The sequence below is a fragment of the Protopterus annectens genome, chromosome 1.part1 (assembly GCF_019279795.1).
Source record: "Protopterus annectens isolate FY-2018-M chromosome 1.part1, PAN1.0, whole genome shotgun sequence".
NCBI lineage: Eukaryota > Metazoa > Chordata > Ceratodontiformes > Protopteridae > Protopterus > Protopterus annectens.
The window spans coordinates 401,078,238-401,150,326 of NC_056726.1; positions in this window are offsets into that span (position 1 = coordinate 401,078,238).

Genomic DNA, 72,089 nt, shown 5'->3' on the forward strand with positions numbered 1-72,089 from the left:
GCTGCACCTATGGAACTGTTTACATGATGGTGCAGTGAGGTGGTGTATGGTTCTGTATATTCAGTGGAGTTAACTGGATTTGGTGGGGATATGAAGCTTGACAATGCATCTCCTAGGAGTAGGTAATTTGTCTTAGAGAAATCCCTAAATGTATCTTGGGTGGAAGGAGTCTTTCATTTCAATTTCATTTCAAAGGAAATAGCTTTATGGTCAGACCTAACAGGTGATGAAGATATCTAAGGGTTGGTGCAAGATGCCCCCATATTAGAAAGGATGAGATCCAAGATGTTATTCCCCCAGTGGGTACTCTGACTAATTGTTCTAGAGCATTTGTATTGACTAAGTCCAGGAATCTCTGTGCTTGTGCACTTCTGGTGGTGTAGGTTTCCCAGTCTATAGTTGAGGCATTGTGGCTTTCTTGGGTTATAGTGGAAGTTCTATAGTATGATACAGGACACCCTTCTGATGGTTATTTGGACATGAAGAATCTCTACTGCATCATGCTGCTTTACCAACCTTGATGTGAGTATTTTCTGGATGAAGATTGAGATCCCTCCATCTTTCTTCCCCCTCTTGTCCCAAGCTAGATGATAAAATGCAGTCACCACAGAAAACAGTGGTAGGAAGCTCAAACAGCTTTAATAGCCATAATACTCTTTGGTCCGCCATGATTATTTTTTGAGTGGGCAGTATAGAGTGCAAGTTTTACCAAATGAGGTATGCTTCACATCTGGCCACTGTCTATGATGTAATGCTTAGTACATTATAGCTTTCAAAGCTGTAAAACTTCATATCACTGGTTTATTTTTTTATCTGTCTTGTGTTATGTTACAGTAGATAAAGCTGCATGTTCTATAAACGTGCACGTGTGTGTGTGTGTGTGTGTGTGTGTGTGTGTGTGTGTGTGTGTGTGTGTGTGTGTGTGTGTGTGTGTGTGTGTGTGTGTGTGTGTGTGTGTGTGTGTGTGTGTGTGTGTGTGTGTGTGTGTGTGTTAGCACAATTTGTGAAACAGCTTCCAAAACTGTAACATTCTTTTCTGCTACACTTTCTTCTCTGTAATTCATAGTGCATATACAATTTCACATACTGCAAAGAATTTTGATATAGTCTCTCCAGTCATAACAAAGTAGTTTTATTGTTTCAAAATAGATGACAAAATTCAGCTGTCAAGCTTTGATTTGCTCCCTTCCCAACATACATTTCTTAATATCCATTTTCTGAACATATAAAAAAGTGGTTATGATTTTTTTTTTCATATTTGGTATCCAGGTAATTATCTGGGCTATGGAAGCATGAATGCAAAACAGTAGACCCAGTATGCATACACAAGTCAAGAAATAATAGTATGCTATGTACAGAAAGCATAATAACATATCATGGAACTCTTACACAAAACCATTAACAGACAAAAAAAAAATAAAAAAGGAAAAAGAAAAGAAAGGAAAGAAAAAGTAAATAAATTTGCTTAATAATTAAAATCCTATTCCCCTAATCAAGATGTCCCCTTGGTCATCTGCGTGGTGTGCTGCTCCCTGGAAGGTCAGCATTGTTAATAGGGCTGTCCCACCACCTGCTTTTTGTTACAAATCTATACTGAATTATCCTAACTGACTCCAAGTTGAGGACACCCTGGACGCATCCTTCAACTTCACCATCCTGGAAGGTCACCGTTGTTGTCCCACCACCTGCTTTTTGTTACAAATCTATGCTGAATTATCTTAACTGACTCCAAGTTGAGGACACCCTGGATGCATCCTTCAACTTCACAGTATAGGTTGCAACCTATAGCTTCTTGGCTTAGCAATATTGCAAGTTTTCTATTTGAACATTGTCATAGTAGTCTGTAACAGGGCCAGCACACTCGCGGATCCACCCCAAGGTCGCCCCTCCCCCCCTCACATATAACTTACTTTCCTCTTAGTTGTAACAGACAAGTAGTAAGTTAAGCCGGATTTCCCCATCTTTGCCACTAGAAGGAAGTAGAAAACAGGGCTTAAAGATCTCCCTGTTACACTCGGAGTACAGCTCTTGGTTCAAGCCTACTTATTTGTAATAGGCCCTGCCTTCTAACTTAAGCAATAGTATTATCCCCAAAACAACTTTTGAAAGCAGACTCTATCCCAGAAATAGGGGAAATTGGGTTTGTAGTACAATTAAATTTGTCTCCTACAAAGGGTGCTACTTACCCAGTAACAGATATTTCAGTGTACAGCCTCTCTGGATAACCTGATTGACTTCTGATAATCCACTTCGTGGCTCAGTGTTGCATAGCTCTCAACCTTCCATCTCCAAAATGAGGAACACTAGCCCTCATAATGTGGAACACATGGACAAAATGTGGAACACATACTAATAACTTACTAACAACTTTAACTAGGAAGGTCATAGGATGGTCAAAATATTCTGGTTTTACTTATAAAGAAGATCTTTTAATGGATTAATATGATTAATTTCTATTTACCATGGATTTCACTTAAAAAAATTCCTAACACTGAATGTGTGACAGACTCTTTCAATGTGGAACTTCAAGGAACTTTGAGGAACATAAACTTTTTATGACCCCACATGAGATACGTTCCTCGTAATGAGGTACACTTGAGAGGTATGCAATGTTGCCTGACATACTATCTCCCTAGTACAAGCAAAAGGCTACTGCTATTCCTCCTCCCCATTGGAACACATGCAACATCCCTCCCCCTCTGTAACCAACCTCTATAAGTATAGGCTCTTACATATGGCGCCATTTAAAAAAAAAACTATTCCCCTAATCAAGACGTCCCCTTGGTCGTCCGCGTGGTGTGCTGCTCATAAGTGCTGATTATTTTGCTAACTATACTGTATTTATGCTGCAACTGCTGTCTATTTTAGTTCTAGTTTGTTGAACTTGCAATTTGTTGTGTGTGCAAACTGCCATAATACAGCCTACTTTAAGCGTACTAGCGAAGGTATTGCCTTACACCCACAGATACAGGAATGCCTGCATCCTAGCCCATTTAATGTAGATTCTGTTGCTGTCACTGTATATAACTATCCTTAATCTTACACAATTGTTCATACCTGCATTATTACTCTACAACTGCCTTAGCTGCGGTTGATGTTCTTAGCTGTGCACTGCTGTCTTTACTAGCGTAATGTACTATAGAAGCCGTTTTTTGTAAAGGAAACGCTGACTTGATTGTGTTAGATGCAATATTGTGTTTAGTGATATTGCCACAGTTAGACACACTAGAAAGCCAGTACTGCACCTACTTTAACCTAATATAGCCTGGTTTAGCTGTTGTCTTTACTAGCGTAATTTACTGCAGAAACCATCTTATTTAAAGAAAATGCTAACTTGATTGTATTAAATGAGATAGAATGTTCGGTGTTATTGCCACAGTTAGACATGCTAAAAAGCCACTACTTCACCTACTTTAACCTAAATATAGCCTGGCTTAGCGCTATTTTTTACAACACGATGCTGCTTGTTAGCCCTGGTAGTCTTATAACAGCACAGTAGTGAACTAGATATTGTACTGCTCCAGATGCTGTTTCTGGGCAATGCTGAGTTGTTAGACCTTCGAGTGATGCTTCTAATTGTTATCTCCAAGTGCTGAAGTGTATGCATTTACCTTGGTGTCTTTCAGAGTGATAAAATGCAGATTTATGCCTGTAATATAACTCATAGCAGGCCAGCAAGCTAAATGTTATATGTTGGTAACACTTTGTATTAACTGTACTACCACTGCAATCACGCCAGCTCCTCTCTTGCACTGTACCCCCCAACCTTCTCACCGTCCTTCCATTCATCCTATTCAAACAGTTATAACTTTCTTCTCTCTCTTCACTTTACAGCCTGGAAGGTCAGTGTTGTTAATTGGGCTGTCCCCCCACCTGCTTTTTGTTACAAATCTATGCTGAATTATCCTAACTGACTCCAAGTTGAGGGCACCATGGACGCATCCTTCAACTTCACAGTGTAGGTTACAGCCTACAGCTTCTTGGCTTAGTTGTATTGCAAGTTTTCTATTTGAACACTGTCATAGTAGTCTGTAACAGGGCCAGCACACTCGCGGATCCACCCCGAGGCCATCCACCCTCCCCCTACTCCTAACTTGCTTTCCTCTTAGTTGTAACAGACAAGTAGTAAGTTAAGTTGGCATTCCCCATCTTTGCCACTAGAATTAAGTAGAACACAGGGCTTAAAGATCTCCCTGTTACACTCGGAGTGCAGCTCTTGGTTCAAGCTTGCTTATTTGTAATAGGCCCTGCCTTCTAACTTAAGCAATAGTAATATCCCCAAAGTAGCTTTTGAAAGCAGACTCTATCAAAGAAATAGGGGAAATTGGCTTTGTAGTACAATTAAATTTGTCTCCCACAAAGGGTGCTACTTACCCAGTAACAGATATTTCAGTGTACAGCCTCTCTGCATATCCTGATTGACTCCTGATGATCCACTTTGTGGCTCTGCCCCACTCTGTTTGCCCTATGGGCTCACTCTGCTCCCCTACCCTACCCCAATTCCCACCAACCCCATGTACACAAGGTTTATACCTCTCTAGCAGCACCCACTATCTCATTATCCAATCCAAACCTGCTCTTTTTTAATAGCATTCCCTAGGCAATCCATTCACTCCTCCCACATCATTACATACTCCACCTCACACTCACTCCCCTCCAACTCCTACTTAACAATGTCTACTGCACCCATGTTAACACACATTAAACCCTTACTCTTGTATTCACTTCTACCTTTCCTTTTCCTACCCTATTTCCTAACAGCTTATGAACACCTCAACTACTCTAATTTCCACCAGCCCTCTAAACAAACATCCCTACCAGCTATATCAGCCACCCATGAACACATCAACATTACATCAACAACCAGCTATCTCCTCCCAAATTATCATAGAGTTGCCCATATTACCTATAAACAACTCCAAGACAAGAAAACCCATAACATATTTTATCTACCTCTTATTCACATTCAGACTACACCAAGACCTCCTACTTGATGGTGACATTCATCCCAACCCATGCCCCATCAATAACTTCCCCACTCGCCCAGTTAGACCCACTCCCTCTATCTTTCACACCCCTACAAAGCCCCCAAACTCCCTTTGCATAGCTCACCTAAATATACGAAGTATAAACAATAAAGTGACTCATCTTCATGCTCTCCTAGAAATATATGTATTTGATATCTTATGTCTAACTGAAACATGGTTAAAACAAGCACCCCAAGACTACGAAATCACCCCTCCAGGATACAGTATCTTAAGATTAGATCGCCTGAACAAAAAGGGTGGGGAGCATAGCAATAATATTTAAAGCAGGGCTCCAAGTTACTTCAGTAGATATCCACCCTCCTTCAGATGCCAACACAGAAATTCTTATCACTAAGCTTCAACTAAATACTTGTAAGTCCATCTGTATTATATGCTCCTGTCTTCCTCCTGGTAGTAATATCACCTCCCTTGAAAATATCCTCAGCTGGATTTCCACACACTATCCACAAGAAACCATAGTGCTAGGTGACTTTAATATAACTGGGATAACTGTAATGTTCACAATCCTACTAACCACATAAACCTACATGGCTTTTCCCAAAATATCACCTCTCCTACTAGAATCCATAAACCTAGCAATAAAGAAAGTACCTTAGATTGGATTCTAACAAATACTCAATCCCCTCACATATACAGCAGGCACCTTACCAGATGACATTAGTGACCACTCACCAACATACATAATTAGACAAATGACTAATATTCCCTACCCTACCACCTACAGAACCACTCATTCTAACAAACATTTTAACCCTGAAAGCTTCCAAAAAGAACTTAGTGTCTGCGATTGGTCACCCCTAAAATACCTCCAGCTAGATAAAGCCATGACATATTTCAACTACAAATTCTTAGAAATCGTGGACTACCACGCCCCTACTTGTACTCTTAGGAATAGGACAAAAACTTCTCCTTTGCTAACAAAGGAAACTAAGCAGAAAATTCTACTTAGGAACAAGTTTGGGCCAAATGGCGCACTACTAGAGATCCAGCTGATCATTTAAAATTTAAACAGTTTAGAAATACTACTAAAACATCAATACTACTAGATAAAAGAAACTTCTACTTTCAACTTCAACAAACTAACCAACATAAACCGCAAACATTTTGGACAGGTATCAATAGACTCCTACATCTTAGCCACTCAAAGACACCAATCCCATCAGGTATAGCCCATGATACTCCCAAACAAATTGCTGATGCCTTTAACACCTTCTTTACTGAAGCCATACAATCTCTTGCTAACTCATTACCACCTATATCTTCCAATCTGCCTTCCTCTTCTACTAACCTACCACCTTAATTTCAACTGCAACCTGTTCCTACACCCCTCATCTGTACCCTTCTTCAAAAACGCAAACCATCTACCCCCTCTGCCGACCTATTACCAGCCAAATACCTGCAAATAGCAGCAAAAGCAATTGCCTATCTGATTTCTATCCTAATAAATAGAACCATAACAGAAGGTACCATCCCATCCATTTGGAAAATCTCCCATATAATCCTCCTACACAAAGGTGGTAATTCAACCGAACTCTTTAACTATCGTCCAATTGCCCTACTCTCTCCCTTAGCTAAAATTATGGAAAAATGCATCCACCATCAACTACTAGACCACCTTCTTCAAAATAGCCTATTAGCAAACTCTCAGCATGACTTTAGACTTTTCCATAGCACCACCACTGCCCTCCTATCATTTTCTGACCACATTAACAAAAACCGTAACAGCAACACTCTTACTTCTGCTATCTTTATTGATCTCTCAAAAGCATTCAACATGGACAACCACCAACTACTGTTAAATATACTTAACTCCCTCTCACTGGATACACAGGCTCTACTGTGGTTCAAGTCCTACTTAGATAACAGGCAACAAGCAGTGCTTTGGGAAAATAGTCTATCTAACCATCTTCCTGTCACCCTTGGTGTACCACAAGGTTCTATATTGGGCCCTCTTCTATTCTCAATTTTTATTAACAATCTAAATGTAAACATCCCTCAAGCTACAAGCATTCAATATGCAGACGACTCCACATTAATATGCTCTGCTCCTGGACCATCTGAACTGCAGTCCCTTACCCAAAATGTTTTTGAATTAGTAGAAAAATGGTTCTTACAGCGCTGTCTCCTCCTTAACCCCAAGATGACTAAATTATTGCTATTTACTCCCACACAGAAGTCTACCCCAATTGACTTCATAATCAAATCTAATAATGGCACAGTCATATCACCTGACACTACCACCATACTCTTAGGAGTAACAATACAGCACAGTGGTGCAGTGGTTAACATTGTCACCTCACAGCAAGAGGTTCTCCGGTTCTCCGGTTCTCCGGTTCGATTCTTGGCTGGGGTGCCTTCTGTGTGGAGTTTGCATGTTCTCCCTGTGTTCGCGTGGGTTTCCTCTGGGTACTCCGGTTTCCTCCCACATTCCAAAGACATGCACCTGGAGCATTTCTCCCCGGGCCTCCACTGAAAACAGGTTCTGTGGAACCTAGTCGGACATTCCCGGTCAACAAATGTTAAATAAATAAATAAAAAAATAAAATAAAATAAAAAAATACCGCAACCTTAACTATGATACTCATATCAACTCCACAATAAAATCAGTTAACAGAAAACTTGGCTCCCTCTTTAAGAGTAAACCCTTCCTTACTCCCTCAACTAGAACTACAATTGCCCGCACCCACCTCATTTCAACTCTCCTCTATGCCTCTCCTATGCACACTAATCTATCAAAAAGCAACTTCAACAAGCTGGCAACCTCCTACGATAACATTGCCAGATTTGTAGCCGGCTCCCCTTTTAGAACCCACAACTGCCTAAACCTGAAACAACTGGGTTGGCTTGAGCTGCAAAATCAAATTCAATTCCACCAACTTATTATTACCCATAAGACCCTATATCGTCCAAGCAATACACCAATTCTCATGAGTTTAATCACCCCATATAAAAATCTTACTAACCTATGCTCAGCAAATAAACTACTTGTAGTTAGACAAAAACCCAATAATAAAGCAGGAGATTCCCTTTTCTCTAACAATGTGGGAAAAATCTGGAACCTACTTCCCAGTGAACTCACATCTCTTTCTTCAACTCCACCATTTAAAAAGAAACTCAAAATATACCTTTCATCCCACTGGTTATGTCCTTGTACCAACCCTGACTAAGATTCCTCATCCTGTTTTTCCTCTTAATCTTATCAGCTAGCTAGTTTCATATGGTAAAAACCCATTCCTCTATGATACTATTACATGTTAGGATGATCATACCCAACAAGGGCCTTAGGAATGTGCCACTGCCTTAGAGATGACTCACTGCCTTTTAAATAATGTGTCCCTTCCTTGTAAATAATTACCTGTTGTTCTCTGACATAGACAACCTTGATGTTGGAATGTCTCACACCCTCCTAAATGCTCTATTCTATGATTGCTCGATCAAAAAATAAATAAATAAAATAAAAAGACCTTTGTTTGTTATCTATCATGATTTACTATGCTACCACGTAAATAGCTGTTTTTGTCTGGTAGTTGAATTGTATCTATTGTTGCTATTATTTGCTTTGTTTCTCTTTGTGGAGCTTTTCTCCCCAGGCCTCTACTGAAAATGTATATATATCCAGTTAGACTAGCCCGGTCAAATGTAAAATAAAATAAATAAAAATAAAATAAGAATTAAAGCTTATTCATAGGCTTACATCATACTGAATGCAATATCTTAAGCAATAAATTCTAAACTTAATCACTTTAGCTAAGACTCAGGAGTTCAGTCATATTCTTGTATGTGTAAGCCATAAATACAGTTCAGAATATCTTCTCAGAAAAAGTAAGACATTTCTGAAGAATAGTCACATTACAGTTTGTTCTGTTTGATTTACCACCTGTATTGTTAGCTTTGCAGGAAACAAAATGCATGTGCAATTTATATGAACATGTCACTAGTGAGTTAAACAGCAATGCTTCTTTGCACACATCATGCATATATTCCTGAATATCTACTGACTATTTGGTTGTTAAAAGCTTAATTTACCACTTCTCTAATGATAATATACTAACAAAGCAAAAAGGTAATATTAATGCAACACCATTACACCTCATCTAATTTATTTACATTTTTTTAATTTTTTAAACCTTCATTAAAAATAAAGTCTAGAAGAAATATTTTAAAGCGACTTACACTCTCCAGAAAACTGTGTTAATAACTAATCACTGACCTCATGTTTTCATGTCTCCAGCATGGCAGTTTCATTGTGAAAGTTTTATTGGCCGTATTGGGTCAATTCCTGGCTCTTTCCAGCCCCTGCTATCAAGCACGCTTTAGCGTGCTTTAGCGCGATTTAGCGCGGAGTTGCCACTAGAGCAGCATCGGGCAGCGTCGGTTTAACAAGGTTAAACTTTTTCTGGCTCCATAAAGTCTGTTCTTCATTTTTTCCCTTAGAACTGCTCTACTAGTAATCTAAACAGTATATCCCTTAACTAAAAAGTGCAGCACTTGTTCCTAAAAAGCTTTTTTTTTTCCTCCAAAAAAAAAAAAAAAAAAGCTCAGCACTTGTCTTAAAAGCATCTTCTTTAGCACTTCTGTATTATACAAAGTCCCTCACTAGCGAACCCCCCCCCCTCCAGGAGTACCCACTTCCTTACTAAGTCCTCTCTCATTCAGTTACACCCCAAACTTCTTAATTTTTCTAGCATGTCGAAGGGCCAGATGCTGGCGTCCTCTCCTGTCCAGTTGGTGAATCTGGGAATATTGAGGCAATGTTACAATTGCCTCATGTACACAGACAACCCTCTCCTCCTCCCACATAACACAAATACTTGCGAGAGATGCAGCTATTTAGCCAAACTGGAGGCTGAGCTCTCTCAACTCAGGACTGGCAAGATCAGATAGGAGGAGAAGGCAACTACACACACCACAAAACCAGTCTCACATAAAGCTATTACAACAATGAATCAAACACATAAACACACAAAGACATACTCGGAGGCTCTGAGCAAAAATTTACCTAAACAGCAGAGGCCTCCAAAGCAGACACCCAAGCAACCACCACCTCATGACACACCACAGGCAACACATAAAACACAAAATCAGAGTGCAAAGCAGTCACAGCCCTTAAGGCCAAATACAACACCAAACATACTTGTCATAGGTGACTCCATAGTCAGACACACTGACGTCCCACTCACCAGGCTGAACAAGGAGAGGGTCACAGTAAGCTGCCTATCGGGTGCTAGAATCCGCCACATAACACAAGCACTCGGGTCACTCCACAGCAAGTACAAATATGACACAGTCATTGTCCATGCTGGTGTGAATGACCTGAGACGTACCTCCCTGGACTACATGAAAAGAGACATAGAGGAGCTCTCTGATTATGTAGCCCAGGCAGGTATGACCCTGACCCTGAGCAGCATCCTTCCTTCACCAAGAATGATGCCACAACATAGAGACAAGATGATCAGCTTTAACAATTGGCTTAATTTCTGGTGTCATTCTAAGGGGATCCAGTGTCTGTCTGCCTGGGATGACATGCTTGACAAGCCACGCTGCTTCACAAGGGACGGCTTGCACCTGTCACCCCTGGGATTCTGGATATTGGCTAAGGCTCTTGCCACCCCCATAGTGCCTTTTTTAGGCAAGGCTCAAATTCTAAACCTACCACCCTAGAAAACAAAAATGGGAAGAAACTAAGGGTAATGCTGCTCAATGCCAGAAGTCTAAATCTCAAAATGCACGCACTCGAGGCCCTTCTATGTATGGAAAACATTGATGTCTGTGCTGTGACTGAAACCTGGTTCAAGGCTCCTGAGAGCACCCCGGCACTATCAGGTTTTACCTCATATCATGCGTTCCAGCCCCAAAACCCAGACCACACCACAAAAGGAGGGGGTGCATCCATATTCATCAAGGATACCCACACCTCTAGGTTGGTGGCAAGGCACGAAGCATCGGAAACCATCCAGGTGCAATTAACCATAGGCAAAACTGCTCTACAATTTGTAGCATGCTACAGGCCACCCTCTCAAACTCAGGAACCCCACACAGCCTTCCTGAAGACACTGGAGGGTATAAATGTATCTCCAAACACCATTATATTGGGTGACTTCAACTACCCGAATATAGACTGGGAACATTACTCAAGCCCAAACTTTCTAGCCCAAAGGTTCCTGGAGTTCATAAATTCAAATGCCATGGAACAACTAGTCACCGTTCCCACAAGAGGAGAAAATATACTAGATCTCATCATCACAAACATGGGGACAAAATGCTCCACACCGGAAGTATATCCCTCATTGGGGAGATCAGATCATAAACTAATCTCAGTGGATATCCACATCCGCCCCACCCCAAACAAAAAGACCACAGTGAAGAACTTCTCTAAAGCAAACTTCACACTACTCAAGACTGGTGTGGTATCCTTCAAGGCCCCGAGCCAGTGGAAACCACAACCCAAGCTGGAAGCCCTTACAAATGCCTTCTACAAACACCTCCAGGACTGCATGGATCAGGCAATCCCTAATAAAACCAAGACTCTTTCCACCAAGAGCAAACGTCCAGTCTGGTGGACCCCAGCCATAAACAAACTTTACAATAAGAGGAGAAAGCTGTTACATGATAGAGCAAAATCCATAAAAGAGAAGACACCTTTGATCATTATTAGTAAAAAAATACGAGCACTCATAAAATCATCCAAGGCCAACTTTGAGAGAAAAATTGCCATAGATTCAAAAGACAATCATAAGGCCTTCTTCAGCTATGTTAGAAACCTGGGTGGAAACTCCCAGATATGCTCAGAATTAGTCCAAAATGATACAAAAATCACTGAACCCACAGACATTGCCAACATACTGGCAGACAGGTTCAGTGCAAACTTCACCCCCCCCCCAAAGGAGAGATAACTATCCCAGCGGAGTGCAGCCTCCCAGACATCTCCAATGCGCAGGTGAAAGCTGCTCTCTCTAAAGCTAAAAACACAGCATCAATGGGACCGGATGGTGTCCCCGGCTGTGTACTACACGAACTCAATGGGGAACTAAACCCGCACATAAGGCAGCTGTTTAATCTTAGCCTTACCAGAGGATACATGCCCAAGGAGTGGCGTACGGCAACTGTGGTCCCACTCCACAAAGGCGGTGCCTCTACGGACCCTGGTAATTACCGCCCCATAAGCTTAACAAGCCTGGTCTGCAAAGCTATGGAGAGGATCATAATGGAACTCATAAACAAAGACATAGGGGACTTGCAGACATTGGACCTGACCCAGTTTGGCTTTGTCAAGGGCAGATCATGCCTTTTGAACTTGGTCGACTTCTTTGAAACAGTCACCAAGGCCATTGATGAGGGAAAGGCAGTCCATACAGCCTACCTTGACCTTGCAAAGCTTCGACACAATACCCCACTCGGGTATTATAGAGAAACTTACCAGCTTAAATGTAAACCCATATGTCACAAGATGGGTTGCAAACTGGCTAAAGGACAAAACCCACAGGGTTAGAGTAGCTGGCGCCATGTCAGACTCCAAGCCGGTCACAAGTGGTGTCCCACAGGGCTCAGTCCTTGGCCCCCTGTTGTTCGGCATCTACTTCTCAGAAGTACAGGCTAACATAGGAGGACTATGGCTGACAAAGTTTGCAGATGACTGCAAACTGGGAGCCATAGTGGAAAGTACATTGGACACAGATATCCTTCAGAGGGTCTCACGGAAACTGATAGCTGGTGCCAGAGCCATGGCCTGAAGTTAAATGCCAAAAAATGTATAGTCATACCCTCCGGGAAAAACAAGGTAACCCCAAGCTACCATATAGGTGGCAATCCACTAAGCACAGAAGAGGTTATCAGGGACCTGGGGACCCAGGTTGACAGTGGCCTTTCTTTTGACACTCACATTGCTAAAGTGGTTAGAAAAACCTTCTACATTGCCCACCTGATCATGAAGGGATTCACATCCAGATCAAGTGAGGTTATTGTTCCCCTGTACTCTTCACTTATCAGACCAATGATCGAGTACAATGCCCCATTCGGGATGTATCTCACCCGACACCTGCAGCAATTGGAGAGACTCCAAAAGCTCCTCACCAAAAGGATAAAGGGACTCCAAAATCTGTCATATGCTGCCAGACTGAAGAAACTCCAGCTCTATTCAGTCGCATACCGTCTGCTCAGAGGTGACCTGTGCCTGACATACAAGGCCATGTCCAACCCGGAATTAATGGGCATGCTCCACCTCAAAAAATCCAAATCTACCAGATCCACTAGAGCAAGCGACTTAAACCTTAGCACGGATATAAATAGGACATGCTGGAGGGATAGATTTGTCACCCAGAGACTCCCTATGTTGTGGAATAAAATCCCGGTCCATGTGAGGCAGAGCACCTTGCTGGCTCTGTTCAAGAGAAATCTTGACCGGTGAATGGGAGATCGTAGGTTTACCCCGGGAATCATCTCTGTGTCACTGCTGGACAGAGGCACAACAAACTAATGGGCACAGTATTTTTTAACATAAGGGGTGGCGTAAGCCACAAACTCTGGGCTAGGCTTATAAATGCCTTAGGGCAGATAGCCTAGTATAAACCTATGAACCTATGAACATTAGATCAAGTCCTGCTATCTACTCCATATCCTAACCCCAACACTGCATGGTACACGGTTGGGGGGGGGGGGGTAGAGGTTCTCCCTGCAAAAGCACTCATAATGAAAAAATATAGCTCCTGAAGTATTGAATTAAAGTCGTGTGTGTGTGTGTGTGTGTGTGTGTGTGTGTGTGTGTGTGTGTGTGTGTGTGTCTGTGTCTGTGTGTGTGTGTCTGTGTCTGTGTCTGTGTCTGTGTGTGTGTGTGTGTGTCTGTGTCTGTGTGTGTGTGTGTGTGCCTGTGTCTGTGTGTGTGTGTGTGTGTGTGTGTGTGTGTGTGTGTGTGTGTGTGTGTGTGTGTGTGTGTGTGTCTATTTGGGATTCATGCTATGGAATGTTGAACTTCCTAAAGGACATTGTTATATTAAATCATTAACTCAAAAAAGCCATCTGGATTACAATGGTCTAAATGACCTTGATAATTTTAGCCAAAGAGCCACAGCTCCATATCTGATGATATAGTAAGCCCTTCCAGTGCAATATCTACTGCAAAAATAAAAGATGACAAAAATATTCTATGGATATCTTTTGCAATAATATCCTCTTACCAACAACAAGGAAGAAATGTGTCACTATTTCCTTTAGACAAGTCAGACATATTACTCAAGCTAGGCAAGTTAATAGCATTTCCGTGTACATTGTCAGTGGAGCTATGAGCAGCCATGATAGATTTTGCCTCAAAATCTGGCTGCAGAATTCTAAATACATTTTAACTTCCTGAGAATGGAGCCTGATAGTGTAAGATGGAGGATATTGTAGCATTTCATTTGAGAAAGAATTTGAACAGGAATGACCTTCTTATAAGGAATGAGGTGTAGGCCAGCAGGATTCCTTAAATAAAAATGCAAAGATCCGATGACTGTTTCTTGGCCTTTAGTGTAACGGTAATTCATGAAGCCTAGACCTAATAATCTAACAACCTTTTTCCTTTTATAATACATTACAAAGGAGAGAGAAGAGGCTGTAGAGGACCTATAGTCACATGCAGAATTGATGCCTCCATCTTATCAATATTGATCCTTAATCTGCAGACCATAACCTATTTCAGGCTGTCACCCAAACCCAGTTCTACACCATCTTAAATGTTACTTTTTCATTGCTTGCTTACTTTTAAATAATTTAGATATGATAATCCACAGGTCTATTTCTATTTACCCTTAGCAAGTAATTGCCATGAAGATGTATTATTTTGTAATTTTTACTGACCTGTGGGGTTAATTCAAAGACCAAAAACACACACCAAAACTGTAGAAAACAGTAAAAAAGTCCAAATATATCGAAAACCACAACAACGGAAATAACAGCATAGACTGAAGAATAAAATATTTTATTTCTGATTCTGGTACCTCGGCCTTCACCTTCAATGGAATACTTAACATGTTCAGAAGCAAGTCTATAAGAACCACCTTCTAATTACATTAATTGATTAATTAAATGCAATTAGCAATATTTCAAAATTTTAAAGCCACAAATACTAAACTTCAAATCTGAGGATGTATTAAAAGGAATGGATGTCAGAGTATGAAATGATTTTTTACTTCAGGAAACTAGCCATCATTTTAATCATTATTTTCCACAACTTTCTCTGATATTTGAGTCTGTAGTTAGCAGGTGGTTGTATGTGCTTCTTATGGGGTGGCACAAACATGTAACACTGACTTACATTTTTATAAGTTCCATTTTTCTGAAATATGAATAATATTGAAACATTGCATTTTGTTCTGTGTAGATGCGTTATTAGCAGTTAATAATTGTACACAATATTTATACACTTGTGATATTATTGCAGTTCTGCTTGGCATATGAAGTGATATTTCACATGGGTGCAATTTAAATGCACCTTCTTTGGATGTAGGCTGGCAGTACTGATGATCAGAAAATGACATTTCTTGCAATAGCATGACATTTCTGACTTATGTTAGTTCATTCTGGAAATAAAATGCCTTTAACATAAAGATGCAATGAATGTAAAGAGTTAATGGTCTAAATAATGCTTTTATGAAATTCTCTACCAGCTTTGCAGAAATAAGATTTTCTGAATCTAGGGAGAAAACCTATGCAGAAGTATTTGTTTGCTTGTTTTTATTTTTATTTATTTGTTAAATGATGCATTCAGATTCATGATGACTGTGTCATTCAGTCAGTGTGATTCATTGCAACTAAAACATCTAAGTTCTTAAAAATGCCATTCCCAGGTAAATAGTACTACAGTAATTATAAAATACACAGACCAATTTTTTTCCATCCCTCTTGCACTCACCCAGTCTGTAAACATGGAAGGAGATGGCCAACAGACCACACTGCTTTGTCAAGGATGATTTGCACTGCTCCCCTCTATGCTTTTGAACATTAACTAAAACACCATCCTCCCCACAGTACCTTTTTAGACAATGCAAAACTGAAAATACATCCAAAATAAAAAATCCAAACAAAGAAAATCTAAAGGTATTGCTGGTCAATGCCAGCAGTCTAAACAAGAAACGTTACTCCCTACGAGCTCTCATCACACTAAAGAATACTGATGTCTGGGCAGTCACTGAAACATGGTTTGAAGCTGTGGATGACCCCCCGGCAGTGGGAGGCTACAATTCCACACATTTAGACCAGCTACTGCACAGGCAGAGACTAAAGGTGGAGGGGTCTTGATTTACATAAAAAATAAATATAACTCAAGGCTGGTCAAACAGGATGTTGCACTTGAGCTTCTCTATGTTCAAATCACCCTAGGCAAAATCCTAGACCACTTTCTTGCAAGCTATAGTCTATTTCTATGATCCAAGAAACCTATAATGTGTATTTAAGCTTTCTGGAAATATTCACCATCCAACCCAATGCCATAATCATGGGTGGCATTAATTACCCCACTATTAACTAGAAATCATATATGACACCAGAAGTGTGGGCACAGAGATTCCTAGATTTTGTAAACACAAACTCCCTGCACCAGATTGTTAATATGCCAACCAGGAGCATAAACATACTGGATGTGGTCCTCATTAATATAAGAAAGCACTGCACACTTGTAGTGTAATGTTCTCTCAGGTAATGTCAGACCAGAAAATTGTCTCCTTTGAAGAAAAAATAAAACCTGGAACCCCAGATACCCATGGAATGCTCAAGAACTACTCTAATCTAACCTCCTACTATTAAGTGGTAACCTGGCAAAATGTCAAGCCCCCTTATACCCTAAGAACATTGCTACCTATGCAGAACTGCTCAGAGAAATCTTATACAAGTATGTTAACAGCTGCACAGAGCCAGCTGTAGCCACTAGGCATAAGTTCAAAACTAACTCAAAAGACAAACCATCCTGGTGGAATTACAAATTCAATAGGATATATAACAGAAGGAAGAAAATTATTGCAAAAATTAAGAGGTGTAGCACCCAGCAGGGTAAAAGAGCTTTCCTCAAACTAAACAAAACAACTCAGGGGACAAATAAAATTTGCCAATGCCAAATTTGAAGTACATTTGGCCTCTCAGGCCAAGAAGAACCACAAGGCATCCTTTAGCTATGTCTAAAATCTAAAATGCAATACACAGTTATGTGTAGAGCTCATTGTTAATGGGCAACCTATACTGAGCTAGAAGATACAGCAAACTTACTGGCAGACAAGTTCAGCTCTAACTTTCTTCTAGCCCGCAGACTCCCCCAGGAAATACCACATCAAATATGACCAACCATTATCACTAGAGAACAGGCCCTCAATGCTCTCTTTAAGGCAAGGAGCACTGCACTGATGGGCACTGACAATATCCCAGGCTGCTTTCTAAATAGCATAAATCATGACCTATCAGGCCCTCTGGAATCACTAATTAAGTATAGTTTCCAAAGAGACTTCATGCCTCATAAATGGAGAACAGCAACTGTCATCCTTTTATACAAAGGCAGGCCATCTACAGATCCTGGTAACTGCAGACCCAAACGTCTCACTAGTCTCAAATGTTAAGCATTAATGTAATTCAAAATGTTAATGAAAAAAGTATGATGGAGATATCAATAATGACATAGGAAACTTCCAGACACTGGACCCAACCCAGTTTGGTTTTGTCAAGAGCAGGACATGCCTACTTAACCTTGTGGACTTCTTTGAGAAGGTCACCAAAGCAATAGGTGGGAGCAAAAGGCTTTACACTGCCTTTCTTGACCTGGCCAAGGTATTTGACAAACTTCCTCACTCAGACATTGTTGACAAACTCAAGAGGTTAGGTATAAACCCTTATACCACCAGGTGGGTAGCCAGATGGCTCACAGACGAGACCATAGAAGTTCAAATTGGAGAATCCCTCTCAATAAAGAGGCCAGTCACCAGTGGAGTCACTCAGGGATTGGTCCTGGAATGGCTCATTTTCAAAGCCAACATCAAGGGCCTCAGACTGTACAAATATGATTGAAAATTAGGACCATTCATAGCATCTCCCACTGACACTAATGTTCTCCAAGAATGGCTGACACTGGCAAATAACTGGTGTCAGAGACATAGACTAACACTAAATGCCAAGAAATGCATAATAGCATCCTTCAGGAAGTTAGTCACCCTTGGTAACTATTATATTGAAAATGTATCTCTAAGAGGTGAACCAGTACTCAGGGTCTTGGGAATACACATAGACAGTAATCTAGCCTTTGACCATCATGTGTCTATGGTAGTGAGGAAATCATTTTATGTTGTGCAACTTATAAACAAAGGTATGGCATCTAGGTCAAAGGAGGTTATTTTTCCACTGTATTTGTCATTCATCAGACCTGTCATTGAGTACAATGCCCCCTTTGGTATGCACCTAACCAGGTACGGTCAACAAATGGAATGTTCACAGAGGTTCTTCAGTAAAGGAATTCAGGATGTAAATAACATGTCCAAGGCAGACCATCTCAAAGCCCTACCCCTGCATTCTATCTACTACATGCTGATGAAGAGAGATCTATGCCTGGCATACAAGGTATTGTCAAACCCCACTATGATGGGTCTTCTGCATATCCAGAAAACAAATAGCTCTAGGATTACCTGTTCTAAAAACCTACACCTTGCTAGTGATATAATTAGTACCTACTGGGGAGGTAGATATGCATAGGTTCCTCCCTAACCCAATTCAAGTGTAACTTGGAAATTTGGATGGGAAGCAGAACATTCATCCCTGGTTTGGCAGCCTGTAAACATAGCAGGATAACTAGGGTGAGGTGAGAGGGGCAACTGCCCTGGGCACATCCCAATCATTCTTTAATAAAATAATGGCTTTTAAAAGTAAAAAAAATATATATTTTTCTTTTATCTAAGGCTTGAACACTGTAGTGCTCCATGCAGGCATCGTATATATTGTAGCAAATGCTTGCTATATTTGTAACAAACAGTTTGCTATAATTTAAATGGGAGATTTTTTTTCAAACTAAAATATGAGCTTTGTTGAGTTCTGTGCAGGCAGGGTATAAATTTTATCAACTGTTTGCTACTTTTGTTGCAAACAGTTTGCTACAGTTTAAAACAGGAAGAAATGCAACAATTGTTAAATTAAATAAGCTGATTGGAACAGAATATCAAATGTTGCTAATATTTCTAAAGATTATGATACAAATAAGAGGAAAAGAAAATTGTAAAACTGAACTGTCTAGCCAGGTTTGGTATATGGTGTTTCTGCATTACTTCTGTGAGTTGTCTGTATAAATTTTACTTTAGAACTGAAGTGCACAACTAAATGAATATTCAGTGGAATATGTAGAGTTTCTGGTGTGTGATACTTAAAATGCTTTCAGCTGTAGGATTAGGGGATGAAGTTCTTAGTGGATGGTGAAGGCGTAAGTCATAAAGAAAGTTTTCTAAGGTAACTATTTAAAATGTTGGGATTTTTAATATCAACTCCTGAAATTTGGAGACTGAATGACTGTAAATATGGATTTACATATACTAAGTCTGACACTTCCATTTTTGGGAATATTCCTCTTTCTTCAAGGTACTGAGATTTGCATCAAAATTAAAATAAGAATTGACCCCCTGCTGAAAACAAGTTTCAAGTAGAAGCATAGCTGCCGTGGGGAGCCCCTGATTATCTCCCTGTGTACAAGGTCTTTCACTTGCAGCAGCCATGGGTTTCTCCTTCTCCTCGACTCCTTGTCTGGCACCTCCTGGACATTTGCATGGCTGTGTGACATCAACGCATGATTTGGGAAATTTTTTTTTTGACTTGCGTGTAAGCTGCCCCCAATCATGGACCTGACTGGGTGCAACAGACAGGGAAGTAAGTTGTGTTTTTTTTTTTTTTTTTGTGATAAATATCACTTGACACATGCATAGCCGGCCTTAGGCATAGGCCAACTAGGTGGCCGCCTAGGGTGCCGCTCTATTACGGCCACTTTTCCAGTATTTATTTGGTGTAGGTATACTATGATGGAGGCGCTGCATGGTGTGGTGTGGGGCACTGTGGAGATCTTTTGCCTCGGGCACCAGTTGATCTAAGGCCGCTCCTGGACACATGCTTGAAAACAGAAAACCGCAGTGTAAACCAGCAAATTAATTCAGTTATCAAAACTCCACAGATCAAAATGGGGGGTTTACACACACATGCATGCATACACACATGTGCCAAGCATAGGCAATACCTTTGTAAAGAATCTGTATTCGAGTTATAAATAATGTTTTCCATGCTTAGAGGAAAACCTTATTTTTACCAGTAACTGTTACTGGATTTAATAAAAATGCAGATGGAAACTGATTACTCACTCAAATTAATTACTGATAATTGCTGATTCTAATAATAATAATAACTGTAATAGTAATAATAATAATACCTACAACACAGCTGGGTGTATTATAAAACCAAATACCTCTTCAGTTAGCCACCAACCATATTAAGAAAAGAGCGCTGTCAGAGAGTTTAGGTAGGTTTATTGATGTTGCCACATGGGGTTGTTATTTTGGGGTATAAAATTTCATGTTAACATCTGCTGAAAAAAATGATGGGCTGCTATATTTGAAAGCAGACAAAAACAACTGCATTATGGAATAAAAGATAATAAGATTGCAAATAACGATTACCTTTCTGACTGAGTGGCCTGGTCTGGGGCAAAGCGTGATGCAGACAGTGACAAAACTGCTGTTAAAAGTGCATATTTCACACTAAAATATAGGAACCTATTGTACCCATTTTTATAATATATAGGTACTTCAGGTATGTCCAAGGCCTTGCATTTACTGAATGAAATAGACATAGGTAGGTGGGTATGATACCTGTATTTCTGTGGGGATAACCAAAGTAGCCACCTCAAATTATTTGGGTTGTGACAAGTATTTGTTTAACTTAAACTAGTGCTCCAGTTCCAACATTTGTTGGCATGTAAAGGCAGAGGTGGAGTCTGTGCAGGTGTGTTTATTTAGCTGGTGTGTTTATTTAGTCTTCCTATAATGCTGTCTGTATCCTGGTTGGATGTCTTCACTCTGTGTGGGAGCCTGTGTGGGTGTTAATGTTCAGTCTCGCTGTAGTGCTGTCTTCATTATATGTGGGTGTATGTGTCTTGGTTGTGTGTGGGTGTCATTATTCAGTCTTGCTGAAGTGCTGTCTTTGTCTTATGTTCATTTCCTGTGTGTGAGAGTCTATGTGAGTGCCTGCTCAGTTTTGCTGTAGTGCTGTCTTTGTCTTGTGTGGGTGTCTATGTTCTGTGTGCAAGAGTTTGCGCAGTTCTCTGCTTTGTGTATCTATGTCTTTGTGGGAGTCAGTGTGGGTGTCTTCATGTACTTGTGTGGGACTGGCTGCCTTGATGTGGTACAGAGGCTTGTAATACTATAATAACATTGCTACTAAATGCCAGTCAGCATATGTGTGTGTACCTCTTTGATTGGCTATCTTGCTATGGTATAGGGGTTTGTCATAATGTAACACTGGTACTAAATGCCAGTCAGTGTGTGTACCTTGGCATTACAAGTCTTTAGACAATGGACTTACTGTACATCAGCACCCTGATTGGAGAACAAGCATTCTCCAGCAGGGTATTAATGTACAAGTAATGCACTCTGAAAAACGTGTCTGCCACTTCATGGCTGCATATCAAGACATCATGGAGCTCTAACTGAAAAAATGCAATGGCCGCTATTATTTTACGTTCGCTAAGTAGCACTTCTGCTGTTTAGCAAGAGTAAAATATATTTAAAAAAAAGGAAAAAGTGTGTCTTTATGTCTGTGTGAGTGAGTATATGCATGAGTGTGTGAATGCGAGAATGATCGAGCCATTATTTTACACTAGCTAAGCAGCACTTTTGCTGTTTAGTGAGTGTAAAATCTAAATATAAAAGAAAAACGTGTGTGTATGTGTGTCTCTGTGTGTGTTTACATCTGTGCATATGAATGTGTGCATGAAAGCGAGGTGCGTGAGAGTGAAGAGTGAGAATGATCCAACACTGGTAGCAGCAGTATTCAAGAGGTTTATATTTACGTACCTCTCTTCTCTTTGATAAATTAATAAAACGTAAAATAAAGCAGGAGAAAAGGCTCAAAACAGTGGCTGCAATAGGGCTTGTGTTAGCATGCATTTTCTGAAGGCAAGGGCGAGTAAGTTGGGGGGAGGTTGTGTCTGTGTGACAGCGAGAGAGACAGTGCTGTTAGCAGCAGATAAGAGGTTTGCATACCTCTCTAACATTTATGTCAAGAAATGTGAAGAAAGCCTGTAATAAAGGGGGAACAAATGCTCCAAAACAGGAGCAGATTTTAAATATAAAAAAAATAATAAGTTAAATAACAGGATTTGTGTTAACATGAATTTTCTGAGGGAAATAGAGTCTGAAAGTCAAATGTATGTCATTATTTACTGACTTCAAGCCCCAAATATCTGGTAAGAAGCCATTTTAGCAGTAAGGGAGCAAAAATAAAGCAAATATATTGATTTTTTTAAAAATGATATACTTTGTATGTAAAATACTTCCTCTAACACCATTTACATATACTACAGCAACTTAGAAACATTTGGTGGAGGACCTATTTTACATCTAAAATATATATAAAAAATATAGTAATAAAAGATATGTAAATAAGTAAGTAAAATGCAACAGTTTTACAGAGGGCCCATTTTCTAAGTGCAATAATGCCCTACAGGTTGTGTGTTAATGTGCAATTAATGCCCTTTCAGGGGTGTAGAAGCCCTGCAGGAATTAATTACACATTAACACACACCCTGTCGGGCATTATTGCTTTATTGTAATAGCCTGAATATAGTAGCACTATACAATGATCGTTAAAAGGTGCTGCGTGATCTTGACAGGAAAGGAGGAGTGATGGTGATGTGGTCACAATTTACATTCTCCTGGATAGGTCTCCTAACTTGAAACTTGCTGGAGGACCCAAATGCTAGCACCGGCCATGAGTAGAAGAGGGATGTTAAACATTTGCTCTTCTCCTGTATTTTTGGGCTTTATATTGCACCATTTTGGAATTCAGCATTAAATGTCCGAACATTTCATAATGGAGCTGTTTCCTAATCCTATAGTGCAATATATTTCATGTATCAGACAAACTACAGCCTTACATACTCCATTTATTTTTGTTTTTTCATTTCTTTCAATTTTGGTTATTGTTTCCCATCATCCCAGGTGGTTGCAGCATTTTTGTATACTGTCTGTTGAACTGGTCTCTAAAGCTAACCGTAGGTGCGTGGGTGTGCCCATCACTTAGCTATGTTTAATGCAGCTTAAATGGCTGAAGAGGATAACAAGGAAGATATACGCAAATGAAACAGCATAGCAATAGTGTAGTGGGCAGAGCATTCGCCTTATGAGCAGGCATTCCCAGTTCGAGTCCCACTGCAGCACATTCCATTTTCCATGGCAAAGCACGTTATGATCAATATTTTTGTTGCAAAACCCACTAAATAACATATATTTCTGAACTGGAGTACTGCATTAAATGCACATGTGAGGTGTCAGTGTCATAATGAATAAAGCACTAGTAAGCAGGTTTAAGCACCAATAAGCAGTAGTAAGCATATTTAAGCACTAGTAAGTGAGTTGAACCCCATTTGCTTGGCAGTAAGCAATGCCTACACTCATTAGGCAATCCCGAAGCTAACTCTCTGTAAGCAAATGTAAGGGCAGGTTAGCAGTGCTTACCAATGCGCAAACCCACACAAACACACTTACAAATGCTCAAAAGTGCCTTAATCACTCTGTATCCAACTGCCCTTGTTCTGGCCATCAACAAAATAAACAGTCATGCAGATCTCGAACCCAGGACCCTAAACACCATAGTCACAGTAATTAACCATCAAGCCATCACAGAAGTACAAAAGACTGAGCTATCAGCAAACAAGTATTCACCATAGTAAAACCAAACTGAACCTGTGAAAGGAATCAGTATACAGACATATGTACCTTAACCCACTACATAACATAAATATGTGAACCGGAGTACAGCAGTAAGGCCAGAAGTCAGATGTAATTGTAATAGAGTGTTGAAGTCCCCAATAAAACACAAGGACCCCATACAGTGTATGTACATATGAATCATGGATACCAGGCATACATATACGGTGTAATGAATAATAACTCAATGCCAAAAAGGAATTATAATGCAAAGTCTAATGTAAGCAATGATAAGCACTGCACAGGCCAGCTTAGGAGGAGTAAGCAATGTGTAGACCAGCTAATTCAATGTGCCCAGTGTTACATCCCTTTAAATAATGCCAACCCTAGGTAAGCAGGTTTGTCCATAACGTAGCCTTTTCAAAACTGGCCAATCATGGAAAAGTGTGGGAAATCAGCCCTACTTAAACCTAAAAGGTGGGAATACATCTCTGGTTGTAGCTTCCCCTTGCAGGCACAATGGCAGTAAGGGGAGAAGTTGTGCACTTCGGAGCACACTGCTGGTGCATCCAGGAGTCCAAGGTAATGGCAGCACTTCTTGTCAAAGACCATGATCAGAGACTGCTGCAGGGCAAGTACAAGGGCTCCCAATATAAGACAGAAGCCTGGGACTGTCTCGCCCACAACCTCACCATTACCAGTGGCATACCCCAAACTGGTGAGCAGGTCAGGCATCGCTATGCCAACCTGAAGATGCGTAAGGGAGACCTCTTGGAGGAGTAGGTCCAAGAGGCTAGAGCATCAGGGGATGTTCCATTCATGTGTAAGTATCACCCCACTATGTGTGTAATAATTGCTAACTCAGGTATATCATGGATAGGTATGGCTAAATATTCATCTTATGTCCCCCACAGCTGCAATGGAGCAGGCCGTGTACCAGAAGGCCCATGTCAGTCGCCTGGCAAGGTTGCAATGTGAGGCAGGTCAGTAATACTCATGCAATTACTGTCATAGGAAATAAAACTAAAAGTAGTAGTAAATTAATTGCCTGTATAAAACCTGTATAGTTCAAGGTAAGTACTGCATACACTAGTGTTTATGGCAGGAAGAGTCTCATATCATTTGTATGTCAATAAAAGTGTAATAGCCTGACAATAAAGGTTTAACTGCTGGACTGCATGTGTATACTCTGATAGCATATGATAATGTAGATAAGAAATCATGTAATAGTACCGTAGTATTAAGCACTGTTACCCACACTGTGCACCATAAATTGAATGTGTAGGAATGCCTGTATATGATGGATGTAATCCCCAGAGACCATTTAGTACAACTGAGAGACACATAGACAGAAAACAGGGAAAATGAAAACAACAAAACCTGAATAGCACATGCAACTGAGATGTGAGCCGCTGTTTTTTAGCACACACAACCATGGTTCGAATCCTGCCAGTGGTAGTACTCTGCATACAGAATCATACCCCACAACTGTACAGATATGTCCAGAATGTCCTGTAAAGTGGCCCATATCTGTTACCTATCAAATTGACCCCTGGGAAATCAGTGGGATGATCCCAAATGTATAGGCAGCAAACAGGAAATACAACTGATTGACACACATCTATGAGAACAAAGCTGGCACACTAGCAACTCCACAATACCTTATGAGACTAAAAAGCCACATATGTCCCATTTACACCCCAACGTGTCAAGCTGTGGTCAAACTGTGTACAGTAACAGAGTGAGATGTATGTGCATAATAATAATGTGGAATCTGGTACTGTGTGTGGGAACATTCAAGTAAAACATTTCTCCCACAGGTCTGTCAGATACCAACACTGTGCCCAGAAATACAAGAATGATACCCTGTACTGGTACTGTTTACATTGGTATTGTATGGCAGTGTGAATGATGCAGTTGTTCTGAATAATGAGGTATTACACATCACTGTCGCCCACACTGTCCTACAACATATAACTGTCTAGGAAATCTGTATGAGTGTTGTAATGCAAAATCACAGGGGATTAATAAGATAGAAAGCAGATAGGCAATATACAGCAATATCTATATAGCAGACACAACTGTGATGGACCGTGTTTAAGTTGGAGCAGACACAGCCATGGCCTGAATCCTGGTAGTGGATGCAGGCTGCATACAGAATCATACCCCACAACTGTACAGATGAGGCCAGAATTTCCAGTATATGGGCTCATATCTGCTGCCTGTCCCCCTGGTAAGGCTGTGGGATGATCCCAGATGTTTAGCCAGCAAACAGGGAATACAAGTGATTGAAAAAACACCTGTGAGAATAAACCTGTCACTGTAGCAACCCCTGAAACTGTTAGGACAGTAGTATGTCCTATCTACACTCCCATGTTATCAAGCTGTGACCAGAGTGTGTACAGTAACAGAGTGAGATGTATGTGCATAATAATAATGTGTAATCCAGAAGTTTGTGTGGCAACAGTCAGGTAGTGCTAACAAACATTGCTCCCACAGGTCCGTTGGATATGAACACTGTACTAAGAAATACAGACCATTATAACCTGTACTGGTACTGTTCACTCTGGTATTGTAGGGGACTGTGAGTGTTGCAGTTTCTCTGAATAATAAAGTATCACTGATCACTGTCAGCCACACTGTGCTACAGAATATAACTGTGTAGGAAAGCATGAATATATGTGTGTGTGAGGTCACTAAAGGTGGAAGAGGACAATATTCTAGATATGTCCCGGTACACCATCATGGGGTCAACACATGGCCAGAGTCTATGCAGAAAGAGTTGGATAGCTATGTGCACAACATCAACCAGGAATCTGGGAGGCTGTATAGAAACAGTTAGTGCTAACAAATATTCCCTCCACAGGTATACCAGTAAGAGGTGTATACTGCAGGTAAAACCAGATCATGTGTAATGATGACAACATCCATATCACTGTTCAAACTAAGGCTACAGGGTAGTGTAGTAAGACTTGTAAGGTACAGATAACAGCACAGACTAGGAAAGTAATGTGGACTGCAGGAATATACTAGTTGTTAATTTACATCTTTCTCTCCCCCCCGCCATATCTCCAACAATAATCAGCATTCCCACCCCAACTGGTATGTAATTTCACCTATGTTCTGATACTGTCCAATTGTTTGATAAATATATTAATGGTTCCCATGCATGTGCTATATTGAATTATTCCAACACTGGTGCATGGTGCCATCAATGTACCTGCATGCTGTTCTTATTACCACTGTAGTCCCATATATGCATGCATTCTGTTTGCTATGCAACTGTTCCGTATCTGGTGTCTGGGTTAATGGGAATATCTATGCATGCTGTTATATCTAAATCTGGAATGTGTTGACTGTTAGTAACCCACATATGATGATGAAATCTAAACACTATAGCACTCTTGGGAAGGCCGGTCCCAGTGGACCCACTTGTCCCACCTCAGCGGACCATTGCACCAGGCACCAGCATCTCTGGGGCCCAACCGGGACTTCCCTGTCCATTGGTCCTGCACCACCTTCGGGTAGAACTGCCTCAGGGGATGGGGCTTGCCCCCCCAGGAGTGGGAGTGGACAGGCACCTGTCACCAGGTCGGGGTTGGGGTGCGTAGGGAGATCAACCAGCAGTTTGGTGATTTTCTATGCCAGCTCAAGGGCCGCATGTCATGATTAGAGCATCAGTCTGGCTCTGCAACTCAGCCCCCAGCACAGCCACCTTCAGGGCCGTGAAGGTGCAGTGGTGACTGCCCATGGTTGGGGACCTCACTCCCACTGTTTCCATTAGGGGGCTCATGGGCTTCTGATTTCCCAACATCCCTTCCCATCAAGGTGTCTACCCCCCCCACATATGTCATACACCGCCCCTGTATGTGTCTTGTTTGTCTTGTCTGTTAACCTACCCAACCTACCTCCCCAAATATTCCTTCTACCCCTCCCCAACATCCCACTCTCACCTGAAAATAAAACAAAAGGGCAATCTGTTCCCACAAAAAAATCTTGCCCCATACATAGCTGTCCATTTTGCACACGTGTCCACTGGACACATGTAATCCGGTCTAATTGGCATCACAACTTATTTTTGTTGTCCTCACCCTCTCCCAGGGGTTTGAGTGTCCAAATCTACCTCCAAATTTAGTGTATAGGCACAGCTGTTGCTGTAGAAGAAATAGACAGCTATGGACCTTCCCTACACCCTTCCTGCACATCCCTGGCTATTTTCCCTACTGTCTTTCCCTGTTTGTGCCCCTTTTTTCACCACTTTCCTATCAACCCCTTTTTATTTTCTTTTAAAGAAATTAGGTTGAAGGTAAGTGTGGGTAAGCACTTTTAAGCAGTAGTAAGTGGGTTTAAGCCTGTTTCCGTGGGGGTAAGCAATGCCTACACAGGTTAAGCAATGCAGAAGCTAACAGAGTATAAGAAACTGTAATTGGAAGTTAGCAGTGCTTACCTCCACACAAACCCGCATAATCCCACTTACAACTGCTTTAAAGTGCGTTAATCACGCTGTATCCAACGGCCCGTGTTCTGCCCAACAACAAAATAAACAACCTCTGCAAGGCCTGAACCCCAACCCTGCACACCATAGCAATTTTCCACTAAGCCATGTCAGATATACATAACCCTGATGTTTTCAAAAACATATCATCCAGCCCAGTCATTCAACAGTACAGAGTATGTATTCCAACATTTAGATGTATGTGTGTGTGAAAATATATTAATATCTAAACAGATACAACATATCTATATATATGTAGATGAACATATATACATGCAAATACTTACATCTATAGATATGTATGTCTACATCTATATATATATATATATATATATATATATATATATATATATATATATACACACATATATATATATATATATATATATATATATATATATATATATATATATATATATATATATATATATATAGGTATATACAGACATACATCTGTAGATAATGGGAAAATTAAAAAAAACATATATGTCCACATGCAACGTTAATGGGGTTGAGAGGCCCCAGACAATATACATCTTGTATGAATAGGTATACCCCCCCCCACAGCCAAACATGTCCCCCCTGTAATACACTATCAAGTGTTGCAGATCCCATAACCAGGACGAGACACATGACGTGGGTATCCCTAGGATGCATATACACAGACACATATATGCAGATACAGATATACATATATATATATATATATATATATATATATATATATATATATGTGTAACTACACATACACACGCAGAGATATGTTCAGTAAGTTACATATGTAGTACGTGCACACAATATGGAACAGCCATTATTCCTACAGTTACCACCTTACGAACTGGAGACTGTATGAGCCACCCACACAAATGACATTCATTGCTTGCAACATATACCCACAGAGATATCATAGGATATAACACCACACACAGGTGTGCATAAATGGGAAAGCTTTATTTGTGTACTATTACAGTTGTATATGCCATGTCATATAGCTGTTTAGACACAGACATCCATATAAACTGAGTAATGCAACTGTGAAACAGTTATACTAATACAGTAGTCTGGAAAAGTTAACAAATGTTGCTGTCCAGGCCGAGGCCATCAAGTAGTACAATAGTAAAGACAGACTGGGCCACAGGATACCAAAAATCAATGGTAAGTAATGCAGGTGTATAGTTCAGCAGCCTCTACACTCTGTAGACATCCCTAGGGGGTAAAGACCTCAGCTGACAAAATGGGATGTAACTGTTACATAACAAGGCACAACTGATACCATCACAAGCACACTGACAAACAGAACAGTCTGGCAGGTGGCAGCAGGCCTGCATTTAACCAAGGTGGATTGTATGGTAATATACATCCATATACATTAAGGCAGCTCACCCCTCATAGTTTTCAGGACTTTGGGCTTTCAGGATTCTGTAGCGCTCCCATATACATATATGTGTATATATATATATATATATATATATATATATATATATATATATATATATATATATGTATATGTATATATATATATATATATATCTATAATGTATGTATATATATATACATGGATATACGTATATGTATATATAGATATATGTATATTTAGCCGTATATGTATGCACATCCTATGTGTACAGATATGCCTAGTTATGTAGTTATGTTGGTATATATGTAGATATCAATAACTATATGTGCATAAATATCTATTCTGAAATGCCTACTACTGTCAATATATATGTAGATATCCATACGTATATGTGCATGTGTATCTCCATCTGTATATGTGTAGACATATATTGCTCTGTATATATCTGGGTGTTTATTTGTATATCTATGTACATATACATATCCATCTATGTATGTCAATATGTACATCTGTATGTCTATATAGATATCTGGATAAGTATATGTACATATATCATCACCATATGTCCTGAACATGGAGTGTAGCCCTACCTCAGCCCCTGTAGTTCCAACGTCTTAGTGCAAGAGGATGTCAGGTATGTACAGCAGGTATACTTGTAGAGTACTGCTACTGTAATAGGAATTGTCTTCACAGACATGGTGTGTGTGGGAGGTCACTTCTGCTTTTAACATGTGTGTCATTGCCTACTGACAGACATCCTAAGGACATCATAGTACAGTACCACTGCTAGCACATAATGCTCCTGTGGACTACAGTAGAGATAATGGTCAATATATGTGGACAGTCTGACACACTCTGGACAGTCCAGAGGTATACACATAACCTCTTAGTGCAAGACATGTGGACCAGTCCTGGCAATGTGAATGTTAACAGCCATGTAGATGGGTATAACACGTAACTACTGGTATACATTTACCCCCATAGGTTATGCATTCACACATCCCTGTCTGTCCTGCCACATAATAACCGCTGGTAAGGAGGTGCCATGGCCACATACCACCCACTAGATTTTGACATACATCTGTACAGCACACCACTGCTCTGTCTGACATACATGACTGTTATGGTGGACCGGCAGCAGTACATCTGGCAAGTAACTGGACATTACATCTCACTGGGTAAGTACACTAAGGTGCTAGACATGTAACAAAGCACTGTGCAGGCTACAGGCAGACCGGCTCAACACTGGCCTACATTTCCTATATGGGGGAATGCACATGTACCTGCACATAGATAGCAGGCTCTACAGGCATGCCACAGCACAGAGTAACATACACCTGTGTGTAAGTGCATCACCACAACCAATGTGAACACAGCCACAGCTACATATGGCATGCTAGCGTATTACAGTATATGGACCATCTGTTCAACACCAACCTCATATGTGCCACCCACACACTAACCTTACATATACTGGACCACTACACAGTGTGGTCCGCTGCCTGTCTGTGGTATGTGCGTGTATGGCCCTACAAACATGTAAGCCGATAGAGTAATATACAGTGGAGCAGCATGTAACATCAGATAGAACAGGACCAAGAACAATGACATCTACCACAGTCTGTACACAGGCCAAGGTACATAATAACAATACACACACTGCCAACAATCACCATAAGTACACAGACCTCAGTACTGTACACACAACCACAGAATGTCCAGGTTATGTCATCAAATATAACCCCTACTATACATTACATGTGTAGCAGTCTGATATCTCACTAGCTTGTTATCAGATATGATGTCACTAATTATGGTGTACAGTACATATGCACCCCATACTGCATGACATATGTACAAAGGTTGGCAGGGTTGTGGCTAGAGGCACATACACAGGGCCAATATTGACATGTTGCTGTGAAAACCTCATACATTTACTGTTGTAACAGGGTTTGTTGCACCATATGTCCTATGAGGGATATGAAGTCAGTAACTCTCACGGCTGTCACCATCTACAGACTGCAATCCTCACACTACCTTCTGCAGCTCACAGGTAGGTGCTCTGTGGGTAACACCTAAAACAAAAGGCACCACACACACTGGCCAGTCTGCAGATGGCCTTACAGATGGGTGTTCCCTCATTAACATAGCACTGACATGGAAGGTATGTAAACATGTAGGACAGCCATATCCACACACACCCTGTTAAACCAACATTACTCCAATTGAAGTATAGCAGCACTTACAGTCTGTAGTCAAGTCAGGCAAATACCCCTTCTGTGTGTTGGCCTGTTTCCACAGTGTATGTTGTTAGAGGTAAATCCCCACTCCAGCTGTTATGCTATTTGCCAAACAACAGATCTAGTTCCTGCTCACAGTGAATGAAAAGGCCCAACACCAACATGACATTCCTAGATATTGGAGTGTGTTTCCATACAATCGGCTATGTGAATGTTACCACAGCTGTTCCACATGCTGCCAGCTAGAGGAGGGCTGCATTTCATGCAGAGGCCATCAGCTGATCATGAGCATCACTTACAATACACATGCTGCAGCCAAGTAAAGCAGGTGTAGGTCTCCACATCCACCAGAGAGGGAGAGAGAGAGGCAGACAGAGGCAAAGTAAAGTCAGGGAGGGGTTGGAGAGTAAAACTTAAGCATGTTTGTGTCACACACCTACCAGCACAGGGTATCAAACCCCTGATAACTATGTAGTGCTGTCAGATTTCTATGCATTTATTAGATGCACCACATAGGTTACATGTTGAGGAGCCCTCAAAACATATATGTGATGGTGAGTGGCATCTGCAACAGGGATATGGTAGCTATACAGTAGGTGTAGTACATGTGCCTGTCTGCATGAACAGGTGTGAGTATCAACACAGCCACACTCTAACAGGGATGCACACACATTGACACACAAGGCAGGGCCAGGAATACAACTCATCACTAGTGAGATTGCCACAGCACATTACTGTGCATGTATCACATGCATCACAGGGGTCATACAGAAATTATATGGTCAAAGGGTATGTGGAGGTGTCTGACATTTGACAGCATGCTTCAGTATGCCAGTGGGGGTTGTAGTGAGTGTGAATGTGATCATAATCATCATACAACATGCACACACATACAGGGTGCCAGTACTGACATGCATGGGTGCATTGCTTCACGGGTGTGCAGTGGTCGACTGTGGCAGACAGCTATACAAGGCAAGGTGATTGGTATACCTTGGCATCAGCCAACAAGACACTGGTCTACATTGTGGCTCATTCAGACATGTGGACTACAGCTTTCCAAGAGGTATATTTCATAGTGTAGTGCATAAGCAGCCTTGACAAAGTAGGGCATTTGATTTGTAGTGAGTGTGACTAGCCTAAAAAACATTGCTCACTCCACAGATGGTGAGACACACACACGCACACAAACACACACACGCAGTTGCCATGTCTGGAATTAGAACTCCTACCTAACTAGTTTATTACACTAAAGCAGTACTCACGTATAGGATGCACCATGGAGATTCCTGGGCTACAGCTTTCCAAAAGGTTTATTTCACTGTGTATGACATCAGTCGCCTTGACAAAGGGGAGCATTTGAATTGTAATGAGTGTGACTAGCCTAAAAAGCATTGCTCTCTACACAGACAGAGACACACAGTTGACATGTCTGGGATTAGAACTCCTGCCTAACTAGTTTATCACATTACAGCAGTACACAGTCATAGGAAGTGCCATGGAGATTACTGGCCTACACCTTTCACAAGGGTGTATTTCAAAGTGGATGACCTCAGCAGGCTTGTCATAGTACAGCTATGGGGAGGGCAGTGTGTGTGCATGGGCCATAACCCATTCATCTAGAGGTTGACACACCACATGCAGGCACACACAGGGTTATATTCCACAGGTACGTGTATACAGCTGCTAGATGACTACTTCCTTGTACATCATGTTGCACAGCTAAAACTTGCACTACATAGTCCATCATGCTAACAGATACCAGTGGCTAAGGTCAAAAGTGAGTGACATCCAAACTTCATGTGGTTGTAGCCATTTGGCTGTGTGCTGGGTGGGACAGACCTCATAATGAATGACCCTTTATGACAGTCACTCTATTCCACACATCTGTGTACATTTACCTTTGGCTTATTATAGTGTGTTGTCCTTGGATATATGCCTGTATTCCTATCCAGTGTGTGTGCAAAGCATGAGTGCTGCATACTGAGCAGTGTCTGCACTAACATCTGCAAATGCCAGATATGTCTGGTCCACTGTTGTTTGCAGACATGGCCTTCATTCATTTAAGTGTGTGAGCATGCCCAGTATGACCTTTCGGTATGTTGTTGGCTGACATTGCCCTCATTTCAAGTGTGTGAGCATGCCCAGTATGCCCTTCTGTATTGAATGTGTGGATCAATTCCAGGTAGTTTGTACTGCAGTGCAGGCATTTGTGATGTACACCTACAGGTAGCATACTGTTTCTGCAGGGTATCTGTCAATTATTTGGCAATACAGGGACAAACTGTGCAGGGGATAGTGTGTACTGTAGGTGATTGTGTCTGTGCTGCTTCAGCTGTATGGTATTGCTGTTAGCAGAGATATTCAGACATGTGTACTGTTATACACAGTGATGTTTTCTGTCTTCATGTACTGTCAGGTGGACATTCCTGCTCACAGTGATGACCTGTGGGACAAGGGTGACTGCAGCTGTGTCCAGTATTATAGGCAGACACCTATGTATTCATGGTAAGTTATGCCATTCTGGAGGGGGAGCTGCAGACACTTGGTGCTGGGTTTGTGTATCCTGTTCAGCACCTTGGTACAGTGCTGGCAGAGGATCCCATACTTGTCTGCCCATCAACATGACAGTATGGCCATATCTTGCTGTGGCAATGCCTCAAAGCTGTACAGATTTGAACACGTTAGCCAGAGGCAGGGGCCATGGCTTAGGACATTTACTCTATTGTGGTGTATGGACAGGTGTGTAGCTGCCCATTTATGTGTTTGCAGCCAGGTATAGTGTGCACAAAGCTTGGTGCTGGACCCCGCACATTCCATGCTGCCCATGTTCCTCCTCTGTTATTCTAACCTCTTCCGTACATTATGCATACATTCTGTTATACTTTCCATAAGGGTATCACCACATCACAGGTGCGTGTTACTGCTGGTCCACAGTTCATGCAGTGGGACATGGTGGACATGTTACTGTGGCTTGTTCACATGGCCTTGCATATGACTTAAATTAAGTGTGTTATGTTGTTATTTGGGTGTGCATGATATAACATGCGATGGCAGTACATGTGAGATATGGACCTTTGGCAGGCACCTGTGGGGCATTAGGTGTTGATGCAGGCCAGATGTGGCAGGCATTGCCTTCTGTCAGTACTACAGTCCCAGACCATTATACAGTATATTCCCCTGGGGTGACAGGGTAGATGTGACAGTTGTCCATGCCAATACCTTCTATCAGTCTTGATCAGGTGGTGTGGATGCTGGCAGGGTGCTACCTACAGCTAGGGACACACCTGCATGGGACACCTGCACTGCAAGCTGCAGTCTTCTGCTACTGCCATATACAGGTGGGGTCATAATGTACCCATTCCCCACAGCAGGGATATTGCCAGAGAGGTGCCTGTGGGTGGTGTTTGTGTGGCTAGGTGCATGTGTGCTATGGGCACTACTTGCATCTGACACATAGATATGCATGGGGCATTACAGTTATGTTGACATTTGCGGGTACATCCTTTGTGATCTGCAGCTGTTCAGGCAGACATCACTGGTATCCCCTACTACAGGTCCTGTTACTGTGATGCATACCTATATGTACATATCCAAGGGTGTCACCATGTCACAGTGACACAATATATACTGTATGTCTGGGGTACTTTCCCCTGTGTACTGCTTGTATATCTAGCCCAACAGCCATGCCATGTCAGTCTTTTAGATGGTGACACATAATACCACCATACATTTACAATGACTTACTGCTTGCATGTGTTATACTGGTGGGGATTATCTTTGGCACTGCAGTCATGAGGACTTGTCCCTGTTATCAGCAGTAGTGGGCAATGGCCACCAGGTCTTACCGCCACATGCATACATACTGACCACTCTCAGACATTATGAAACACACACCATCCTAACACACTCAGATCTGCATATTGTGCAAATGCTAAAACCTATCCTGCTACCTTGGCCACCTCTGGCCATCTGTGCTCCACTCATATTATACCTACTCATACATGTTATTACATGTCTATACTTGATTGGGGGGGCAGACCTGAGTGTCACTACATTTCTACACTGGATTGGGGGAAGGGGCAGACCTGTTTCCACATGTCTACATAGGCGTGGGGACACCTGACTGTTACTACATTTCTACATAGGATTGTGAGGGCTACACCTGACTGTTTTTATATTTCTACACAGGACTGGGGGCACACCTGACTAGTACTGCATTTCTACATAGGATTGTGGGGGGGACACCTGACTATTTCTAAATTTCTACACAGGATTGGGGACACACACCTGACTGTTGCTACATTTCTACACAGGATTGGGGGGACACACCTGACTGTTTTACATGTCTATATGGGAGGGGGGACACTAGACTGTTATATTTCTACATAGGGTTGTGGGGGGCCACACCTGACTGTGTTTACATTTCTACACAGGATTGTGGGGTACATCTGACTGTTACTACATTTCTACACAGGACTGGGGGGCACACCTGACTGTTTTACATGTCTACATGGGAGTGGAGGGGGCACACCTGACTGTTTCTACATATCTACATAGGGTTGTGGGGGGCCACACCTAACTGTTTTTACATTTTACACAGGATTGGGGGGTACATCTGACTGTTACTACATTTCTACATAGGGTTGTGAGGGCCACACCTGACTGCTTTTACATTTCTACACAGGATTGGGGGCACACCTGACTATTACTACATTTCTACATAGGATTGTGGGGCGACACACCTGACTGTTTGTAAATTTCTACACAGGATCAGGAGGGCACACCTGACTGTTACTACATTTCAACACAGGATTGGGGGGGACACACCTGACTGTTTTACATGTCTACATGGGAGTGGGGGACACACCTGACTGTTACTACATTTCTACGTAGGGTTGTGGGGGCCACACCTGACTGTGTTTACATTTCTACACAGGATTGGGGGGTACACCTGACTATTTTACATGTCTACATGGGAGTGGGGGCACACCCAACTGTTACTACATATCTACATAGGGTTGTGGGGGGCCACACCTGACTGTTTTTACATTTCTACACAAGATTGGGGGGCACACATGACTGTTACTACATTTCTACACAGGATTGGGGGGCACACCTGACTGTTACTACATTTCTACACAGGATTGTGGGGGCACACCTTACTGTTTCTACATATCTACATAGGATGGGGGGGCACACCTGGCACATGCACACATTTGCTATGACTGTACTGGTATGTCAGGTACTCCATTTCATTCTGTATTCTAACCTATCATACTGACTAGGGCATATCAGTGTACTACAGGTCTTAGCTTTGGTTGCCCTACATATTAGTGTCTGACTTCCTACACTTCAGAACTAACATCCCACTGCCTGACCTGCTGTAGTCTGTCTGTGTATGCCTGGGGGGAGGTTACCCATAGGCATCATTCAAAGGCCATAGCACAGGCTCTCTTTGCTACACCTGTTCTGCTGGCTGAAACTGTTGTTGGGTATGTGAAATTCTCTGACTGGCATGTGTGAGTCATATGGACACACATGTCACCCAACACATTTCCTGCAGTGGGTTTGTCACCTTGTGTAATACTGGCTCCTATGTTAACTCCAGTATGTGTTACAAATGTCATGGTGCCACTATGGGTGCCTACTATCTGCTGCCATAACATTCAGCCACCCAGTTCCCTTGCATGCTCACATCCATTCCATAGATACAGGTAATAACACATTCTACTCCATTTGGCAATTGGTAGGTTGATTGACTTACCTTGTGGGTGTGCCTGGATTGAGGATGGTGCTGGAGGGCTGCCTATGTCAGATGCACATAGTGCACTCCCTATACATGGTTGAGCACAGGTAGTGTAATGTTTGGCATCCCTTTCACTGTATGTAAGAGTAAGAGAGGGGTTTTATTCCCTGGGTCCCTCCTGTGTCAGTGTATGTGCTATGCGTTGCCTCTTTGCCAAGGCCAGGGCATACTGGGCATGCCTCCTTCTGCCTACTGGGGCAGGCTCAGGTTTTCCTCCTCCGAGTCACTCTGTGCCTGTGCAGGCCTTGGCAATGGTGGGGGGGCTGTGTGGTCCTGCCCCGTGCTGTTCCTGCTTTAGCTGTTTCTGCAGGATCATATTGTGTAGCATAGCACATATGAGGACAATTTGGGTACATGTAGCTGGTGAGTACTGCAAGGCTCCACCAGATGTGTTCAGGCACTGGAACCATGACTGGAGCATCCCAAACACAAGCTCTACTATAATTCTGGTCTGTGCATGTGCCTCATCATGGAGTTCTTGTTCGGATGTGTGTGCATTTCTGATGGATGTCATCAGCCACAGCTCCAGTGCATATCCATCATACCCCACTAGGTGACTGTGAGGGATGTCCCCACTGGCAAATCTCTGGTACAGCTGCATCAGATGCCAGATGTGGGAATCATGAAAGCTTCCAGGGCAGCCAGCACACAAATTCATTATTATGCCCTGGGCATCGCACATGACCTGGCAGTTGATGGAGGGGAAGCCCTTGAGGTTGATATAGACCCTACCCTGCTCACTGGGTGGTGCTTTGTTGCATACACGTGTGCAGTGTATAGCACCCACTACATCATGGTATTCTGCTATTTGGTGGAACAGTTGCATATTGCTGGCTAACGCCTCACGGGTGATGGAGAAATATACGTGCTCACCGATATGTGCTGACATGGCATCCAGGAACTGGTGGAGTACCCTGGATGCTGATGCCTGTGAGATCCCCATCATATCCCCAGTTTGCCTTTGGAAGGTACCTGTAGCTAGTATTGTTAGGCCTGCACATACCTTGGTATCCACTGGGATCGGTTCCACTCTCTTAGTTCTGTGTGTCAGGTGTGGCCAACACAGCTCAACAATTTGCTGTAGGACATCCCTGTCCACCCTATATCACTCCACTATCTCCAGCTCACTGTAGCCCCTGGTAGGTTACCCTGGGTCTGTACACTCTGTTCCATCTCCTCACTGTGGGTTGGTCGACAGCATTCACGTCCTCACCACCCTCAGCCTCTTCCACTTGTTATTGTATGATAGCGATTGCAGCCCCTATCATTTTGCTGTTGTGAGTGTTAAAAGTTCCCTTCTTATTTACACCGGTGGTGCAGAGTGTGGGAGAAACCAGAGGGGAAGGTGTTTGCATAGTTTATAGTAGTGTTCTGGGCTGGGCTGGTCTGCTGCCTGTGTAATTTGCTGATTCTGATACATTTCACCTGCCAGCTATGCAAGTTCTCCTTGATTACCTTCCTACTTCTGTTTTTCCTTCCCATTGCCTTCCTGTTTAAGCCAAGGGGTGCACCACACAAACAGAGTGCTCATATGTGCACAGTTCTGCTATTTTCTTGTTTAACTTTGTTTTAAAACCTTTAAAACCCAGTGCGTGGCACACACACCCGCTTAGGCACTGTAAAGATTGCTAGGTAGATTCAGACACACCCCTAAGCTAGCAGAAAACCCAGGCCACAGGGCTCCAATCTGCTTAGATTATGCCTGACACATACACCCATGATGTCAGCTAACTCCTAGACTTGCACCAAGCTATTCCTACTCTTACACTTTTAGGACCTGACTAGCATGCTGGGGAAAACTGGGATTCACTAAGATTCCCCTCATTTGCATAGGATTGCCTGCTAATGCATAGCTAAATGTCTCAGACTTAGCCTCCCACCTTATCAACCACTACTCACTGGCCATGTTGTGTTCTGCCTGCCATTGACTTGCATGGCAGAATAGTGATTTTAGTTAGAATGCTTAATTTACGTTTATTTTGTTATTTTCCCCCCGATCCTGTTTGCATGCCACTGTCTTACACTTAAACAGCCAAGATCGGCTAAAAAAAAATAAAAGTTTATTTATTTATTTTTTTTTGGCTGTTTGCAATGCCAATGGCCTTATACTTGGCCACTGGTATGCTTCCTAACTGATATGCAGCCTTTATATGGAGCTCTCACAGCTCCGTTTTGGATTTTGCAGAAATGTACTCGGTTACTAACCCTGTACACTTCTGCAGATTGCACTAGTCCTGCACGGCCGGTTGCAAGCTTCCTGGATCACAAATTCACCTCATTTGCATGGATTTCTCCTACAAATGGGTTGATTTGCATACAGGGGCTTAGTCTGTGCAGGATTAGTGCAGGAGCACTCGTGCATGCCTCTGCAAGCTGTTCCTGGATCGCACTGCAGACATATTGCCTGCTAGAGTTCCTGCACTGATCTTGCATGCCATGCAAGGCATAGAGAATCCGGGGGTATGTATTTTTTCTGGATATTGTATATGTGTTAGATGTGCACAGTTACTCAGGTCTCTGTACTCACAGATAGATATGTTTCCCCCATGTACTGTAACTAATAAACATCATGCATAGGTTGTATTTGTTGTTTTATATATATATATATATATATATATATATATATATATATATATATATATATATACTGGATATAAAAAATTTACATGCCAGGTTTTTTGTGATATAAAAAAATGAGACCACAATAAATTTTTTTGACACTTTTCCCACCTTTAATGTGACATATAACCTGTATAATTCAATTGAAAAACAAATCTGTTAAGGGTAAAAAATATAAAAAACAAAAAAGTACAATAAGCTGGTTGCATAAGTGTGCAGACCCTTAAACTAATACTTTGTTGAAGCACCTTTTGATTTAATTACAGCATTCAGTCTTCTTGGGTACACACATGCCATTAATTAAAGAGACTCTAATTAACTCCAAACAAAGTTCAGCTGTCCTAGTAGGATTTTCCTGACATTTACTCAGTTGCCTGCTACACCAAAAGCCATGGTTTGAAGAAAGCTTACACAGCATCAAAGGGATCTCATTCTTGAAAGGTATCAGTCAGGAGAAGGGTATAAAAAAAATTCCACAGTATTGGATATACCATAGAACACAGTGAAGACAGTCATCAAAAAGTGGAGAAAATATGGGACAACAGTGACGTTGCAAAGAACTGGACTTCCCTCCAAAAGTGATGAAAAGACAAGATGAAAACTGGTCAGGGAGGCTGCCAAGAGACCTAGAGCAACACTGAAGGAGCTGCAAGAATTTTTGGCAACTACTGGTTGTGTACTACATGTGACAACAATCTCCAGTATTCTCCATATGTCTGGGCTATAGGGTAGGTTTGCAAGGCAGGAAGCCTTTTCTTACACAGAAAAACATCCAGGCCCAGCTAAAATTTGCAAAACAATACATCATGTCTCTCAAAAGCATGTGGTAAAATGTGTTATAGTCTGAAGAGTCCAAGATTGAACTTTCTGGCCACAATTCTGAAAGGTATGTTTGGTGTAAAAACAAAACTTTGCATCACCAAAAGAACACCATCTCTACGGTGAGGCATAGTGGTAGCAGTATCATGCTTTGGGGTTGCTTTTCTTCAGCTAGAACTTGTGCTTTAGTCAAGGTGGAGGGAATTATGAATATTGCCAAATACCAATCACTTTTGGCCCAAAACCTTTGGGCATCTGCTAGAAAGATGAAGAGAAATTTCACCTTTCAACATGACAATGACCCCAAGCATGCATTCAAATCAACAAAAGAATGGCTTCACCAAAAGAAAATTAAAGTTTTAGAATGGCCCAGCCAGAGCTCAGACATAAATCCAATAGAAAATCTGTGGGGTGACCTGAAGAGGGCTGTGCACAAGAGATGGCCTCACAATCTGACAAATTTGGAGCACTTTTGGAAGGAAGAGTGGGCAAATATTGCCAAGTCAAGATGTGCCATGTTGATAGACTCCTACCCAAGGAGACTGAATGCTGTAATTAAATCAAAATGTGCTTCAACAAAGTATTAGTTTAAGGGTGTGCACACTTATGCAACCAGCTTATTGTACATTTTTTATTTTTATATTTTTCCCCTAACAGATTTGTTTGTTTTTCAATTGAATTGTACAAGTCATAGGTCACATTAAAATTAAAGGTGGGAAAAGTTTTGAAACGGTTTATTGTGGTCTCATTTTTTTATATCACAAAAACCTGGCCTGGCATTGTAACAGGGGTGTGTGAACTTTATATATATATATATATATGTATATATATATATATATATATATATATATATATATATATATATATGTATATAGACTTGAATGCACATATCAGGACAGACAGAACAAGATATGAGGGCTGCCTGGGTACACATTGGTGGAGCAACAGGAATAAAGAAGGACACATGGTCCAGAAAGAGACAGTCATAAGAACACATACAAGAGTAGCCAACGTGCAACTCAGATACACTTCCTCCTAGTAAGGAAAAGGCACTGGGGTAGAATCCATGATTGCAAAGTCATCCCCAGTGAAACAGTCGGCTCACAGCAGAAAGCAACCCTGAGCTACCAGGCTATAACTCATTCCACACATTTTGGCCCCAGAACATGGACCAAAGCTCCAAAGGCAGTGGTGTCTCCATATTCATAAAGGATATGCACACCTCCAGACTAGTAGCCCAGCATAATGCATTGGAGATACTTCAGGTATAACTAACAGTGGGTAAGACAGCTATTCAAGTCATAGCCTGTTATAGGTCCCCAACCATAACCCAAGACCCGCACTCCATGTTCCTAAGCACCCCGGAAACTATTAGGGTCCAACTCAACACTCTCATACTGGGTGACTTTAACTACCCCTCCATCAACTGGGAAAACTACTCATGCACTAATACACTTGCCCAACGCTTCCTGGAATTCATTAATTCCAATGCGGTGGACCACCCCATTCTTACCCCTACTAGAGGGAGCAACATCCTTGACCTGGTTATTACTAACATGGGCAACCATTGCTCAACACCAGTAGTCAATTCCTCCCTGGTTGATCCAACCACAAACTAATGACCATGGAAATCCACATCTCACCCACACCAACAGCAAAGGTAACCACCATGAAAAACTTCTCCAAAGCTGACTTTGGGCTCCCAAAAACAGAGGTGGCTAACTTCACAGCATCCATGCAAATGGAAAATAGGTACATGACTGCTGAATCATATACCAATGCACTGTATGAACATGTACATAAATGCATGGAACTAGCCATACCCAACAGAACCAAATTGCTCTCCTTCAAAAAAGGAAGCCAATCTGGTGGTCCCCTGCCATTAACAAACTCTACAACAGAAGGAAGAAACTGTTACAGAAAAAGGTGAAGTCCCAAGACTGGAAAAACTCCCTTATTAGCCCAAAAAAAGTTGAGATCCCTCATCAAAACCTCTAAAGCTAACTATGAAGGCAGAATTGTGGCAGACACTAAAAACATCCACAAAGCTTTCTACAGTTATATCAAGAATCTCCATGGCAATATCCAGATTTGCTCTGAGTTACTGCGCAATGGTACCTCTTATACTGAGCCAACAGATATTGCCATCATACTGGCTGACAGATTCAGTGCCAAGTTTACCCCTCTCTCCCCCCCTAAAGTACCAATCACAATACCGGAAGAATGCCAGGCACCCAGCATTACTGCAGTACAGGTTAAAGCTGCATTATTCAAGACCAAGCATACAGCTTTCATGGGACCCAACAATATCTGGGACTATATTATGTGATCAAAGAATCTCTTCTTTGAACACATAATAATCAACATGTATACAACCATGAACGGCCATGTCCTCAAATTTTTTTCTCAGGGAAAAAATTAAAGTGGCAATAAAATAAAAAACAAACTTTAAAACACTAATTAAGTGGCGGGGCTTCATGCCCCCACCCTCCAATGTGGGGGGCTGTGCCCCCCAACTAAATATACCAATGCCAAGATCACTCTACATTGAAGAAAAGGGCATTTACCAATAATGGCCGAATTAATTTTTTCCCGAGGAAAAAATTAGAGGACATGACCATTCACGCTTTTTTGCATTCACTGTATATGTGTTGATTATTATGTGTTCGAAGAAGAGATTCTTTGATCATATAATATAGACCCCAATATCCCTGGCTGTGTTCTACATGAACTACAAAGTGAACCGACACCACACCTGTGTGCCCTATTCAGTCACAGCCTCAGCCTCATCTCAGGCTTTGTCCCTACAGAATGGCACACTGCTACAGTCATCCCTCTCCATAAAGGGGGAGCAACTACAGACTCTGGGAATTATTGCCCCATTACCCTGATGAGTTTGATATGCAAGGTTATGGAGTGCACCATCATGGACCTAATTAACAAGGATATAGGGAAACTCCAAACTCTGGATCCCACGCAATTTGGTTTTGTTAAGGGTAGATCATGCCTGGTCAACCTGGTTAACATCTTTGAGTCAGTCACCAGAGCTGTGGATGAGGGCAAGGCAGTTCATACAGCCTACCTCGATCTGGCCAAGGCCTTTGATACCATTCCCCACATAGGAATTATTGATAGACTCACCAAACTAGGCATCAACCCCTATATCCTTAGGTGGGTTGCAAATTGGCTCACAGATAGTACCCACAGTGTGAAAGTAGCAAACTCCATGTCAGACTGCCAACCAGTCACGAGTGGAGTCCTACAGGGATCAGTCCTGGGTCCTCTCCTATTTAGTATCTACTTCTCAGAAGTCCAGGCTGACATGGAGGGACTCTGGCTGACCAAGTTCACCGACAATTGCAAGCTGGGAGCCATTATTAACTCCCCAAGTGATGGAGACATCCTACAGAAAGACTTCACTGAGAACAATGACTGGTGTTGAAACCATGACCTTAAGCTTAATGCCAAAAAATGTGTTGTCATTCCCTTTGGGAAAATTCAATTCTCACTAATTGCCACATTGATGGTAGCCCACTGAGCACTGAAGGTGTTATAAGAGATCTGGGGGGCACAGGTTAACAGCAACCTCTCCTTCGACCACCACATTGCCACTGTGGTCAGAAAATCCTTCTATGGGGTGGCCTAATGGTTAAGGTGTTTGCCTTACAAATACAAGGTGCAGGGTTTGACTCTCACAAGGGATAATTGGCTAGGCTTACAATGGCTTGCAAGGGCAGTTAGCTTAGTACTAACCTATGAACCTAACCTATGAACCTATGAATCTCATTAACCAAGGGTTTTTCATCCAGGAAGAAAGAGATCATCATCTCTCTCAACTCTTCTCTCATTAGACCAATCATTGAGTATAATACCCTATTTGGCATGTACATTACTAAACACCTGCAACAGCTGGAAAGGCCACAAAATTACCTCACAAAGAGGATCCTAGGCCTTAAACACATGCCCTGCATGAACAGACTTAAAAACCTCCAGCTTTTCTCTGTCTCATATCATCTATTAAGAGGTGATCTCTGCTTGACTTACAAAGCTATGTCTGACCCAGCCCTGCTAGAAATGTTACACCTGAAGAAATCCCAATCTCTCCACACCACACACTCCCGTGACCTCAACCTTATTACCACAATCAATAGAACATGCTGGAGGAACAGGTTCATAACCCAGAGACTGCCCATGCTCTGGAATAGACTTCCCATACATGTCAAGCAGAACACCTCAATGGCCATTTTCAAGATAAATCTTGATGAATGAATGGGAAATAGAAAGTTCACCCTGCGGATCACTCCAGTGGTTCTACTTGATAGAGGCACCGGGAGCTAACAACGGCATGATGCCAGGGCAATTCTGTGGGCTAGGCTTGTAAAGGCTCCAGGGCCGTTAGCCTAGTACACACCTATAAACCACTAGTTGCCACAATCAGCTGCAAGCAGTGGTCAGAGAAGGCTCTAAGGTCAACAGATAACAGGCTGCAGACCTGGAAGTTGACTGGAGAGAAAGTACAGCAGTTCGGAATTACTCAAGTCTCTAGCAACTCAAGAAGAGGAGGAAATAGGTGGAATTCAAAAAGACTGGCAGCGCCTAAAAACAGCATGTGTTAAGACTACAGAAAAGATATGTGGCCAAGCCAGGTATGGAAATAAGGTACATAAGGAAAGCTGGTGGTGGAATGCAGATGTCCAGGAAATCAAATGAAAGAAGGAGTACAGGAAGAAGTAGGAGATTGAAAAGACTGACCAGGCTAGGAAGGACTACTGGTTGGCTAATGAAGAAGTTAAGAAAGAAGTTGCAATAGCAAAGAATAGGCCATCAGAAGCACTCTACCATCTTCTGGAAAGTGACTCAATAAGGGGCACAAAGAAACTATATCAGGTTGTAAGGCACAGAAAGAAAGATAAAGAAGATAGTCAGACACCCTTCATAAGGGATATCAGCAACAACCTGCTCACCAATCCACAGGACATCAAAGGCAGATGGAATGAGTATTTCCAGCAGGTTCTGAATGAAGAAAACCCCACAAAAGCTGTACTGCCCCAGAAACAGCCAACTATGAAAGAATTTTTGTAGACCCACTGGAACGTAACAAAGATTCTGAATGGATAGAAAAACTAAAAGAAACAGAAAGGAATTCAAATGTACAGGATATGAAATGGGATGAAGTAATGATCAGAGAATTTGAAACAATGGGTAAGAATTATCCATATTCGTATCACAAACAGACACAATCCTGGTTAACAACAGGAAAAATTATAGTCCCCCTAAGAGGGAACCTGCAAGACCTCCCAAAAAACTACAGACCGACAACTTGCCTTCCAATGTTATATAAACTATATACTGGAGTCACAGCAATGATGGCCGCAGTGGTGCAGCGGTTAGCGTTGTTGCCTCACAGCAAGAGGTTCTCCCGTTCGATTTTCATCTGGAGCACCTTCTGTGTGGAGTCTGCATGTCCTCCCCATGGTTGAGTGATGTATAAAGACATGCAGGTAGGTGCGTGCATGAATGGGTGTGTCTTCTTTGAAGGTTGGGCGTCGGGCTGGCAACTCGGCACCGTAGGGATCTACTGACAATTATTAGCGGACCAGAGTTCCACTGTGACAACTCTTAACTGGGAAAAGCCAAAAGACATTACTTTACTGAAATCATAGCAATAGACCAAAAGGGTAACAAAAGAAAAGTCACATGGAGCAAAGGATCATTTGTTGCTAAATAAAGCCATTATAGAAAATTGTTAAAGGGGAACAATCTAAGTATGGCATGGATAGAGTATGAAAAAGCATTAGACAGTATCCTACATTCATGGATAATGGTGTGCTTATAGATGTATATGATGCAGCCTAAATAGATCAAGTGACCATGAAACAATGGCAAACTACTTTGCAGTTAAGCTATGACAAAAGAGCAAATTATTATCCCAGTGGGAAAACAATCAAAGGGCGATTATTCCAGGTCGATTCTTTGTCACCAATGTTGCTTTGTCTTGCCCTTAACCCATTAAACTGTTTACTGAACAGATTAGGGTCATGGCTACAATTTGACTCCCAGAAAACAACCTTCATTAAAGTCTCCTCACCTATGTTTAGTGGATGACTTATAGCTGTATAGTTCATCAGATGAGGAGTTTAAAGCACAACTGCAAGTGGTTAAAACTTTCTCAGATGATATAAGAATATCATTTGGTCTTGATAAAAGTGCAAAAGCAGCACAACAACAAAACAAAAGTTGCAGTACCAAGAAAACATCAGGCTGGGACAGGAATGTGATTTAAAGGAACTTGAGTAGGAGGGCATGCGTAAATATTTGGTAACTGATGAAGGATCAGCAATAAAACACGAGCAAATGTGAATATAACTTAGTAAGGAATGCTTCATAAGACTAAAACTAATATAGAAAACAATCTTGACATCCAGGAATAAAGCCCGAACTATGAATCAATTTGCTCTTCCTGTTCTAACTTGCAGTTTTGGTGTGATTGACTGTCCCCGAAAGGTACTGGATCAATTGGATAGGAAAAAAAAATGCTTCATGTTTATCAAATCATATATGTGTATTCCAAGATTATATATTCCTGGCTATGAAGGAGGTATAGGCTTCCTCGAAATTAATTACATGTATAATTTTGTGGTCATGGAACTACATACATATCTGCTGACCTCATCAGATCCAAACATAGTGAAAGTTTTAAAACACGAGGAGAGGAAGTCTAACATGACCTCTGCTTAAGTTAGCAGAAATATTCCAGAGTCAAACGGGAATGGAAATAAAACCATAAATAGATAAAAAGTCAGATAGCAACTGAATGTGCCAAAAAAGTAAGAATATAAGAAGAATTATCAGATGAGAAGGAAAGAAATGTGGAAAAGCCATAAATATAGTGACAAGTATAGAGATCTCTTGTAATGACCGCATGTTCATTGTGATTTGACACAGGAATGGTTAAGGAGAGGTGAACGTGAAACCAAAAGATTAAAGGTTAATTATGGCAGCTCAAAATAGTCAACAGCATACATGATGGATTACAAAGTCCATTAGACATGTGGGAGAAAGAGATAAATGTAGGTTCTTTAAAAAATACTTGGAAACAGCCACACATCTTCCTGGGTGTGATGCTCGCATGGCAGAGGGCCTGACAACTGAAAGGCACAATAGTGTGGTAAGACCGTTGCAGTGAGGATTGTGAAAACAGTACAATGCAGAAGTAGATGACAAGCACTGGAAACACGAATCACAAAGAAATATAAAAAATGATGAAGTTTGTATCACATGGGATCACCCATTACCAGCAATTAAAAAATAACACAGATGCAAGAAAACCAGATATAGTAGCCCATGAAAATAAAACAAAAGTAGTACTGATCATTGAAATTGCAACACTTAGCGATTACAGTGTCTTATGTACAGACAAACACAAAGTCATAAAATACCAGGATTTGCAGGCAAAACTGAGGACAATGTCGAAGAAGGATACCCAGACAGTTCCAGTAGTAGCAGGAGCAATGGGGATAATAAAAAGGAACCTGCAGTCATACTTAGATATGCTACCAATACACGTAACTCCATATGAATTACAGAAGGACTCAATCCTGGGCACACTGTAGATGCTGCAAACAGCACTTTTGGCTAACATCAAAGACTGAAACAGTACTCATTTTATGAACTTTAATTATACCCTGACTTAGGAGTGGGGTCCACTCCTGTTATGGTATTAGAAACCAAAAAGACTTGGAGAAATTAAACTGAGAGAAAAAGCAAGAATTGCTCAAGGTTATAGTGCATTATTTTGGAGAATTTCTCCCTATTCCAATTTTGTGCTATTATGTAGTTTGTATAATTAAGTTCTGGCAATGTGGTGGTGCAGGAGAACTTGTTGCCCCCCCCTCAAAAAAAGCTTCTTTTTTCCTATATCCAGTAGCATAGCTAGGGTGGGTTGAAGGACCAGCCATTCTCTGTGAAAAGTATTAGGAGGCACAATCAGCCAATCACGATTGCTCTTCAGTGCATACCAGCATTTATAAATAAATGCCAGTATTGCATTTGTAATAACTGAAGTGCTGTAGTGCTTCATGTGTGGCATAATTAGTAGCAACTGCATTTGAATCGGGGATGGCACTAGGTACATAAATAGCTAGCTATGCTTCTGTTTGCACCATTGCAATGAATGACACAGAAGTGTTTCAGTTACTCATGATCACTTCAGTAATTTCCAAGTGTTCATATTTCAAGGTGTAATAGTCAAAATGCCAAGCCAATATAAAGATCCTCTTGGATTTTATAGATTGTACCAGTTTAATTGCATGTCTACTGAGCAGAGATTAAATGACATCTTCTTCTTTTTCTTCTTTCAGCTTTTCCCGTTTAGGGGTTGTCACAGTGGATCACCTGTCCGCTTATGATTGGCAGTGGAGTTTTATGGTGTCGAGTTGCCAGCCCAGCAGCCAAACTTCCACGGAAGGCACACACACATGCACACACTCATGCCTAGGGCCAATTTAGTGTGTCCAATCCACCTACAGCATGTATTTTCTATTTGCTGTTATTTTTGCACTTTATAGCAAAAAAAAACTTGTACTGTCTACTGTTGCTTTAAGTAGTTAATTGCACTGTATTACATCATATATGTTAGCTGTAAGGCTGTTACAGGAAGTTTCTATGTTGTTGTTACACCTGGGCTCCAAACCAGCTATTCTACATTAAGAAGGTATTTTTCTGCACCCTTGTGTCAGAAGTGTGCTGATCTAACCTGTGTGAGTTGGGGATTGCTGTTGAAAGGCTTACTGTGTGCTTTCTGAATTGGTAGTTATCTTAAAATTTGTTTATCTTTCCTCATGTTTAAGCTTTCGTTTGCGAGGTGCTGCTCTTTACTCAGAGGCAGTTAGCAGTGCCCTGTATAGATGCAAGTTTTTCCCTAAACAGCTGTTAATGAAACCATTCCAAGCTTTTCTGCCGCTCTAGGAGCAACTCAGTTGTGCACTGAGCAGCACTGCCTTATTGATCAACCTTAGCCTACACAAAGTATAGATCCCTCTTGTAGTCTCGGCACTACCAGCACAGTCCTGTCAAATTAACCCATCCCCTTCCCTAATAACACATACAGTAAGAACCTGCTATCTTGAATGGACAGTTTCCCATTATCTCCCTCACCAGGGTGATAGACATGGGCATCCTGAGGCAATGTAGCAGCTATCTGAAGTATACTGACAACCACTTACTCCTGAAACAATCAAACAACTACTTTATGTGAGAAATGTAGTTACACTATGAAACTAGAGGCAAGACTCATCTAAGGACAAATCAATACCAAACAGTTGTCAGCACACACATCACTTCCCACACTAAATAAGGACATGACACATAAACCCATATATGCAGAGGTACTCACTAGTAACTTACCAAAAGATCAGAGGCTGCCCAAGCAGAAACCACTTACATAACAATGCAAAACACAACCACAGCACATAATAACACACACACCAGCATCTCAACAAATAAGCCTATAAGGTGTTACACCACTGTGAGACACACTGATGTTCCAGTCATCCGGCTGGCTAAGGAGTGGGTTAAAGTTAGCTGCCTGTTAAGTGCCAGGCTCCATCAAGTCACTTAAGCACTCTGATTACTCAACTACAAGTATCGGTATGACTCCATCCTAGTCCATGTGGGAGTGAATGACTTGAAAAGTACCTCACTGGACTATAGGAAGGGAGACTTGACTGAACTCTCAGATTGTGTCATGGCAGGTATAAACTTCACCTTAAGCAGCATTCTACCTTCTCCAAGGATGATGCCACAATACAAACAAAAATTATTGACTTTAACAATTGGCATAGCTTCTGGTGTCAGTCAGAGGGTATCCAATATCCATCAGCTTGGGAAGACATGGTCAACACCCCACGGTGCTTTGTCAGAGATGATCTGCACCTGTCTCCTCTAGGTTTCAGATACTGGCAAAGGCATTAAGCACTCCTGCTGTGCATTTTTTAGGCAATGCCAAAATAACCAATTCCCCAACATAACAAAATCCTCTCTAGATAAAATGCTAATAGTCTAAACAAGAAACTGCACTCCCTGGAAGCACTCATCACTTTGGCAGATGCTGATGTCTGTGCAGTCACTGAAACATGACTCAAAGGTATGGAAAGCCCCAGTAGTGCAGGGATACAATGCCTTCCATACATTTAGACCACAAACTTGACATGAACAAACAGGAGCAGGTGTATCCATCTTCGTTAAGGATAAGTACACCTTAGGACTGGTCAAACAGCATGACTTTCTTGAACTACTCCATGTTCAATTAACTATAGGCAAAGGCCCCCAAAACATTGTAGCTAGCTATAGTCCCCCCCACCATGAAACAGGAAAAGCATACCACGTACCTTGACTTATTGGAGTCACTTGCCATACTGGCCATCACCTTACTCATGGGTGATATTATTATCCTTCCATTGACTGGGAAACATATATTACCACAAACATGTTGGCTTAGAGGTTTTTGGTCTTTGTCAATGCCAATGCTCTGGAACAGCACACCCACAAGAGGCTAAAATATCCTGGACAAAGTACTTACTAACATGGGAGAGCATTGCAGCCCCCCCCCCCCCGTGTGATGTCCTCCCCAGAAAGATTGGACTATAAATCAGTCATGTTTGATGTAATTATAAAACCAGATACACATCAAGCTCAAAAATGTTTAAGAATTTTTAAAGACAAAATTAATGGTATAAGAAGCTTCAAAGCCCCCTTGAATGCAGATCACATGAACTCCTATGCAGAGGTGTATGCCAATGCCCTATGTAACTATTTAAGCAGTTGTCTAGAATGAGCTGTACCTGACCAGATTAAAACCAGGTCTTGCCGAAAAAACAAGCCACCCTGCTGGACCCCTAGTATAAAAAGGTTATACAGCAAGAGAAATAAATTAATGTCCGAGAACAAGAGGGAACTAGCTCAGCAAAGGAAGAAATCATTCTCTAGCTTAAAAAAAAACAAAACAAATAAGAGATCTTTTCAGGTCCTCCAAAGCTAATTATGAAGCAAAAATACCCTCCCTAGCTAATAATAATCACAAGGCATTCTTTAACTATGTCTGAAATCCAAAAGGGAATACCCAGATATGTGCTGAACTAGTTGTGGATAGCACCACCTACACTCAACCAGAGGAAGTAGGCAACCTGCTTGCTCACAGATTTAAAGCAAACTTCACCCCTCATCCCCTTTAGTCAACCCCTAAAGTATTCGGGCCACTATTCCTCAGCCTGTTATCTCAAGAGATCAGGTCATCTTGGCGCTCTCCAAGGACAAAACTTGGTATCTATGAGACCAGACAACATCCCCGATTTACTTTTAAATAAAGAAAAAAAAAAAAGTCTCTTTAGAAGTAATGCAGCGTTTGTATTGTCTCTATTTATTTAAGCGCAGAGTTGTAATAGAACTACATTAAGATTGTTCTTTAGCTTAATTTATTACATATACATATATAGATTTGTATTTTAATTTGCAAACTACAACATGAGTTATGTGCAAAAAATTTTTTTGGTTTAGTACCTGCATTTAACATCATAACACCGCTTTTAACAGTTTGTTATATGATTTTGGAAGCTATGCATTGCCACTTTAAATGGTTAATGAGACATCCATTTACATAGGGTTTGGTTTCAATCTAAGCAATTTATGTTGTATATAAGCACTGTATTATAGAACTTTTATTTGTCTGATGAAGCGTGGCTGTGACCACGCTCACCTTTCAGCTATATCTACTACAATAAAGAAGAGTTTTTACTTTGCCTGGCTGCCGAGAACTTTTTTGAATTGTGGACTTGAAAAGCCTGTTTAACAGCAACTGTTCAGTATTTTAACTACATTGCGTTGAGATCAGGTTTCTGCTTTTTGCATTTATACTTGTTTGTGTTACCTGACCTCTTGGAGTTGCAGTTACCTCTTGGTTTTTTTCTTCATTTTCTTTGTGTGGTAACTGCTCTACGCAATGGATTCCACTAATGTAGAATTAGACTACAGACCAGAGTCGAGGGAAGTTTCAGCTATACCAGAAGGATTGCTGCACCACGTCGCTAACCCTTTATTGGCTTTGGAACTAGGTGGGTCAGTTAACATTCCTGCTTCTACCTTACCGGATGAAAATCTTGCTGACTTTAATTTGATTGTGAAAGAATTTGAAGACAAGCTTTATCTACTACAAAGGTACGCCTGGCAAAGGCAACATCTTGAAGCCTCCATACATCATAGAATTGTGCCTCGAGGAATGCGTGTATTTTGCATGCCATCCTATGGAACTAATCATCCAGTGCTTTTGAAAAAGTGGCAGGACCTAAATATTGAACAAGGATTCAGGTACATGTCACTTTTAAATGAATATTTTTTACCTCTTGAGACTAAACTACGTACTGAAATAGATATAACTCACAAAAATTTAACTGACAAGTTTAAATCTGATTATGCTAAAAATAGACTGCAAACCATTTTCTCACAAGTGAATTCTTTTAGTGAGAAACTGAAACAAATTAAACTGAAAAAGTTGCAGAGGGATTTTAATGATTTCCAAACTGGTCAGATTTTTGTCTGGCCCAGACATAATAATGCACAAACTCAATCACAAAGGCCAGTCTCCTTACCAAATGCTAATGACAATGTTTTAATTAATGATGCTGCTTCTACATCTGTTGATGTTTCAGCTCCGTCTACTTTACCTATAACTGATAATAACTTTGCTCTACCTAGTGAGACGGATTTTCCTAGATTGACTGCTTATTCTGCAACACCACCTCCTAACCAACTAGCTTTTGCTAATATGCACAATGATGTTCGTTTAGGTGCAAAACCTAAACAGACTCAAGAAACAAGCCGTTTTTTACCCTATCCCATAAAAACACAGTATCAAGGGAGAGGGCGCTCCCAGAGCAGAGGGCCCAGAAAAAGGAAAAATTCAGAAGAAAGATATGGAACGAATCGAAGGCAAAGGATGTGACTGACATATTTGTTAATTTATCTAATTATGATTTGTGTATATCAGATATTAGTTTGATTAATAAGGGCTTGAATTTTATACCAGCACAATGTAGCAACTTGGCTGATGTTTTATGTGAGTTACGAGTTTTTTGCAGAAATGTTGCCCTTAAAATGTTTTTTAAAAACACTTCTACAACACACAATACTGAAATTTCACAAACAGAATGTGTGTCATTAAGACAAAAGAGTAATTTTTCACCTCCTTTACCCTTCAGTATTGACTGCTTTCTTAAGGCCTGTGAGAGAGATTTTTATAAACTTTTTTCTACCAAGAAAAACAAAGTAGTTTATGTTAATTTATCTTCTGGAGAAATGGCATCTTTGAAAAAGTTCAAACAATTTCCTGACATCACATTTAGACCTGCAGACAAAGGTGGTGGCATTATAGTCATGAACACTGTAGACTATGTTACTCTGATGTTAAATATGTTATCAGATCAAGATACTTACTCCATTATTTCTCAGGAAAAAGTCCACTCTATTATAACTAATGTACATGCCACTCTGTATGACCTTTTAATGTGCCGACAAATTACACCAGAAGAATATAGGTACTTATACATTGAATTTCCTACTACTCCCACTATAAAAGGTTTGCCCAAGATTCACAAACAGGTGCATCCCATACCGCTTAGGCCTATAGTATCAGGCCCCAACTGGGTAACTGCTACTATTTCGACAGCTCTTGAAAAATACCTTAGGCCTGTAGTGGATTTGGTTCCAACTCTGTTAAAAGACACTTATGATTTACTAAGCAGCCTTGAGGATGTAATATTGAGTACTGGGAAAGATGAGTATATGCTGATAACTTTAGATGTAAAGAATCTTTTTACGTCCATCCCCAATGATTTGGGTTTGGAAGCAATTAGAGAACTGCTTGTAAGAGATACTAGTTTTTCTTCTGATAAAATTATATTAATTTGTCAGCTTTTGGATTTAGTGCTTAATAATAACATCTTTATGTTTAACAGCATGACGTATTTGCAGACATGGGGTGTAGCCATGGGCACCCCATGCGCAAATTTAGTGGTCCTAAATTGGGAAAAAGAGCATTTGTTCACCAATCCTGACTTTAATAAAATCAAGTTCTACAAACGTTTTGTAGACGATGTCCTCCTGATTTGGCAAGGTACCTTAGAGGAATTTACATGTTTCTTACACCACCTAGAAACCACCACCAGTTATCTGAAATTCACACTGGAAGCATCCACGAAACAAATTGAATTCCTGGATGTCACTTTGATGCTCACTGAGCAAGGAAAAATTATGTCCTCTATATATAGGAAACCTACTTGGACTAACACACTACTCCACTATAGCAGCATGCACCCTAGGCATATGTTCCCAGGAATAGTTAAAAGTCAGTTTACTAGGCTGACTAGACTTTGCCAGGAAAACACTGTTTTAGAAAAAGAATCTGACCTATTAGAGCAATTATTTTTAGATAGAGGATACAATTTTAAGCTTGTCAACTCCATTAAAAACAATACTATACATACTACAGAATTTACACCACTTACTGTTAAGAAATACACTTCTTTTAAATATAAAAATAGCAATGGTAATATAAAAATACCATACATTTTAAAATACACCAGTGATGTAAAATGTTTGGAGACTGTTATACGGAATAACTGGAATATCTTACAGACAGACTCATCAGTATCCAGTCTAGTGGGAAATTTTCCCTCCTTCTTATATAAGAATTGTCCCAATTTGAAACAAATTTTATGCAAAGATATTGTACCAAACATCTTGAAATCCACACAAGCAATGGGAACAGCTTCTTGTGGTTCCTGTACCAGATGTAAAATGATTTGTTTAGACCCTACCTTTACTCATTCCACTCTAGGCTTTACTTACTATATTAATGTTGCTGCTACTTGTCAAACTAAAAACCTGGTTTATTTAGCAACCTGCACAAAATGTACAGCATTTTACATTGGGTTAACAAAAAGGAGGTTAACTGATCGTATATACGATCATTTATATGAAATAAAGAAAAAAATAGATACTAATGCACTAGCACAACATATAATAGAACATAATGAACATCATTTTCAGTTTAGGGTACTTGAAAAGATAGAAATAAATCCCAGAGGCGGAGATAATTTAAATAATTTAGCCCTAGCAGAATTAAAATGGATTCTGAAATTTAATGCTCATAGTCATCCAGGTTTGAATACTTCAGTCTCCATTAAACCTGTTTTAAATAATAGGAAACGTTAATACCACTGTTTAATTATTACTTATGTACACTCAGTTATATGTTTCTTCTCATTAATTTTAATTTTAAAGTTATGATATTAGCCAAATAATTTAATATATATTTTCATAACATTTTACTTGCATTCCCTAGGTAAATAATATATTTAATTAACCTTATATTAAATTATCTATCTGTTTTAATATATAGTTCTATACTGGAGCTATGCTATATTAATTTAAATTATATTATTTCCCTTAAATAGATTTTGTTTACTAGCTTTAAAGCAATGAAAACATTATGATACAATTCATTTATTTATTTATCTATTTATTTATTCATTTATTCACTTACTTATTCACCCATTTATTCACTTATGTAATTTTAAACTGTATGGTCTTATTTCTTAGTATTACATTTTTAGCATTGCTATACGTTTCTCAACCCTACAGTCATTTGTGCACCACTAGGTACGTTCATACTTCAAGCTGTTAGCACATTTCATTAGATTCTACTTTGGACTCTATTTAAACTGAGATATGTTTTAAAAAAGCTATATATCACTTGATCTGAGTTCGGAGTTGCATTCTTTGATGTCTTAATAATTACCTTTATAGTAAGACTTATTCAAGTATATATAAAAAGCCTTATAACAAAAAAATTTTCTTGACTTGATTTGCGTTTAAAAAGACATCGATAGAACTCATACTCATTATGTAAATACAAAAGTTTTTTAATTATCAATATACATATTTATATATATTTTTTAGAAAATGGTTTATGATAATTTAATGAACATTTTTATACAGTTTTAAATATGAATAATTTATATCAAATGAATATATGCTTTGGTTACGATGGTAACCATTTAAAAGCTTACATAGTGTTACATTCATCAGCATTTTAACATCTAAAGTTTTTTATTATATGTATTCTTTATTGTTTTATTGTTCTTTCTATTGTGCTTTTTTCTCTTTATTCTAAGCATGAATCATTTGTTGAACTACGTTAAGTTCCTTTAACGTTTACTTGCTTGCTTAGTTATACTGCTAACCGCAAATGAGTCCTATCATGGCTATATTTGTTAGCTGTCAATTTTTAGTTACACAGTGTTTTATTATTTCCAATTATTAACAAGTTTCATGACAGTTTGCTTTATCCATTATATATACAATCTAGTATATATTTTAAACAATTTGCGCTAAATAAATGTAAGCTCCAGTCACGTTGGTAATTGTATAAATGTTTATTTAACACCATCTCTATTAACATTTTGATACGCACAGTTCTCTTTGTTTTTCGCTTAAATATGGACCAATTGTTGAACTATACTAAGTTCTATAAAGACCTAAATGCTTACATATTCATTTAGATGCGCTGAGAATTGCATATAAGTCTCTTTAGAAGTAATGCAGCGTTTGTATTGTCTCTATTTATTTAAGCGCAGAGTTGTAATAGAACTACATTAAGATTGTTCTTTAGCTTAATTTATTACATATACATATATAGATTTGTATTTTAATTTGCAAACTACAACATGAGTTATGTGCAAAAAAATTTTTTGGTTTAGTACCTGCATTTAACATCATAACACCGCTTTTAACAGTTTGTTATATGATTTTGGAAGCTATGCATTGCCACTTTAAATGGTTAATGAGACATCCATTTACATAGGGTTTGGTTTCAATCTAAGCAATTTATGTTGTATATAAGCACTGTATTATAGAACTTTTATTTGTCTGATGAAGCGTGGCTGTGACCACACCTTTCAGCTATATCTACTACAATAAAGAAGAGTTTTTACTTTTGCTACGGCTGCCGAGAACTTTTTTGAATTGTGGACTTGAAAAGCCTGTTTAACAGCAACTGTTCAGTATTTTAACTACATTGCGTTGAGATCAGGTTTCTGCTTTTTGCATTTACTTTTAAATAACTTAAAACATGACCTAACAGATCCACTTGGATCCCTGTTTAACCACAGCCTGTGAACTGGCTATTTTCCAGCAGAATGGAAGACAGCAACAGTAATTCCTCTGCCCAAAGGAGGACCATCAACTGACCCTGGTAATTATAGGCCTATAAGCTTGACTAGCCTCATCTACAAGGCCATGGAAAGAATCATTATAGACATTATAAACAAGGACACAGCTAATCCTCAAACTCTGGACCCAACCCAGTTCATATTCATTAAAGGTAGAGCATGCCTGTTAAATATGCTTGACTTCTTCAAGAAAGTCACCAAGACTCTGGATGAGAGAAAGACAGTGAATACCACATATCTTGACCTAGCCAAGCCATTTGACACAATCCCCAACTCAGGTATTACTAAGAAACTCTCCCAACTGGGAAATAACCAAGGGGATTACTAGATGAGTAGCTAACCGGTTCACCGACAGGATGCATACTGTAAAAGTGGGTGACTTCATGTCTAGCAAAAGTCACCAGTGGTGTACCATAGAGTTCTGTCCTGAGCCCTTTACTGTTTGGAATTTATTTGTAAAATGTCCAGGCAAACTTGGACAGCCTGTAGCTGACCAAGTTTGCTGATGATTGCAAATTGGGAGCAATCACTGAGTCCTCCAATTATGTTAATATACTGCAGACAGGGTTAACACAGACAAATGGCTGATGCAAAAGCCACGGATTAAAGCTAAATGCAAAAAATGCATTATTCTTCATTTTGGGAAATCTGACATCTCAGCTGATTACAATATATACAGCAGCCTCATAAGTGTAGACCCAGTGGTAGGTGATCTGCGTACTCAGGTTGATAGCAACCTGATCTTTGAGCACCATATATCCACAGTAGTAAAGAAATCCTTCTATGTGGCACATCATATAACTAAAGGCATCATATCTAGATCTAAGGATGTTATGATTCCATTATACTCAGCCCTTAGCAGACCAGTAATTGAGTACAATGCTCCCTTTTGCATGTACCTCACCAGACACCTGCAACAATTGGAGAGACCACATAGGTTTCTCACCAAGAAATTACAGGGTACACAAAAGAAGTCTTACGCGGTCACTGTATTCTGTCTCCTAAAGGTTGCTAAGGGCTGACCTGTGAATGTCTTAAAGGGCAGTCTCTGACCTGGCCCTGATGAAATGCTACACATCATAAAGCAAACTGCATGAGGGCCACTCACTCCAGGAATCTTAACTGAGCCACTGACATGGTCATGCTGGAGAGATAGATATAGGTCTCAGAGACAGCCACTTCTCTGGAACAAGCTTCCAGTTCACATTTAAGAGCCCCTCCCTGACCCTCTTCAAATGCAACCTAGATCAATGGATGTCTGACCACAAATTAACTCCAGAGGTATGCCCATGTCCCATCTGGACGGAGGATGTTGTTAATAACTACCATAGGCCCTTACCTCTGTGAACTTCACTCACCTAACCACCAAAAATTGGGGCAACTAGGGATAAACATGGCTAGGCTTGTAAGGGCTCTAGGGCTGTTAGCCTAGTAACCTTCTATGACCCTATGAATCTATGACATGAGCACATTGCCAGATATTAAAATGTACTGTAGGACCATGGAGGTGACTTTTGAGTGTCACTTGTGTCCTCTGTGAGGCAAACCAGAGTATTCTGATACCCATATTCTAAAATTCGGAAATCATTTATGCTTGGAGCAAGATGTTACATTGAGTTTGTAAGCCATGTTGCAACTAGATACTAGCTCTTGCCCACACTGCAGAGTGCTTTGGAACTGGGCCCAGTGCTTTCACTGATGATTGCACCTTGTTAATGATGTTTGTATTCTTTAGTAACTTAAATTTTTTGATACGTAACATACTAGTTTCTATGCTTATACTGTAATTAGATGTAAAACATATTGTAAATATAGTACAGTGTAAATTTGTATATTTTCTTATTACTTTGGTTCTATGCATAAATAGTGATAGATATGAAACAGATTAATGTGACGTCATTTGTTTATTGCTAACTCATGCAACTACCTCCCCACCTAAAGGGCAAATATCTATCCCAGCAGAGTGCTGCCCCCCTGACATCTCAGATGCTCAGGTAAGAGCCGCCCTCTCCAAAGCAAAAAACACAGCATCAATGGGACCAGACGGTGTCCCGGGCTGCGTCCTACATGAACTCCAAGAAGAGCTAAACCCAAACATAAAACTGCTGTTCAGTCTCAGCCTTACTACAGGATATGTGCCCAAAGAGTGGCGTACAGCAACAGTGGTCCCTCTCCATAAAGGTGGTGCCTCAACGGATCCTGGAAACTATCGCCCCATAAGCCTGACTAGCTTGGTCTGCAAAGCTATGGAAAGGATCATCATGGACCTCATAAATAAAGATATTGGGGACCTACAGACACTGGATCCTACCCAGTTCGGCTTTGTTAAGGGCAGATCCTGCCTCTTAAACCTGGTTGATTTCTTTGAAACAGTCACCAAGGCCATTGACGAGGGGAAGGTGGTCCACACAGCCTACCTGGACCTCGCAAAAGCCTTCGATACAATACCCCACTTGGGCATTATAGATAAGCTCACCAGCTTAAATATAAACCCCTATGTCACTAGATGGATTGCAAACTGGCTCAAGGACAGAATCCACATGGTTAGAATTGCTGGAGCCATGTTAGACTCCAAACCAGTTACAAGTGGTGTCCCACAAGGCTCAGTCCTGGGACTTCTCTTGTTCGGTATATATTTCTCGGAGGTACAGGCCAACATGGAAGGACTGTGGCTGACCAAGTTCGCAGATGACTGCAAACTTGGCACCATAATCGACTCTCCAGCCGACACAAGCATCCTCCAAAAGGGCCTCATAGAAACAGACAACTGGTGCCAGAGCCATGGCCTCAAGCTAAATGCCAAAAAGTGTATAGTCATCCCCTTTGGCAAAAACAAAGTGCCCACAAATTACCACATAGGTGGTAATCTATTAAGTACAGAAGAAGTAATTAGGGACCTGGGGACCCAAGTTGATAGCAATCTCTCATTTGACAACCACGTGGCCAAAGTGGTTAGAAAAACATTTTATATAGCCCACCTAATCATGAAGGGATTCACATCTAGATCAGGGAGGTCATCGTGCCTCTTTACTCATCCCTCATCAGGCCCATAATTGAGTACACTGCCCTTTTGGGATGTACCTTACCAGACACCTGCAGCAACTGGAAAGACCCCAAAAGTACCTCACCAAGAGGATCAAAGGGCTCAAACAGATGCCATATTCTGCCCGGTTAAAGAAACTCCAGCTCTACTCAGTGGCATACCGCTTGTTCAGAGGCGATCTGTGCCTGACGTATAAAGCCATGTCCAACCCGGAATTAATGGACATGCTGCACCTCAGAAAATCCAAATCCCATCGAGCTACGCGCTCGAGACTTGAACCTCAGCACTGAAATAAATAGTACATGCTGGAGGGACAGATTCATAACCCAGAGGCTCCCTTCACTCTGGAATAAAATCCCAGTCCAGGTTAGGCAGAGTCCCTCATTGACTCTCTTCAAGAGGAATCTTGATGAGTGGATGGGAGATCGTAGGTTTACCCTGGGTATCACTTCTGTGTCACTGTTAGACAGAGGCACAGTATACTAACCTCGAAAAAGGGCATAGCAAAATAAATTTAAAATGGGTGGCGAAAGCCAAACACATTCTGGCTAGGCTTATAAATGCCCTAGGGCAGATAACCTAGTATGAACCTATGAACCTATGAACCTATAAGAAGAGGAGCCCACCTTAGAAGAAGTAAGAACAGCACCAAAGAAGATGAAGTCAGGGAAAGCAGCAGGCTCACACGAGGTCACAGCAGATATGATAAAGATGCTGGGTGACATAGGAGAGAAATGGGTCCTGAGGGTGCTAATATCAGTGTGGAGAGAAAGGCATATCCCAGATTACTGGAAATACGTATAATCATGCCAGTGTACAAGAACAAAGGGAGCAGCCACAACTGTGGACAGTACAGAGGCATCAATTTCCTACAACATTGCATGAAAGTTCTGGAGAGGCTGATTGATAATGGGATATGCAGAGTAGTAGAATGTAAGATGGGAGATGAGCAGTTCAGATTCAGATCAGGATGCAGCACAATTGACCCAATGTTTACATTGAGACAAATACTTGAGAAGAAGCTAGAGATGAGGATTGAGTCCAACTAGGCATTCCTAGACTTGGAGAAAGGCTATGACAAGGTCCCAAGAAAGCTGATCTGGGAAGTACTGTGGTGGTTTGACGTCCCAGAAACATTGGTAGAATTAGTGCAGGCTATGTACAAGGACCCAGTGACTCAAGTACGAACAGTGTTCGGCCTCACAGAGGATTTCCCAGTGGGACTAGTTGTACACCCAGGTTCAGCTCTGAGCCCACTGCTGTTCATACTGGTGATGGACTACATTAGCAAATAGGTAGGAAGGAACAGATCAGCAAAGCTGCCCTATGCTGCAGACAATGTGACAGTATAGGCAGACTCTGAGCTAGCACTTCAGCAAAGAATAGGAGAATGGAATGCAAATCTGAAGGCACATGGGATACAACTAAGCACAGCTAAGATGGTGGTAATGGCAGCAAATTGGAGAAATCAGAAGCTGAGAATAGAGATAGAAGGGAAGATAGTGAAACAGGTAAACAGCTTCAAGTATCTGGGAGGGGTGGTTGAGGAGAAGGGTAGTTTGAATGAAGAGGTCAAAGCTAGAATCAGAGGGGCTGCAGCCAACTGGCATAGAGTATCAGGTTTAGTCTATGAAAGAAGAATGCCAAAGAAGCTGAAAAGTAAGGTGTACAAGACAATGGTATGACCAGTGCTACTGTATGGTACAGCAACCTGGGCAGTAAAGGCAGAACAGCTGAAGAAGCTAGAGGTGATGGAAATGAAGTGCCTGAGATGGGTGGTAGGATGCACACTGAGGGAGAGATGAAGAAATGAGGACATAAGAGCAGAAGCCAAAGTAGCTCCAATTGCAGAAAAGATCAAAGAGAACAGATTACTGTGGTTTGGGCACATGTGTAGAAAAGCAGAAGACAATCTGGTGAGGAAGATTTGGGACAAACAGGAAGAAGGTAAGAAAAAATGAGGACATCCAGCAAAGAGGTGGATGGATTGTGTGAAAGAAGATCTGCGACAGTCTGGCATGAGTGTTGAAGAAGGCAGGAGTGTGGCACTGAATAGAGAGAGTTGTTGACAGTTGGGAAAGAGGGGGCTGATGATGATGATGATATAGATATATATAGCTAGATATTTGCCCATATATTCTCTATATTATTTGTCATTCATACTTTTCATTTTCTCTGTTTGTATCTAAGCTGCATCTGTACAGATGGGTCTTTTAAGAATGACTTGTATTACAGGTTAGAACAGTAAAATGTTGGAAAATCCAATTTAAGAAAGAATGAATAAATACACACAGTGTATTTTTAAGTCTATGACTGAACTATTGCCATATTACTTAGAACAAGTTTATTTTTTGGAATTTGTTTAATGTTTTATATCTTTGTGCCTTTAGGTCTTTCTGTCAAACTGTGTTTTTGACATACACACACCTCATATATCATCTGTTGCAAAGATTTGTTGTTCTGTTGTTTGTTTGATTGTTGTATAAATTATTCATTATATATCTGGCTGCCAACCCAAGAGTAGAAGATTTTGTCTGAATTAACATAAAAATATAATTTTCTTGTGAGAAACTTTGTTACAAAGTTTTGTATTATAATATCAGTTTACTGTTCTTTTCTTACGCGTACATGTCCTAAGATGACCTTGTTAATATTCTAGTAAGGAAAAATGCATCTCTTTCTTATTAGCAGAATTTGAAAAAGAAAAATGTACTTTGTTTCTCTGTGATACCTTCTTTAATTATAGAGTTTACTTGGCATTGGAAGACTTCCTGTATAATTAACGTTATTGTGTATGTGTTATTATTTAAGTGTGAATTAATTTCATCCTGTTTTTTATGTTTCTGTGCCTCAAAGCAATAACAATTGTAAATCTTGCATAATTAGGAAAAAAGTATACGAGAAAAATGTTTTGACTCTTAACTAACGACAGCCTCACAGAATTATGCATAACTTATTGTTTTAATTATCAGTACTATATATGTTTTCATTGTTCTTGCAGTATAACATGGTATACTTAATTTCACATATAGTATGTGGGCAGTGTACCTTCTAACCAAACTGTGTTCTTTCTTTTTTTACTCTACTTTTCCACATGTGGGTGAATTAAGTCAGCTGTTTAATCCTGATTATTTACTTAATTATCTTTTGTACTCTGCATTATAATCACACTTTTGGACAGCTAAGTACCTGAATTTATTCCTTTTCATATTGCATAAACCAGTGTGTCCAAAGTCTTCAGCTTTTGTCGCCAAGTACATACATGACCACAGGCCCTGCATGACTCACACAATCTGGTCCCCATTTTCCATGGATATTCCAACATCCTCAAGTCTAACTTTTAAAACTTTTCTGACTGTATCTCAAACACCTGCTAGCTTGCTGCTCCAGGAAAGTGGTAGTTATAAAGCCTCATACAAAAGAGTATCTATGCATAAGTGTGGGCAATTGTCCTTTTTAACACCGGTGCAATTCTCCTCCTTTTCAGCCCCTTTCATTTATCAGCCTCCTTATATGAATAATGCACTCCTTTTTAAACCTTCCTTGCCCACATTCCTACCCAGTTTGTTTCCTTCTCCACTTCCTGATCTTGAACAATAAGTCATGTAACAATACTATCCTATCCTTCTCTACAAAGCTTCAAGCAGCTGCAAAAAAAACACCAAAGGACAGAATCCCGACTTTAGTCCTTGGTCACATTTTAGTCTGAAAAATTCATGTGTAAAATACCTGTGTACTTTACAATTTTATTTTAGAGTTTTTACTTAACTGTGGGATATCATATTATCATAACATGGATTCAGCACGTTCATACATTTCTGTGTACATCTGCGACAAATTATGGTCATTCTGCTTTCTTCCACCCATTTCTGAACTGAACCAATGCCACGTCATAGATAGTTAGTTGGTTAGTTAGTAAGTTAGTTAGTTAGTTCGGTACCTTTTCACCCACAACTGGGGCCTATCATAATCAAGAAATGTGAACACAGTGTAGTGACAACAGAAGTGCAAGAGATTACATCATGACCAAAAAATATGGCACAAGTTGTGTTATCAAGATAAGATAATCAAACAATAGGATACTACATATCATCTCAAGGTATCAACAAAATGAAATTATTGCAACTAGTCTAGCAAATATTGTACATAAGTGGTCAGAAAGTCCTTCTATGTGGCACATCTCATTACTAAGGGTTCTGCATCCAGGAAGAAAGAGGTCATTGTCTCCCTCTACTTTTCTCTCATTAGGCCAATCATCGAGTATAATGCCCCATTTGGCATGTACCTCACTAGACAACTGGAAAGGCCACAAAAGTACCTGACAAAGAGGACCCTAGGCCTTAAACACTTGTCCTATATGGACAGACTCAAAAATCTCCAACTATTCTCTGTCCTCGTTTCACCTACTTAGAGGCAATATCTGCTTGACTTACAAAGCCATGACTGACCCAGCACTGTTAGAAATGCTACATCTAAAGAAATCCCAATCCCTCCACATCACACACTCCAGAGACCTCAACCTCATTACCACAATCAACAGAATATGCTGGAGGGACAGGTTCATAACCCAGACACTGCCTATGCTATGGAATAGACTTCCCATACATGTCAAGCAGAGCACCTCACTGGCACTCTTCAAGAGAAATCTTGATGAGTGGATGGGAAATAGAAAATTCACCCCGAGGATCACTCCAGTGGCTCTACTCGACAGAGGCACTAGGAATTAAGGTTCGGTGGCACGATGCCAGGGTAACCCTATGGGCTAGGCTTGTAAAGGCTCCAGGGCCATTAGCCTAGTACACACCTATGACCCTATAAGACAGTGAAGCAGAACTGTACAATGCATAAATGGACAAAAATGTGTTGTTTCTCAAATATTTTAAGGGCTGCTGGCAATCAAGTTAAAGCATTGAAAAAATGAGAAGTCTATAGATTAATAGATCTTCAGCAGTTGTCTCTATAGTGATTGCGTGAGAAAGAGTGATAAATGATTATGTAGCATGAATGTGGAGAGAGTAAGGGATGAACATTTTTTTATTTCAGAAGGAAAGAGTTTCTAGAGAGCAGGTTCCATCTTAGAGAAGGCACTGTTTCAGTGACCATTCTGAAGGCAAGTCTTATAAACTTAGGCAGCCAGGCAGAGGTTTGCCATTCTAGAATGACCGATATTTTACTTCAGTTCCAGTTGTTGCTCAGGTAAAAGCCATTAAAACACCTCTTATTGCATGGCCTTTAAAAAATTAAGATCCATTTTACTAAGATAAATAGAACATGCTGGAGACCTGTAAATTTGAGTTACCACCCAGTGGTGAATAAAAACAGCAATGACAGCTTTTATTTTCATGTATACTGCATTTCAGATAAAAACAATATGTGTGGGGGGTCTGCAACCCCCCAGAAGTAATGGATTTTGCTGACAAAATAGATAATTTAATGAAGCTGATGGCCAATGTCCTAGACAACATAGCTATAACCAAATCAGAAAACCTGTTTCGTCAGTAGCTTTAGGGGCATGTGTGACCAGAGTCATGCTCTTGGAGACTATTGTTAACATCCAGGTCACATAGTCACAAGGGTTAAATAACACAGCAAGAAAGTAATGGATATAAAGAGAAAGAATGGAGTTTTGAGAAAAGACTAAAAAATCTGCTTGGTTGGGTTATTGGAATATACTGAAATGAGAGATATGTAAGGGTTCCTGAAAGAACACTTATCAGAGCCCTAACTGTCACCCAGCTAACCCATTCTCCATAGAGGTAACTCACTTCATATTGAACCAATCTGGACATGCAGGAACCTAACAAGAAAACTTGTATTTATACAGTTAAACTTTGCTGACAGGAAGGTGATCCTGTGGGTAGCCAAAAAAGTGACACCTATTATTAATATACTAACACAGAGTTCAGTTCATCCAGAGACTTGCATTTGTTACAGACAAAACATGAAGGCTTTTGCCTTGAAAAGCACTCTGTTTTACTTCACTCATATTTCATCTATCAAGCTGACTTGGTCATACATTACAAAGAAAGAGTGCATATGTTCTGCTTTCTTGAAGTAGTTTAAAGACAATCCCCCAGATTCTCTATGCCTTGCACGGCATGCAAGATCAGCGCAGGAGCTCTAGCAGGCAATATGTCTGCCGTGCAATCCAGGAACAGCCTGCAGGGGTGTGCACAAGTGCTCCTGCACTAGTCCTGCATGGACTAAGCCTCTGTATGAAAATCACCCCATTTGCAGGAGATATCCATGCAAATGAGGTGAATTTGCGATCCAGGAAGCTTGCAACCAGACGTGCAGGACTAGTGCAATCTGCAGAAATGTACTCTGTTAGTAACCAAGTACATTTCTGCAAAATCCAAAATGGAGCTGTGACAGCTCCAAATAAAGGCTGCATATCATGTAGTAAGCATGTCAATGGTCAAATATAAGACCATTGGCACTGCAAACATGCTAAAAAAATGAAAAAAATCAACTTTTATTTTTTTTTAGCCGATCTCGGCTGTTTAAGTGTAGGGCAGTGGCACAGAAACAGGATCGGGGGGAAATAACAAAATAAACCTAAATCACAATTCTGCCATGCAAGTCAATGGCAGGCAAAAGACAACATGGCCAGTGAGCAGTGGTTGCTAAGGGGGGAGGCTCAGTGTGAGACATGTAACTATGCATTAGCAGGCAATCCTATGCAAATGAGGGGAATGATAGTGAATCCCAGTTTTCTCCAGCATGCTAGTCAGGTCCCAACAGTGTAAGAGTAGGAATAGCTTGGTGCAAGCCTAGGAGTTAGCTGACATCATGGGGGTGGGTGTCAGGCATACTGTAAGTGGATTGGAGCCCTGTGGCTCGGGTTTGCTCCTAGCTTAGCACAGCTAAGCTAGGGGTGTGTCTGACTCTTCCTAGCACTCTTTACATTGTCTATGCGGGTGTGCGTGCTGCGCACCAGATTTTAAAGGAAGAAAAATAAAGTTAAACCAGGAAATAGCAGCACTGTGCACATTTAAGCACTCTGTGCAGCATGCCCCTGGCTTAAACAGGAAGGCAATAGGAAGGCAAAACAGCAGTAGGAAGGTAATCAAGGATTACTAGCATAACTAGCAGGAGAAATGTATCAGAATCAGCCAATTACACAGGCAGCAGACCAGCCCAGCCCAGCCCAGAACACTATTATAAACTAAGCAAACACCTTCCCCTCTGGTTTTTTCCACACTCTACATCACCGGTGTATACAAGCGGGGAACTTTCAACAAACAAACCTACAAAATGAGAGGGGCTGCAGCAGCAACATGGAACAACATGTGCAGGAGGCTGAGGGAGGTGAGAATGTGAATACTGCCGATCAACCCACAGTGAGGAGATGGAAAAGAATGTACAGACCCAGAGTAACCTATCAGGGGCTACATGAGCTGGAGATAGTTTAGTGCTATAGGGTGGACAGAGACCTCCTACAGCAAATTGTTGAGCTGTGCCGGCCACACCTGACACACCAAACTGACCGAGGGGAATCCATCCCAGTGGATACCTAGGTATGTGTAGGCCTAGGAATACTAGCCACAGGTACCTCCCAAAGCTCAACTGGGGATATCATGAGGATCTCACAGGCATCAGCATCCAGAGTATTCCACCAGTTCCTGGATGCCATGTCAGCTCATGCCAGTGAGCATGTATATTTCCCCAACACCCGTGAGGTGTTGGCCAATAATATGCTTCTCTTCCACCAAATAGCAGAATACTCTGAAGTAGTGGGTGCTATAGAGTGCATGCACATATGCATCAAAGTACCACCTGGTGATCAGGGTAGGGCCTACATCAACAGCAGGACCATTTCCTCCATCAAATGCCAGGGCGTCTTTGATGCCCAGGGCATTATAATGAATGTGTGTGCTGGCTTCCCAGGAAACTATCATGATTCCCACATATGGCAGCTGTATCAGAGATTTGCCAATGGGGACATCCCCTACTGTCACCTAGTGGGGGATGCTGGTTACACACTGGAGTCGTGGCTGATGACACCCATCAGAAATGCACACACCTGAACAAGAATGCCATAATGAGGCACATGCACATACCAGACTTATAATAGAGCATGTGTTTGGGATGCTCAGGTCATGGTTCCAGTGTCTGGACACATCCGGTGGAGCCTTGCAGTACTCACCAGCTACATGTACCCAAATTGTTATGGTATGTGCCATGCTCCACATTATGATCCTGTGGAAACAGCTGCAGCAGGAACAGCATGGGCAGGGCCACACAGCCCCCCACCAATGCCGAGGTCTGCACAGGCACAGAGTGACTTGGAGGAAGAACAACCTGAGCCTGCCCCAGTAGACAGACGGAGGTGTGCCCAGTATGCCGAGGCTGCGGCAAAGAGACAACACATAGCACATACACTGACACAGTAGGTACCCTGGGAATGACACCTCTCTCTGACTCACACATACAATAAAAGGCATGCCAAACAGGACACTACCTGTGCTCAACCATGTATAGAAAGTGTACTATGTGCATCCAACATAAGCAGCCCTCCAGCAACATCTGCAATTTTGGCATACCCTCAAGGTAAGTCAATCAACCTACCAATTGCAAAAATGGAGTAGAATGTGTTGTTACCTGTATCTATGGTATGGATGTGAGCATGTAAGGGAATTGGGTGGCTGAATGTTATAGCAGCAGAAAGTAGAAACCCATAGTGGCACCATGACATCTGTAAAACATACTGGAGTCACCATAGTAGCCAGTACTACACAGGGTGACAAAAATCACTGCAGGAGATGTGCTGGGTGACATTTGTGTCCATATGACTCACACACATCAGTCAGGGTGGCTCACATACCCAGCAACAGTCTCAGCCAGCAGGACAGGTGTAGACAAACCCAAACAGAGCCTGTGTTATGGCCCCTGAATGATGGTATGGTTACCCCCCCCAGGCCTACACAGACAGACTACAGGAGGTCAGGCAGTGGGATGTTAGTTCTGAAGGGTAGGAAGTCAGACACTAATATGTAGGGCAACCAAAGCTAAGATCTGTAGTACACTGGTATGCCCTAATCAGCATGATAGGTAAGAATACAGAATGAAATGGAGTACCTGATATACCAGTGCAGTCATAGCAAATGTGTACAAGTGTCAGGTGTGCCCCCCATCCTACATAGTAATGTAATAACAGTCAGGTGTGCCCCCCAATCCTGTGTAAAAATGTAGAAATAGACAGGTGTGCCCCCCCACCATATGTAGTAATGTAATAACAGTCAGGTGTGCCCCACCAAGCCTGTGTGGAAATGTAGAAATAGACAGGTGTGCCTCCCATCCTACGTAGTAATGTAATAACAGTCAGGTGTGGCCCCCAAGCCTGTGTTGAAATGTAGAAATAGACAGGTGTGCCTCCCATCCTATGTAGTAATATAATAACAGTCAGATGTGCCCCCCAATCCTGTTGTGGAAATGTTGAAATAGTCAGGTGTGCCCCCCATCCTACGTAGAAATGTAGTAAAAGTCAGGTGCACCCCCCAATCCTGTGTAGAAATGTAGAAATAGTCAGGTAAGCCCCCCCCATCCTATGCAGAAATGTAGTAACAGTCAATGCCAAATGCTCGAAGGTTACCCTGCAAAAACAGCATGCTACATGTAGGTGTACAACAGAAAGGTCAGCACTGCAGTACAAACTATCTGGACTCGATCCACACATTAAATACAGATGGGCATACTGGGCATGCTCACATACTTAGAGAAATGAAGGCAATGTCAGTAAACAACATACTGAAAGGTCATACTGGGCATGCTCACACACAAACACATGAAGGCCATGTCTGCAAACACCAGTGGACCTGACATATCTGGCAGTCACAGTTTTTAGTGCAGACACCCATCAGTATGCACCACTCATGCCTTGCACATACAGTGGAAAGGAATACAGACATATATGTAAGGATAACACACTATAATAAGCCAAAGGTAGATGCACATAGATGTGTGGAAGAGGGGGACTGTGACAAGGAGCCATCCAGATCTGCCCCACCCAGCACACAGCCAAAGGGGCCCAACTACATGAGGTTCAGATGTCACTCACTGAAGATACTAGCCACCAGTATCTGTCAGCATTACAGACTATGTGGTGCACGTGCTAGCTGTGCAACATGACTGTACAAGGAAGTAGTCATCTAGCAGCTGTATACATGTACCTGGGAAATATGACCCTGTGTGTGCCCGCATGTGGCGTGTCAACCTCTAGATGAATGGATTGTTGCCCATGCACACACACCGCCCCCCCCCCATAGCCCCACTATGACAAGCTTGCTGAGGTCATCTACTATGATATACACCTTTGGGAGATGTGTAGGCCAGTAATCTCTGGCACGTCCCATAACTGCGTACTGCTGTAGTATGATAGCCTGGTTGGGTAGGAGTTCAAATCCCAGACATGACAACTGTGTGTGTGTCTCTGTCTGTGTAGAGAGCAATGCTTTTTATGGTAGTCACACTCTCTACAA